This window comes from Chelonoidis abingdonii, chromosome 20 (genome assembly GCF_003597395.2).
Source record: "Chelonoidis abingdonii isolate Lonesome George chromosome 20, CheloAbing_2.0, whole genome shotgun sequence".
Classification (NCBI taxonomy): domain Eukaryota; kingdom Metazoa; phylum Chordata; order Testudines; family Testudinidae; genus Chelonoidis; species Chelonoidis abingdonii.
Window position 1 is genome coordinate 1,589,022 of NC_133788.1, and position 69,296 is coordinate 1,658,317.

General features: G+C 52.5%; 3 protein-coding genes across 7 annotated transcripts; all 3 read left to right on the forward strand.

The window, feature by feature from the left end:
* The first annotated feature begins 14,945 nt into the window (after positions 1–14,945).
* Positions 14,946–17,118, forward strand: LOC116818726 (claudin-3-like). The gene has a single exon (XM_032769904.2). It carries the CDS (start codon positions 15,901–15,903, stop codon positions 16,543–16,545), a length of 645 nt encoding a protein of 214 aa, XP_032625795.1. The 5' UTR covers positions 14,946–15,900; the 3' UTR covers positions 16,546–17,118.
* A 15,573-nt stretch (positions 17,119–32,691) lies between these two features.
* On the forward strand, positions 32,692–38,111 carry ABHD11 (abhydrolase domain containing 11). 2 transcript variants are annotated; one of them, XM_032769901.2, is made up of 5 exons: positions 32,692–33,226; positions 33,318–33,491; positions 34,470–34,640; positions 34,955–35,136; positions 36,249–38,111. In XM_032769901.2, exons 1-5 carry the CDS (start codon positions 32,954–32,956, stop codon positions 36,385–36,387), a joined length of 939 nt encoding a protein of 312 aa, XP_032625792.1. In that variant the 5' UTR covers positions 32,692–32,953; the 3' UTR covers positions 36,388–38,111. The 2 variants fall into 2 exon arrangements, with proteins under 2 accessions (XP_032625792.1, XP_032625794.1); XM_032769903.2 differs by lacking the exon at positions 33,318–33,491.
* A 2,387-nt stretch (positions 38,112–40,498) lies between these two features.
* Positions 40,499–60,668, forward strand: LOC116818724 (caspase-1-like). Of its 4 annotated transcripts, none has more exons than XM_032769900.2 (9): positions 40,499–40,955; positions 43,857–44,129; positions 45,010–45,107; positions 46,625–46,798; positions 47,124–47,358; positions 47,483–47,635; positions 50,075–50,184; positions 52,190–52,294; positions 54,388–60,668. In XM_032769900.2, exons 1-8 carry the CDS (start codon positions 40,949–40,951, stop codon positions 52,280–52,282), a joined length of 1,143 nt encoding a protein of 380 aa, XP_032625791.1. In that variant the 5' UTR covers positions 40,499–40,948; the 3' UTR covers positions 52,283–52,294; positions 54,388–60,668. The 4 variants fall into 4 exon arrangements, with proteins under 4 accessions (XP_032625791.1, XP_032625787.1, XP_032625790.1 ...); XM_032769896.2 differs by lacking the exon at positions 40,499–40,955 and adding an exon at positions 43,228–43,622 and having other exon boundaries at positions 53,769–60,668; XM_032769899.2 differs by lacking the exons at positions 40,499–40,955; positions 54,388–60,668 and adding exons at positions 43,228–43,622; positions 52,423–53,113.
* The last annotated feature ends 8,628 nt before the right edge of the window (positions 60,669–69,296 follow it).

Below are 69,296 nucleotides of genomic sequence, written 5' to 3' on the forward strand. Positions count from 1 at the left end.
TGTCTGGATTGCCAGCCATTGTATCGTGTTAAACCTTTGTCTGCTAGAGTGACAAGCCCATTATTAAATATTTCCCCATGTAGATCATTTATAGAATATAATGAAGTCAGCCCCTAATCTTCTCTTCTTTAAGCTAAATAGACTGAGCTCCTTGAGTGTATCACTATACGTGGGCACCAGCACTGGACAAAGGATTATTGTATCAAGCAGGCAAGGTACTAAGAAGCTTCAACAGGACTTTATTTTTACACTGGAAACCTCTTTACCAAGCTGCTGCTGCACCCTCTGTAACTCTCACTTCGCCTCAACTCCTCCCTCCACCTTCTTGTTTCCTGTCGTTTCTGACTCCCAACAGCCAGTGCTCCCAGTTCTGATTATCACAAGCAGCATTTAAACACCACATTCCCTCCTCTCTTAAGAAACTTTTCCAATTAAGATAAACATTGTTGTTCTAACCACAGGAACAAATAGGAAACAAAACACTACACTGTTGGCAGAAATATTACACTGAAAACACTGTAGATACTACATAACATAGTCTCTAGTCCAGACAGGTAGTCGTCTGGGTCTGACAGGCCATCTCTCAAGCCCCGGTTCCAGTGCAATGTCTTGTTGTGTTGGTTCTACGGTGAAGTCATCCAATGCAGACTGGGCATTGGCATAATCTCTTCTTGATGCATAGGCAGGTGCAAGATAAGAAGCATTCCATACCCACCCATCAGGTAGTCAATAGATGTAAGGGCCCTTCTTCTCTATGATTTTAAGAGGAGCTGTGAATTTATGGTCCCCTTTGCATAAGATTCCAGGTTTTCATATTCTAACGAAGGAACCACAATCAAACTTTGGTTCCTTAGCACCCCAACGCTTGTCTGTGAAAGCCTTAGACTTTGCTTGGTTCTATTCAATTGTTTTTCTCACATTTAATAATAATTGGAGATATACCAGTCTCCTAGAACTGGAAGGGATGTTGAAAAGCCATCAAGTCCAGCCCCCTGCCTTCATTAGCAGGACCAAGTACTGATTTTTGCTCCAGGTCCCTAAGTGGCCCCCTCAAGGATTGAATTCACAATCCTGAGTGTAGCAGGCTAATACTCAAACCACTGAGCTATCCCTCCCCTGAGGGATATTAGCCTCGTTTGGGACATCAGGTCGTGCCTTTAACAATCCAGCAATGTTCAGTTTAATATTCATCTGTTTCCCATGCAGTAACTCTGCAGGTGATCGTTGCGTTGTGGCATGTTGTGTAGCCCGGTATGCTTGCAAGAAATCAGTAGTGAAAGGTATCCACGATCACCCTTCCAGTTTAGTTGTTTGCAAATTCTCTTTCAAACTTCTGTTAAACCGTTCGATTTCCCCATTGGCTGGAGGGTAATATAGGGATGACCTTCTGCATAAAATGTTCCTCTCTGCTAGAAAGGTTTCAAACTCCAGGGAAGTAAATTGACTACCATTATCAGAAACCAGTTCTTTGGGGTTATCTTCCCTGCTAAAAACTGAAGAGGAACTTAATTACTGTAGCAGAAGAGATTTGCGATGTAAACGCTACCTCAGGCCATTTACTGAAATAATCTATTAAAGTGATGACATAACGACAGTCAATTGATGCAGTATCAAAGGGTCCTACAATGTCAATCGCCAATTTTTCCCATGCAGATTCAGGAAGAGGAACAGGCTGTAATGGAGGGGTACAGGTCACTGTTGTCTTATCATGCATTTGGCAAGTGACACAGGATTTTATGAGTGCTTCGGTTTGAAAGTCCATCCCTGGCCACCAATACAGATCCCATAGTCGTTGTTTGGATCTGACAATTCCTTGATCGGTATCGTGTGCCAGGTATATGAGTTTTGACTGTAGTTCTTCTGGCACAAGTAGCTGGTGTGTACCTCGTAGCACACAGCCATCAAGGAAAGAAAGTTCATCCCAAACCCTAAAATAAGGCAGCAAAACTGCATCAAGGTTTTTAGGGTTACTGGGCCCTCTCTTTGTCAGAAATTCCCGTAGTTTTTGTTAAATTGGACAAGCTGAACAAGCGGCTTGAAATTATTCTCTTGTAACTGCAGTAAGAGTGCTTGTAATAAGCACAACTATTACATCCTCATCCTCCGATGGACCATCTGGTGAAGGCAAAGGCAGGTGGCCACTGTCGGTAGACAGATACTGAGCTAGATGGACCTTTGGTCTGACCCGGTACAGCCGTTCTTATGTTCTTGTGAGAAAGGCAATCAGCTACCACATTTTTGTTTCCAGGCTTATATTCCAGGTCATAATTGAAAGAGAGTAGTCTTGCAGTCCATCTAGCAATATGATATTCTGCTCTTTCCAGTCCTTTCACGGTGAGCAACATCATCAAAGGGCTGTGGGCTGTGTGCAGCTTGAACGTGCGGCCCCACAAGTAAGTTCTCCCTTTTTCAGTAGCTCAGACACAAGCAAGTGTTTCTTTTTCAACTGTAGGATATTTTCTCTGAGCATTACTCAGTGTCCTTGAAGCAAATGCAACAGTCCTCTCTGTGTTGTCCTCATGAAGTTGTACGAGAACAGCCCCAAGTCCATAATCAAAAGCATCAGTAGTTACAATTGTGGACAATGTGGGACTGAATAGTGCAAATACTGGACTACGTAGAATCAAGTCTTTCACTGTTTCGAAACTAGCTCGTGCATCCATTGTCCGTACTAAGGTTGAACTTCTCTGTAGTAATTCTCGTAACGGTTCAATGACAAAAGCATAATTGGGAATGAATTTTGCATACCAGGAGGTAAGACCCAAGAAGGAACATAAGGTCTGCAAATCTGTTGGAGGAGGAGCATTTGAAATTGCCAGGATATGATCTGGATCAGGTTTTAGTCCAGCCTGTGAAATTGTATGTCCCAGAAAGGAGAGTTCAGTTTGTCTAAATTTGCATTTGGACCTATTGAGCTTGAGGCCTGCTTTGCTGACGCAGTTTAGTACAGACTGCAGGTTATTGTCATGCTCCACAGTAGTATTTCCAAACACGATAATATCATCCAAATAGAACCAAACTCCATCTTGATTCTTCAGAATCAATGACATAATTTTTTGGAAGGCACTTGGGGCTGATGCGAGACCGTATGGAACATGTTTAAAATGAAATAGTCCCTCATGTGTGGTAAATGCTGTGAGGTCTCTGCTGTCTTCATGCAACATAACCTGGTGGTATGCGCTCTGCAAATCAAGAGTAGAAAACATCTTTGCTCCATGGAGTTCTGCAAATACTTCTCCTATGTGAGGAAGAGGATGGCTGTCAGTCACAATAGCTTTATTTGGCTCCCTTAAGTACACACAAAGGTGCATGCCTCCACCCTTCTTCTGCGTCACTACTATAGGTGAAACCCATTCCAAGAACAAGTTTTCTAAGTTCCTCTGAAACAGCTTCCCTGATGGAAAATGATAAGCGCCATAATTTCTGTCGTACAGGCATCACATTATTCCACATTTTAACTTTATGCAGAAACCCATAAGCACAGCCGAGTTTCTTCTCAACCAAGTGTTGGGTCCCAGCTGAAACTGGTGTATGTACCGCAAGAGTGCTTTGCTGAGCAAGATCAATTCGTCCATTAACTACCCTGAGATTTAAAGCAGCCAGTAAATCTCTGCCAAGGATAGGAGTGCCTTGTGGACAATGTAGAACTCTGCAGTTACACAGCAATCACCTAAAGTAACTATTGGTGGCAGGCAGCCATATACTGGGATATGGTTTTTCAAATAGCACACCAACTGAAGGTTGGGTTCAGTAAGAGGCACATCTTTAAAGTAATGCAAATAGATGGAATCAGGTAGCATAGATACTGCTGAGCCAATGTCCATCATTAGCTGAATAGAGTGTGATTTGCCTGAGGGCATGGCGGAAATGTTTACAGTGCACTTTTTCTGTTCTAGAATATCTGCAGTAGTGATTTTGTCCACACTCAGCACAGTAACATCTGGTATCATAACTGCATGCACCTGTTGATTGAACTGGCTACTGCGACATACTTTAGCAAAGTGCACAATCTTTTTGCAATGATTGCACTGAGCTACTTTTGCTGGACATCCTGTGTAGCTTGCAAGGTGTTGTGGGGATCCACAGCGAAAGCATGCTTTTACTGTATTTTGCATTTGCTGATTTAGTGGCTTTTTATTAGTTTTCCTCTTGCAATTGTTTGTCTGCAGCGATAGTGAACTTTTCTGCAAAGGAGTCACAAACTGAATGTGCCTCCTGTGTCTTTGCTTATTATTTTGGCTTTGCCTTCAGCTGTAGCTGACTCAATCTGAGTAGCAATGGTTGTTGCTTTTTCTAATGTAAGTTGTGGTTCTAGAAGTAAGCATTCTCTTACATGAAGCATGGTTGTTTTCTCAATGAGCTGTTCTCTAATCATCTCATCTGCCATATACCCAAAGTCACAAGTTACAATCAGACTCCTCAAGGAAACAATATACTGCACATCTACCAACATGATATATGCCATCATGTGCCAGCAGTGCCCCTCTGCCATGTACATTGGCCAAACCGGACAGTCTTTACGCAAAAGAATAAATGAACACAAATCTGACATCAGGAATCATAACATTCAAAAACCAGTGAGAAATTAACTCCTAAACTCGTGACAGACTTTGAAGTGGAAATTTTGCAAAATAAAACTTCAAAACAGACTCCACCAGAGAGATGCTGAACTCGAATTAATATGCAGAATTAGATACAATTAACTTAGGTTTAAAACAGAAGACTGGGAATAGGTTTTGGGTCATTGCACTAATTGAATTTTTTTATGTTAGTTTTCCTCACACTTCTATGCGCGTCTCTCAATTATCACTTTCAATGGTTATTTTTTATCCTTCTCGTGCTGACGATAGTCATCTAATTTGATTGGACTCTGTCAGTTGGTATAACATACTTCCACCTTTTCATGTTCTTGTATGGTATACATATCTCCTGTCTACGTGGGTTCTCTACGCATACAGGAGTATTCCGCTATATTTTAACATAGTGGTTTTGGTAAAAGATTAGTCATTAAACGTCGGTGCAAAACACAGCACACAAAGCCCAATATTCGTGGTTAAATGCATCCAATGTACGAGGTGCATAGCTATTTCTGGAGCGTTGCACTGTGGGGTAGCTATCCCGTAGCTATCACAGTTCGAGTCCTTGCCATTGGAATCTGGGTTGAACCCAATGCTGGATGGTGCAAAAACATGTCGCAGGTGATTTTGGGTAAATGGTCGTCCGTCAATCCTTCTGTGAAGCAACAGCGACATCATTTTCGGCTCTTTTTCCTTGGATTGCCGGCAGAACGCATAGCAATGACCTGGAGCTGTTTTGCTTTTGTCTTGTACGTATGTTGTATGGATCTGACAGAGGCGTACTGCAGCGCTTAAAACGCAGCATTCATTTGCCATTGAAGGTAGCAGAGAGGTTACATCGTTCGACGGTCTGCCATGCCATTGTAATTGGAATGAAATGACAGTTATAGTTTTCTGTACTGGTCTGCTGCTGTCATGGGTGCTCCTGGCTGGCTTAGCTGAGGTCGCCGGGAGCAAAGACAATGGGAATGACCCCACCGGTCATTTCCATGCTTTATGTGTATCTAAAATAGAGTCATTCTGCCTAGAAATTGGGGCAAGTGTACTAGAGACAGTTGTACCAGAGAACAGAAGAGCCAAGCCACATGTCAGATCCACAGAAATGATAAGACTGCATGCCATTCTATTGGGGTGCCCCTGCACAACCACCTGTTGCTTCCTCCTACCCAACCCTTCTGGGCTACTATGGCAGGGTCCCCCATTTGTGTGATGAAGTATAAAGAATGCAGGAATAAGAAACACTGACTTTTTAGTGAATAAAATGAGGGAGAGGCAGCCTCAGACCTGCTAATGAATAGCAGGCAGACATTAAACGGTGAGGGGAGAGGAGGCCGCATTCCCGCTGCTATGATAGTCCAGGCAGTACAGAATTTTTTCTTTAGACATGAAGGGGGGGGGGGGGGGCTGATGGAGTTCAGGCCCACAGTTGCATATGAGAGGATGGTTACTCAGCCGTTCTGTTCCATCTGCTGGGAATTAACGGAGTCATTCCTATTTTTTACTAGGCGCCCAAGCCCACCTCACCTGAGCAGCCAGGAGCACTCACAGGATGATGACAGGATGGCCTAAGTCTACTGTGCTGTACCGCTCGCCAGCGAGGGAGGGGAGAGGATGCTGCTGTTCAGTGCCCCCAGCACCGCGTCTACAGCAGCTGCAGTAGAACATACGGTGACATTGAAAAAAGTCAAGAAACGATTTTTTTCCCTTTTCTTTCACGAGGGGGAGGGGGAGTAATTGATGAGATATACCTGAACTGCCCAGACATGGTGTTTGACCGTACAGGCATTGGGAGCTCAGCCAAGAATGCAATGCTTTGGAGACTGCGGGGACTGTGGGATAGCTGGAGTCAGTCCTCACCCCTCCCCCCTCCCTCCCTTCCTCCATGGCGTATTGGATTTTATTTGGTTTTCCGTTATGGCTTGTCAACATGCATGTGTGGTGGACTCAGTATACGCTGAGAGATTTTTCAAATGCTTTGGCATTTCATAGCTAATGGAGCTTGAATAGAACGATTTGTCTCCGCATGCGATCAGATCAGAACCATCCGGGTGTGGTCCATGCTGGAGCTCCTTTTGGATTTGGGACTGCATACTACAAACCACACCCACCACCCACAAGCTGATAGAGCTCTCGCTGGGCAAACAGGAAATGCAATTCAAACGTTTGCGGGGCTTTTCCTGTTCTATCCTGGCATTGGCATCCGAGTTCAATTGCTTCAGAGCGGTCACAGTGGTGCACTGTGGGATACTGTGCCGGAGGCTAATACTCGTCGATTTTAGCAGCACCATATAACCTAATCCAATATGATAATGACCGATTTCAAGCGTACTCTTCGTAAGGGAGGAGTACAGAAACCGGTTTAAAGAGTCCTTTATATCAATATAAAGGGCCTCGTTGTGTGGACGGGTGCAGCGTTAAATCGGTTTAACGCTGCTAAAATCAGTATAAACGCGTAGTGTAGACCAGGTCTGTGTGTTCCATTCTAGGCATCTGAAGAAGTGGGCTGTAGCCCACGAAAGCTTATGCTGAAATAAATTTGTTAGTCTCTAAGGTGCCACAAGTACTCCTGTTCTTCATACTGCATTATAGTCTCCCCTGGTTTCTGCTCACACTGGTGAAATCTGTAGTGATTAGCTACTACATTCACTTTTGGCACAAAAGTTCTTTAATGAGGTGAGTGCAATCTCATATTTATCATTTGCAAGGGGAAAAGTGTAAAATATACGCTGCCCTTCTGCTCCAAGGCATTGGATTAGCAGAGCACGCTTTCTTATGGCAGAAATCTCTGTAGCACTGATTGCAAGCAGGTAAGCCTCAAACATATGGATCCAGACAGTAAAAGCAATTGGAGGCTCACTGGACTTTGCAGAAAGGGTGCAGGTGGGTTCAGAGGCAGAAGATCCCATCCTTGTTGCCAGAATATTGTATCAAGCAGGCAAGGTACTAACATACTTCAGTAGGACTTTAGTTTTACAGTGGAAACCTCTGTACCAAGCTCCAGCTGCACCCTCTGTAACTCTCACTCTGCCTCAACTCCTCCCCCGTCCTTCCTGTTTCCTGTTCTTTCAGACTCCCAACAGCCAGTGCTCCCAGTTCTAATAATCACAAGCAGCATCTAAACACCACAAGGATTCCAGCAGTTTTGGCACCAGTTTCGAATACAGAGGTAAAATCACCTCTCTGCTCCTACTTGAGATACCCTTAAATACCACATGGTTCTGGCTGCTCTCATCTCAGAAAAAGCTATATTAGAAATGGGAAGGTAGAGAGAAGAGCAGCACAGATGGTTAGGGGTATGGAACAGCTTTTGTATGAGCAGACATTTAACAGACTGCAACTGTTAGCTTGGAAAAGAGACAGCAAACTGGGGATATGATCAGTGTTCCCTCTAATCTTTTCCATCCATGTGTGAAATGAATTTTGTTATGTGCACCATATTGAGGTAATGTGTGGATCGGCACCACGAATAGAAACAAAAAAACCTAGATATAATATATATTTTTTAAAAGTTACCATCGGTGATAATTACTCCAGCAGGACAGGTTAGGCATTTTAGAACTCACTACTCAAAGTATTAAATGTAAGCGTAAGAGAGAAATAAAAATTATGAAATGCATCGACCAGTCAAAAAACTAAAACAACATCTCCCTGGATCTGAACAGCCAGCAAGAGGCTCCTGGGAGAAGCTGGCCAGGGCTCCAAGACAGAAGGCAGGAGCAGCGCAGCAGTGCAGGAAGGAACACCTGAAGTGCACAGCACTTGATAGCCAGCTGCGCAGCTTAGAGGGAACTTAGGATATGATAGAAGTCTATAAAATCATGATGAGGAGAAAACCAGGGGTCCTAGTGAAATTAATAGGCAGCTGCTTTAAAACAAACAATAGGAAGTATTTCTTCACACAATGCACAGTTAACCTATGCAAGTTGTTGCCCAGCGATATTATGAAAATGAAAAGTATAATGGGGTTCACAAAATAATTACATAAGTTCCTGGAGGACAGGTCCATCAATTGCTATTAGCCAAGATGATCAGGGATGCTACCCCCTGCTCCGGGTAGCCCTAAACCACTGACTGCTAGATGCTGGGACTGGATGACAGGATAGATCACTTGATAATAGTTCTATTCTGTTCATTCCCATTGAAGCATCTGACATTGGCCACTGTCAGGAGACAGGATACTGGGCTAGAAGGACTATTGGTCCCTTGTTTGTGCATCCAAGGATTGCACGGAATCCATTTTGAAGAGCTTGGAGGAGAGGAAGATGATCAGGAACAGTCAACATGGATTCACCAAGGGCAAGTCATGCCTGACCAACTTAACTGCCTTCTATGATGAGATAACTGACTCTGTGGATATGGGAAAAGCAGTGGACATGGTATATCTTGACTTTAGCAAAGATTTTGATACGGTCTCCGACATTATTCTTGCCAGCAAGTTAAAGAAATATGGATTGGATGAATGGACTATAAGATGGATAGGAAGTTGGATAGATTGTCGGGCTCAACAGGTAGTGATCAACGGCTTGATGTCTAGTTGGCAGCCGATATCAAGCGGTCTGCCTCAGGGGTTAGTCCTAGGGCTGGTTTTGTTCAATGTCTTTATTAATTATTTGGATGATGGTGTGAATTGCACCCTCCACAAGTTCACAGATGACACTAAGCTGGGTAGAGAGGTACATATGCTGGAGGATAGACAAATTAGAGGATTGGGCCAAAAGAAATCTGATGACGTTCAATAAGGACAAGTGCAAAATCCTGCACTTAGGAAGGAAGAATCCCATTCACTGTTACAGGCTGGGGACCAACTGGCTAAGCAGCAGTTCTGCAGAAAAGGACCTGGGGATTACAGTGGATGAGAAGCTGAATATGAGTCAGCAGTGTGCCCTTGTTGCCATTTCAGGAAAATGTGAAAAACAATCAAGAATTATCCCATATGCATGTCCTTTATATTAAAATAGATCTAAACCTATGATCAAGGTCTTAAGTTTTCTTGAAGAAATGCCATAGGTGGTTTAGACTGAGCATTTCTACATTTTGACACGTCACATTCTTTTATATAATCCTTTATGTTTGGGTTCATTTGTGGCCAATACAGAACCTCTCTTGCTCAGAGAGGTGCCTAAATGTCCCTCATGTATGTGTTTCAACATCTTTGTTGTTAGCCCTAAGGAAATTACTCTCTATTACTCTTACACAAAATGTCTTCAATTACTGATAAATCGTGAATAATTTGATAAGATGGCTTTGGTATCTTTTTATTGTATCCTTTTTCAATAGATGTAATAAACCTTTATAGTCGTCCAGTGTAGTTGCTTGCACAATTTCTTCTCATACACTTTCTGACATAGGAAATGTTTTAAGTACCACATCTCCTTCTTCCATTACATTGGTTACATCACAAGGTTTAGAAAGAGTATCAGCAAGAATTAATGATTTGCCTGGCTGACTTTCTAATTTTAAATAATATAAATACAACTGAAAATATAATCTTTGTATCTGAGGAGATCTGTCTGTCATGTTCCTTTTTAAAATATGAACTGATGGTTTATGATCTGTTTCTGCCCGTACTGATCTACCATATGTGTCATTTTTGATATGCAAAAACCAATGCCAAACTTCTTTCTCTATCTGAGCCTCTTTAACTGACATGCCGGTTTGACATTGCGCTGGATGAATAAGCAACTAGTTTCCATAGATCACCACACTTCTGCAACAGAACTGCTCCTAGGCCTTGTTTGGATGCATCTGAAGGCAATTTTGTAAGTCTGCTACTATCAAATCATTTGAATACTGGAGCTGTTTTTATTAAGTTGCTTAAACTGCCTAAATTACTGTTGATGTTGTGTGTCCTATTTCTACTGATTGGTTTTACAAAGTAAAGCCCTTATATTTGTTGTTTTTTCTGCTAGGTTAGGTATGTATTTTCCTACAAAATAAGCCATACCCCCAAAATTCCGTAGTGAACGACTCCTTCTCTTTTGGGTAAGCAATATTATCAGTGGCTTGTATTCAGCGTGGATTAGTCTGTAATCCCTGACTGGGCAGCTTTTTTCCTAGAAACATTCCTTCTTGCACTCTACATTTACATTGAAGTTTCAGTCCTGCTTCTTTTGCTCCAGATATTGCTTGAGTTAATCTTATATCATGCTGTTAAAAGTTCTTCCCCATATTATTAGATCATCTATGTACATGTGCTGCCATCCATATCTTCAAAACTCTTTTGTGTTGCTCTGTGAAATGCCCCTGGATCTGAACATAATCCAAAAGGTAATCTTTTAAACCAGCAGCTGTGTTAAATGTACATAGCAATTGACTTTCCTGCTCTTAACGCTATTTGCCAAAATCCATTCAAAGCACTGAAAGAAGAAAAGTATTTTGCTCCTGACATTTGTCCAAATATTTCTTCCTGGTAAGTATTTTAAATGTTTCCTTTTAACACGCTCATTTAAGGCTTTTGGGTCTAAGCATAAAGGTAAGAATTCTTTTTTTTCCTGCTATTACTAATGGATTCACCCACTCAGTGGGTTCTCCCACTGTTTTAATTATATCTAAATTAACTATCCTTTCCTCTTCCTTTTGTACCCTGTCTCTTCAAATGAATAATATTGTTCTAGTTGCCTGTATAACTGGTTTCTTTGTTTCATTTAACTCTATTTTATACATTGTATCCAAGTCACCAATGCCAGGGAATAACTCTGTAAATTGATGTTCTATTTCCAGTGTTTCAGAACCCTGAACAGTCTGAATTTTACCAAATAGATTTAGTGCTAAACATGTTTCTAAAGCTGAAGTAGAAACTTAACTACTACAAATCTTATGCTTTCTAAATTGTCTTTAACTATGACCTGTAATTCACAAATACCCATAACAGGAATATTTTACTACTATAAGATTGTAAATTAATATGTATTTCTAACTACAGGTTTTACTTTTAGATATTTTATAACTTCTTCTGACATTACATTAGCTTGTGCACCTCTATCTATTACATATGAAATAAATATTCCATCAATAGACAGAGTAACTGTCCAACCCTCCTTGTAGTTCACAGAGTGACTCTGTTTCAAAATACCCAGAAAAAAAACTTTCTGCATATGTAATGTCAGCTCTGTATTCCTTATTCAGGAATTTTGAATGAAATGTATTTTTTCTGAGTTTTTCCAGACTTCTCCATTTACAGACGTTTGAAGAATGATTCTGTTTCTTGCATATATGACAGGTTTGACCATATGCTGGACATTGTTTACATTGGTGCTTCTTTCCACATCTAGAACATTTTTTCATACGTTCAAATGTTTTACCGTTAATACTTTCACTCAGTTTTTCTCCATAGTCTTGTTCTTTCCTTTTCCTTATTAAGTCTATATTCACATCACTCTGTTTTCTTTCTAAAAGGTGCAATCAGTGTTGATTAAGTTTATCAGTTTGGCAAATTCTCACTGCTTTTTCCAGATTTAGATCTGGCTTTTCTGACAGTCTTTATTTTTAACACTGATATTTTGATGGGCGTCACAATTTGATTTCCTATCATTGACTCAGATTGACCCTAGAAATTACATGTCCAACTTCTTATCTTTACATCTGTTAAAATTATTCAGAAGTCTCTTCCTCCATTTGGTTTCTCAGGTGGAACTGAAATCTTTCAAATGTTTCATTTCTTTCTGGTAAACAGTATTTTTTTAAAGAAAAACTCATGGCTAGCTTGTTCTCTAACATTAAGCTGAAATGAATTATGTAATGAAATTGCTTCAGTACCTGCAATACTCCAAAAGATGACAATCTTTTGTTCATCTTCCTAGTGAGCAGATCCCAGTGTCCTCAAAAATTAATCAAATTCTTGTTTAAACCTTTTCCAGTTTTCTGCAGCATTTCTGAACTTTTTTTTAAAAAAAAATATGGGTACGCTTAATCGATCCCTCTTATTTCATTCAAACCTAAGGTGTTTGTTCATGTGTTTTTCAATTCTTCCAATCCCTCCCCCCCCCGAGACCCCTATTCAAATCCCTTTCCCCCTGCTGGCAGAGGGGGGATTGAAGCTGTGTCACCCACATCACAGGCCAGTGCACTGACCCCTGGGCTAAAAGCTGTAAGGTAGCAGTGGCACCACCTCCTCCTCTGGCTGTTTTGTGGGGAGTGAGTCAGGTTCCTGTCTCATTCTCACAAGGAACCCCTTGGGCTGCATATCCCTGTTCAGGGACCACTAACCTCCCTGCAGCCCAGACTAGAGTGACCAGATAGCAAGTGTAAAAAATCGGGACACGGGGTGGGGGGTAATAGTTGCCTATATAAGAAAAAGTCCCTAAAATCAGGATTGTCTCTATAAAATCAGGACATTTGGTCACCCTAGCCTGGACTTAGACACCCACCTCTGAGAAAGGGCTGTGACTTAGGATACACCTCTCCCATTGGCTATCTCCACCTAGCATACTTTTGTGGTTTTTGTCCCTCACTCTCCGTGTGTTATACAGGAAGCCTGAGTGGGGGACGCAGGCTGAGTGGATGGCAGTGTGTTCCAGGGATTTTCAAGGCACTTACAATTCAGCGTGGCAATGCTTAGCACTCTTTGTGAATTCACCAAGGGCAAGTCATGCCTGACTAACCTAATTGCCTTCTATGATGAGATAACTGGCTCTGTGGATGACGGGAAAGCAGTGGATGTGTTATTCCTTGAGTGGCTATGCAGCAGTTCTGCAGAAAAGGACCTAGGGGTTACAGTGGATGAGACGCTGGATATGAGTCGACAGTGTGCCCTTGTTGCAAAGAAGGCTAACAGCATTTTGGGCTGTATAAGTAGGGGCACTGCCAGCAGATAGAGGGACGTGTTCATTCCCTCTGTTCGACATTGATGAGGCCTCACCTGGAGTACTGTATCCAGTTTTGGGCCCCACACTACAAGAAGGATGTGGAAAAATTGGAGAGAGTCCAGCAGCGGGCAACAAAAATGATTAGGGGGCTGGAGCACATGACTTACGAGGAGAGGCTGAGGGAACTGGGATTATTTAGTCTGCAGAAGAGAAGAATGAGGGGGGATTTGATAGCTGCTTTCAACTACCTGAAAGGGGGTTCCAAAGAGGATAGATCTAGACTGTTCTCAGTGGTAGCAGATGACAGAACAAGGAGTAAAGGTCTCAAGTTGCAGTGGGGGAGGTTTAGGTTGGATATTAGGAAAAACTTTTTCACGAGGAGGGTGGTGAAGCATTAGAATGGGTTCCCTAGGGAAGTGGTGGAACCTCCTTCCTTAGAGGTTTTAAAGGTCACGCTTAACAAAGCCCTGGCTGGGATGATTTAATTGGGGTTGGTCCTGCTTTGAGCAGGGGGTGGGACTAGATGACCTCCTGAGGTTCCTTCCAACCCTGATATTCTATGATTCTATGATCCAGACCTGACAGCTGTGTCCATTATGACAAGGGCTTTGAAACATGGGTGGCTTAGACTGGAGCAGTCATAAGGGCCTGTCCCAATGCTGTAAATGCTAAGGACTGGCATCCACTTGACATTTATTGCAGGTCAACTTGAGTTAGTCCACATTAAAGTGCCTGGCTCCAGCTCTGCTGAGAATCTAGTGGCGAGTTAGCACTTCAGAAGTGAGGTCGCCGTGGTGGGATGAGGTTACTCACAGCAAGAGAGCTGCTGCTGGATCCCCACCCTGAACCAATTGACAGGCATCTGCCCCATCCTCCTACTGCTAACCCATGAGCCTGGCCGACTCTGAGTCATCCTGTGCTTTTACCTGCTGTAGGAGCATCCTGACCACGTAACCTTCCCTTTACATGCTAGCATGCAGCCAGGTTGTCTTTTGTGTTTCCAGCTCTTGTGCAGTTCACCCCCCTCTCTCTCGTGCTCCTGGTTAACAGGCAGTCCTGCCCTGTGCTGCAGAGTGATCCTGGTTTGAGATCCATTGTCCTGTGGAGAAAGAAGCTTTGATCTGGCACATCTGAATACCAGCCCCCAAGCAAGTGAAGGACAGAGCTCATGGCGAGAATCCTCGCCAGCACCCGCCCCCCTCCCGGGAGAGGAGCTCGCGGTCGGTTATACACGTTGGCTGGAGGAGCAGGGAGGCAGCAGATATTAGTGCGGGGTGGGGGGGCAGGGGTGTTAATTGGTTGGTATGTTTGGAGAAACAGGCACATTAAGGACTCAGCCTGGGCTGTGGGATAGAAGACTGGTCCCCTTTGTGGAGAGCAGCTCCCCTAGCTGTGCCTGAGGGAGGATGGAGAGATTTCCAAGGGGGAAGAACAGGGAAATAATCTCCGTCTGTCTCCAGCCCAGCAGGTCTTTCCCACCTAAAATCCGCTCACCCCAGCCCGCCCTCCCAATCTCGCTTTTTTTTCCTTTCACATTTTCCAGTCCGGAGGAGAAGGGGAAAGTGGATGGGGTAGAGAATAGAGAATCCCTCCCTTGTCCAGAGGCAAGGAGACCCGTGACTTTGCTCAGCCCGGTGGGATGGGGCTGGTGTGTTCTCCCAGGCCTTTGGGACCACTGCCCATACCAACAGAGCAGCAGGAGGCCGCTGCACCAGGGCTGACTCCTTGAGGCAGGGCTTTGCTGCGTCGATACTGACTGCGTGTGTCTGTGACAGTCGGCGCTGGCAGGTGTGCAGGCTGATGGTTTGGTGTCGGTGGCTTTCCCGCTGCATGTCGCCACCTGGAGTCTGAGGAGTGGACGCTCGGGTATGCACCCGTGGGCCTCACCAGTCTGGACACAGCATTGGGTTCATGGCCTCCTCTCTGACCCTGGAACAGGAGCAGCTACTAAAACCAGAGTGTCCCATTCCTGCCATTTACAGGGTCTGCTGCATCCTCCCTGGAGTCTGAGATGACACCCCCAGGTGGCCCTTACCAGGGAGCACAGGAATCCACTCCAGTCTTTCTCCTAATCCCTAGCACTGTGTCTGCCTGGCACCTAGCCCAGCGAGCATCTGTCACCAGGGATGGCCATGAAAACAGCAGGCTGGAACTCAGGGCCCAGCGGGGAAGGGTTCCAGCTCCTCCCCCTCCTGCCTCCTCCCCCATTCTCCTCTCTCATCAATGCCATCTCCATAAACAAAGGGGGAGTGGGACTGGGGTGGTGGCAGAGGAGTCAGTGAAAGGGAAAGAGTCCGCTGGTGAAACCCCACCCCTGCGTGAGTGAGCAGCACTGAGGTAATGCAGCCCAGCCCTGGCTCCACTCACTCATATAAGGCAGCCACCGACACAGGTGCACTCAGGAGTGAGCGGATCCTCTGGAGCTTACACAGACAGCGACAGGTGCCCGCAGGTGCTGCCAGCTAAGGAGTCCCGCTCCCTTTCTGCCGTTGCCTTGAAAGTACCTAGGGTGTGGCAACATGTCGATGGGGCTGGAGATCGGTGGGGTGGCCCTGTCGGTGATGGGCTGGGTGGGCACCATCCTGTGCTGTGCCCTGCCCATGTGGAGGGTGACGGCCTTCATCGGGAGCAACATCGTGACAGCCCAGACCATCTGGGAGGGGCTATGGATGAACTGTGTGGTGCAGAGCACAGGCCAGATGCAGTGCAAGGTCTACGACTCCATGCTGGCGCTGCCCCAGGACCTGCAGGCGGCTCGCGCCCTGGTGGTGATCGCCATCGTGCTGGCCATCCTGGGGCTCATGGTTGCCCTCATCGGAGCGCAGTGCACCAGGTGCGTGGAAGATGAGACCACCAAGGCCAAGATCACCATTGTGTCTGGGGTGATCTTCTTGCTGGCTGGGATCATGACCCTCATCCCCGTGTGCTGGTCGGCCAACACCATCATCCGTGACTTCTACAATCCTGTGGTGTTAGAGCCACAGAAGCGGGAGCTGGGAGCCTCCCTCTACATAGGCTGGGCAGCTGCAGCACTACAGCTGTTTGGGGGGGCTCTGCTCTGCTGCTCTTGCCCCCCCAAGGATGATAAATACGCTCCAGGCAAGGTGGCTTACTCTGCTCCCCGATCCACCGGGCCCAGCTATGACAAGAGGAACTACGTGTGAGGAAGGCAGCCCAGCACCCCTCCTGCCTGTCCTGATCCATTCATCAGACTGCTCCTGACTTCACTGCCTCCCCCGCTGCTCTCTGTAGCCCTTAGGACACCTGGGGAACACAGCCACCCCTTGCCACCCCAAGGACAATGGTTGGCTGGCTGCTCACCAGACTGATTGTCATTTCAAGGGCTGGGTAGAGGAGGAACTGCTCCATCTCCCTCAGGGCTGCTGGCGAGGGGAAGCAAGACCCTGATAAGACTCTTCTTTCTGTTTGTAGATACTTTGTCTTTGATCTATTGCACCCCAGCTCTGAGACACCCTCATCCCCACTGGCTGGAGAAACCCTACTGGGCTCCGTTCCTCTTTCAAACCCAACAGATTCCTCCAGCTGGCTCAGCTGGCACCCTGGCAAACAGTCTGCCTGAAAGTCAGGCCCCAGGGCAGGGAGGGGCAGAAGGTAACTTAGGGTGAAAAGGCATTTGTGCTGAATGTGCCAGCAGCCTCTCCCAGCTGGCACTGGCTATGCCCTGGCTGTTAGGACCCCCTCCTTTTCCCTACCTCCCAGGAGTTTTCTCTGAGGCATGGGTGGAAGCACCCCGCCCCCCGCCCTGTCCTTTCTGTGAGGGATAGAGCAGAGGGGAGACCCCACATCGTTCAGAGCAGAGTTGGGAGAGGGCAGAGAGAGCAGAGGAGGGCGGTGGGCTCCATGCCCTGCCCCCAAAGGGCTCTGAGCTCTCTCCCGAGTCATCTCTGACTTACGCCCCACTGCTCTGCGCTGGCCATTGGGAGAGGCGGGGAACATGCAGGGCAGGTGCCAGGCGCTCACCTACCCACCAAGGAGAGAGCTAAACAAGCCATATCTTAGCAGTCTAAGCCAAGGCTGGAGAATGGGGGTGGCTCGTGGCAACGGGGGGAGAAATCTGGCAGAGGTGTGGAGAGAGTCCTGGGCAGGGAATGGGGGGACCCTTCTGCCAGTGAAGCGCTCTGGGTCCATACTGAGCTGGGTGTGCCCATCTGCGGGTTTCATGGCTGTGTAAATACAAACGGTTTATTGTATCTAGGAGAGATTTTTCACCATGATTTGATTTGTGAAGGAAGCTATTGCTGGGACACGCTGCCTCCTAGCACCCACCTGCACGGCTGGGACTTATCCTAGGCCATGGAACAGTAGCTGATCTTTTGGTCTCATGGAACAGTTGATCCTTCTGGGGTGGCTTCTGTGGGAATGAGGGAAATGAACAGCCCTCCCTTGCCATGGTGGGAAAGCAGGCCAGCAGACACTGGGGCGGAGGCGTGCAGGGCGATCGTCTCTCTGAGCACCCGCCTGCCCGCGCTGGACAGGCTGTGCCCTGTTACACGCTTAGGCAGTCACGCTTCCACTGCTTTGTACTGAGTTACATTTTTCAATAAAGTTGTCCAGTTCCAGTAACAGCTGAGTGACATGTCCTTCTCCGGCGTATGAAGCAATGTGCTAGAAATCAGCTTTCCCTCCTCTGGCTGCAGGCTGCAGCCCTGGCTCGAGCTTCTGTCTGGAAGGGCAAGGGTGAACCAGAGAGCTCAGGTGAAAGAGACTTGCCAGGTTACTTTTCAGTAAGCCCTCCCCTCTCCCATGGGTTCATGCTGCAAGCTCCCTCTCCACTACCTCCCCAGGCTAGGGCTGAACAGCGGGCCCAGGGGTTTACCTTTCCCCAGGTCCCACCATCCCAATGAGTGACAGAGTGGGGTCCCATTCCAATGCGGGGGTTCTCTCCCCATGCCCTGGGGAGATGCCCAGACACTCTTGCTGCCATGACCTGATGGGTTAACAGACATTGGAGCAGCAGCTCAGGTTCTGCTCTGTTTACTTTCCCTGCCAAGTATAGTTCAAAGTGTATTTCTTGGCTTGCCTAGGTGGGGACAGGTCTCTTCCCTGTATGGGGGAAGGGCAGGATTGAGCAAGCTGTTATTTGCATTAGCCTGTTGCCAGCAGAACAGTGTGCGTGAGATGGACAGGCCACACCCTCCTGCCCTCCACACTTCACTAGACAGGCAAACACACACGCCAAGGGTGAGCTCCCCCGGCCTGTGTGGGGAGCATGGAGCTCTGCAAAGGCCCAGCCTGGGCTCCTATGTCACAAGGGGTGGCAGTGCCCAGTACAGTGACTAAGATTGAGGGGTTCCTGCTCCCCACCCCCTTTCCTCCATGAGGACATCCAGCTTGTCCCGCTCTGTAATCTACCGGAGCTCTTGTAGCTGGGGAAGTGGCTCTACCGCAGTGCAGCTTTCCGAATGGAGCTGCTCATGGAGACTCGCCTCCATCCCACACCTGCCACCTCCTCACACCTCAGGAGCCACAGAAACTATTTCGGCAGGTGCGGAGATCAGGCCCTGACTGGCTATGTCCTTCACCCCATGTTACCAAGTAGATGTCCCACCCAGGAAGTGACCCTCCTTTGCAAGGCCATGAGAGAGTCCTTCGCGGGGCAGGGGAGCAGTTCAGAGCTCTGCACTCTCTGGGGATCGGACAGAGATGAGCCCTGCTGCCCACCACACTCTAACGGATCTGGCACCCACCTGGCTCTGCTCTCCACAGTACCTGGTAGGTCTGCCCGCCTGACCGGCTCGTTCTCCTAGATAATCAGAAACAAAAATGCTCGTTTAGGACAAACTGACCTGGTATGTGACTTGCTGGCTTGAGCTGCACACTGACCAGGTGGAGTCAGTAATCGGCTGGGTCCTCGGCCTAGGAGAGGCAGTGTTCTTCGCCTGACCCCTCAGGGCCATTCCATACCCTGGCGGCTGCAATTGTGGGCCCAGCACCGCCTTGGCCCTTGCAGTGAACACAAAAGAGACAATTCAGGTGGCGTGCCAGGGGCAGACCCAGACCCACTAGCTTTCCAGCCACAACTCTGCCACTGCCCTTTTTAACTTTCTGCTGAGGGCCACAGGGCTCGTCCTCTCCCAGAGAAAACTCAGGACACCTATGTCTAAAGCATGGACCTCACTTGCTCATCTCCTGATCTCATGGTTCAGCCTGGGCCCTGGACACCATAAATATTAACTCCCATATGGGGCATACAAGACCCTGCCCTCAGACCCCACCTCACTGGCGGCTGGTGTCCCTCCTGACCACACACACCCTTGCAGTATGTGAGAGCTGACACCAGAGACCCATCCAGCCAAACACACCATGGAGACTCAGCACCACAGACATCCTTGCAAGAGGAGACAGAGACCCCCAGGGCTTGACACAGGCTGGAAGGGCGAGTACATGAGTACAGCAAAAGTGCAGATTATTGTAATCCATGTGCACCAGAGAGTCAAGAGGCCTTGCACCATTAAGAGGCATGTAAGCAAAGGTGAAAGACAGGTGGAGTTAGGGATGGAATTTACCTGGGTTTTCCCAGACTTCCTGGTGAAATTGTTGCAAATTAAGTCTCTTTACACCCTTAGGGTATGTGTACATTGCAATCAACTGTGTGAGTGCACCTGGTGGGCATGTCTATGCTAGCTTTCATCTAGCTAGCCCGGCTACAGATAGCAATGTAGACGTGGCAGCACAGCCCCTGGTGCTTGCTAGGAACAGGAGCACGTAACTAGAGTTCCAGGTGGGTTTGTTCAGCCCTGAGGCCTGCACCACTGGATCATCACTGCTGTTTCAGTCATGCTAGCTAGATGACTTAGGCACTTAAGCCCCAGATATAAATCCTATTTTTAGGCACCACTGCGAACCACAAACCTCCACTCAGCTGCCCCTAACCGTCCACAGGCACCTAAATTCATGCGGCACCTCCGTTTTCAGAGGAAAGCTGCCTCGATGCCTGTATTTCTGCCTCTGGGTATGCACTCTGCTGCCTCCCTCTAGGCAGCAGGACCCTCACCAGAGAAGACAAGCAGGAGCACTGATGCCCATCTTGCTACACTGCAATCAGAGGCAGAAATGAACTAGCTTTAATCCAGCAAGCACAGCTCTGGTCAGGACCCATTCAAAATCCAGCTGGAGGAACAGGAGCTGCCTTCCCCAGTATGTTTAGCCCAATGCTTAGAGCAGGGGTGGCCAACTTGAGCCTGAGAAGGAGCCAGAATTTACCAATGTACATTGCCAAAGAGCCACAGTAATACGTCAGCAGCCCCCCACCTCATCAGCTCCCCATCCTGCCTCCCAGCACTCCCTGCTGATCAGAGCCTCCCCCTCCCTCCCCATCAGCTGTTTTGTGGCATGCAGGAGGCTTGGGGTGGGGAGGGCGAGGTCCAGGGCATAGCAGGCTCAGGGGAGGGGGCGGGAAGGGGTGGAGTGGGGGCAGGGCCTGTGGCAGAGCCAGGGGTTGAGCAGTGAGCACGCCCTGGCCAGTGCCGGGTTTACAATGGTGCCAGTGGCTCCATGGAGCTGGGCCCATGCTCAGAAGGGGCCCCGGTCTGCTCCTCTTGCACTGTGCCCTGAGACCCCGCTGGCTCCCCCCGCCTACCACTTGCTCCTCTCGGCCTGCCCCCCGCCTGGCTGAGGGCTCCTCTCCACCCCCGACCTCTCCGCCCCTGCTCCTCTCAGCCCCCCTGGCTGGACCCCAGTGCACCTCAGCTCTGGGCAGTCTCTGCTTCCCACCACCCTGAGGGGTCCACCTGTCTCCCGAGCTGAGCCACCTGGGACTGGTGCAGAAGCCTGACCAGTCCGCCAGGTGTGTGTGGGGGGACAGCTGCGCAGAGCTTGGCTGGTCCCTCCAGGCAAAGTGGGCCTGAAGGGAGCCCAGCTGGGGCAGGTCCTGGCCTGGGGGATCGTTGCCACCCCAAGAACCGGCGTGATTTCCGGCTCTGGGACGCGTCGGCTGCGCTTGCCGAGCTCCGCCCAGCGAACAGTTGTGCTCAGCAGGGCTGGTGAGGCGGCTGGGAGGCAGGCGGAGCCAGGCGCCAGGGTTTTGGCGACCTAGGCGCAGGGCTGACTCTAGCATTTTGCCACCCCAAGCAGCGCGGCACGCCACGGGGGGTGCTCTGCCGCTCGCCGTCCCGCGCTCCTGGGACCTGCCGCAGGTGTGTCTGCAGATGCTCCACCGGAGCCACAGGACCAGCGGACCCCACAGGAACGCCTGTGGGAGTCCACCGAAAGCCACCCTGGCACCTCACCGCGCTCCCGGTCGAGCTGCCCTGCCTAGGCGTAGGTCCCTTCCCAGCTCCCATCGCTGAATTCTCGGCGGAGGGGTCCTCCGACTCCTGCGTCTGTCGGGGTCACTTCAGAGGCGGGTCCCAGAGCGAGAGAACGACCCGCCGCCAGAACTCGCCTCCGAGGGTGGGAAAATGCCACCCCCCCCAATCTCTGGCACCTAGTCGCCTAAATGGAAGCGCCAGCCCTAGGCAGGGCTTGGGGAGTGGGTCTGTGGGCAGCCTGAGGGGTGCTGAAGGGGCCAGGGGAAGATGTGTGTGTGTTGGGGCACTAGAAAGTGGGGGTTCGAAGGGTGGTGCTGTCGCCCTGTTGGTGGGGCGGCTGGCAGGGGTGATGTTGTGCAGGGCACTGCTGCATTGTGTGGGATGTGACTCGGGGCGCTTGGCATAGTTGATCCGGAGGGGTTTGCCACATGAGTCGGGGGTTGTTTGGGCGGGGCGGCTCTGTGTCGGCAGCAATAGGCCCCACCCCAGAGGGGAAGGGCAGGCTGGCAGCACTGGGCTGGCAGCCTATGCGTCTGGCACTGGCTGGTTTGTAAAATTAGTGTCCTCACACTTGATGACGGAAAGAGGCCCATGATCCCGGCTGGCCCTCGGGATGCTGTCCATCATCTTGCCCCTGGCTGGCCCCTCGCTCTGCGGGACTGACCTCCCTGCACCACGCTCCATTGCCTCTGGCTGGCCCCTCACTCTGGGGACTGACCTCCCTGCACCACGCTCCATTGCCTCTGGCTGGCCCCTCACTCTGGGGACTGACCTCCCTGCACCACGCTCCATTGCCTCTGGCTGGCCCCTCACTCTGGGGACTGACCTCCCTGCACCACGCTCCATTGCCTCTGGCTGGCCCCTCACTCTGGGGACTGACCTCCCTGCACCACGCTCCATTGCCTCTGGCTGGCCCCTCACTCTGGGGACTGACCTCCCTGCACCACGCTCCATTGCCTCTGGCTGGCCCCTCGCTCTGGGGAGTGACCTCCCCGCACCACACTCCATTGCCTCTGGCTGGCCCCTCACTCTGGGAACTGACCTCCACGCTCCATGCTCCATTGACTCCATGGAGGCCCACAAATATGTTTGGCGTCGGGCCCACAAAAGGTTAATCCGGCTCTGCCCCCGGCACATTGGAAAGTTGGCGCCTGTAGCTCCAGCCCTGAAGTCGGTGCCCATACAAGGAGCCACATACTAACTTCTGAAGAGCCGCGTATGGCTCCAGAGCCACAGGTTGGCCACCCCTGGCTTAGAGCACTCTGGGATGTCAATTCTCTCCCTGCCTGATGGGGAACCTGGGTCTCCTACCCCTCAGGAGAGTGCGCTAATCCCCAGGCTGGCATACTGGGATGCGGGGTTCCAGCAGTCTCTCCTGTTGGAGTTTTTCCACTTTGGATAAATAATCACTGGAGTAGGGGGGGAAAGCCTGGGTCTCCTGCCTCCTAGGAAGCTGCCCAAACCACCAGGCTACAGAGTCCTTCTCTCACTCACTGGCCCAATGATTAGTCAGTAATTTATCCACAGCAGAACAGCTTCATCAGCAAAGACTGAGGAAGGCCCATGTCAGACTGCCCCAGAGCCCTGTGGTTAGAGCAGGAGTCAGCAACCTTTCAGAAGCAGTGTGCCGAGTCTTGATTTTTTCACTCTAATTTAAGGTTTCGCCTGCCAGTAATAAATGTTAACTTTTTAGAAGGTCTCTTTCTGTAAGTCTGTAATATATAACTAAACTATTGTTGTATGTAAAGTAAATAGGTTTTTAAAATGTTTAAGAAGCTTCATTTAAAATTAAATTAAAATGCAGAGCCCCCTGGACCCAGGCAGTTTGAGTGCCACTGAAAATCAGCTTGCGTGCCATAGGTTGCCTATCTCTGGGTTAGAGCATGCTGCTGAGAGGTGGGAAATCTCTGTTCGTTGTTTCTCCTCATCAGGCAGAGGGGGGATTTGAGAACTTGAGTCTCCCACATCCTGGGGGAGCGCTCTAGCCATGCGGTCACAAGCTACAAGGGAGGGGGCAGCAGGCCCTCCTGTGAAAATCAGCTGAGACACCAGCTCCAGGAAAGGGGTTCATCGCTGTGCACTGTCAGCAGAGCTAGGGCCTCCCAACTCCCTATGCAGAGCAGGGTTTAGGACACACCCCTCTCACCAGCATCTGCTATTGGGCAGCTTAGGCAGCTCCTTTCCTAATGTGCTGGCTTCTGTGGATCCCATTCTCAGGTGCCTCTTTCTCCCCATGCACTGTCTGGGCCTACGGGCCCGACCCAGGCTTTGTGGATCACTGTGATTTTCTAGGCGCCGTGGCTTCCTGGAGCTAGCTTTGCCCAAGGCAGCTGGGGTACGTCTACACATCTTGCAATCACATCTCTGAATGCACTGTAGACACACTACTGCTCTCTGGCCCAAAGGCTAGTTAAGTGTTTATCCAAAATAGAGATTCCAAGAACCCTACGTTGGACTAGCCCAAAGTCCAGTGATTGGTGCCCTCTCCTGGGAGGTGGGAGCCCCAGGGGTCTCCTTTCTCCATATCAGACAAGGGGAGAATTACAGCTGGGTTTCCCACAGCCCATTGGGCTAACGGTTATAAAGGCCCCATGCGGATAGGCGAGATAGACAGGCAAACGAACACCTATCTTCACCTGCTTTGAGGATTCTGCTGGGGCTTAAGCATGAGCTAGGTGTCGGGAGGCCTAGCAGGAGGCACGCATGTGCCCAGAAACAGAACCAGGGGATTTTTACAGTGAAAATTTAGCCATTGAGGGATTTCAGGTGCCTCCAGGACTAGGGTTTGAGGAACCCAGTGGCACCTAAATTTCTGAGGCCCAGATCCTCAAAGGTGCACAGGCACTGCTTGGCTCAGCACTGCAACACGGCCGCCTGCTGCCCAGTGGAACCCTCAGCCCCAGGCTAGGGGTCCAGGCCCAGATCCACAAAAGAACATAGGCACCTAATGCCCCATTCAGGAGCAGAGATTCTGGTCGGGGGGTGACCCTCACAGAGGGCTAGAGACACAGATATGGCAAGAGAGCTAGGCCCAATGAGGGGAGGTGCAGAGACCCAAGGCGCAGAACTGGGCACCAGAATCCTGTTCCACCCAAGGTGGACTTGGGGAAGAAGGTAGACTCCACTTGGTGTCTGTTGTGCAAGGGGAGGGCCCAGGAGTATCTCCTGTTCAACATACTGCAATGTGTGCATGCTCCTCCATGCACATCACAAACCCTGAGTAAATCTCACAGCCCCCAAAACGGAGGTGTTACTCAGACATGCCAGGCAGATCTATTACCCCTGTGTCTGACCAACTTCTCAACCGGTCATCAAAGGGGGTCATACAGCGTCTCTGCCAAAAGCTAAGAACTAGCTGGTTGCCATGGTTATTGCACGACAGTAGTATGGAAAATAGTTTAGCAGATGTCAAATGTAGGGGGGAGGGATAGCTCAGTGGTTTGAGCATTGGCCTGCTAAACCCAGGGTTGAGAGTTCAATCGCAGGGGGATTTAATTGGGGATGGCCCTGCTTTGAGCAGGGGGTTGGACTAGATGATCTCCTGAGGTCCCTTCCAACCCTGATATTCTACAGTTAGGCTGCACAACTGTTGAAGTGAGACTTGGCACTTGGGGCAAGGCAGGGTCTCAGGTCTAGCTCGATCACCACTGGGAATGGTGAACATCTATGGAGAGAGCACAAATAGCCTGTAACCGCAGAAGAGCGAAGGAAATAGCACAAGTTGTTATGCCAAGGAGAAAGTTAGCAAGGGTGCCTCATGAAAGTTGGATCCCAGCTCTCTGAACTGGACAACCACTGCAAGGACTGACCATTGGGAGAGATATACCTTGTTAGACAGGAAAGTCACTTGTTAATAAGCATAGGATGTAGATGGTGTTGTATTTTAATTGGAACCTTAGGTTTCCAAACCCTTGATTTTGAACCTCTGTTTGAAGCTCTGTTAATTAAACTTCAATTTGGTTTTATTATAGAGCTGTACAAGTGCCATGTGCTAAGGACAGTACTGAACTGAGGTGAAACCAGTCAGCTGGGTGCACTGCTTCCACAGAGGCAGCAGATGGGTGCATATTAAGGGTGCCCAAAATACAAGGGACTGAACGCACGAATAGCACAAAGTGAGGTGCGTAAACTGCTTGTTACTTAAGAGAATACGCAAAACTGAGGAGGCTAGTTCAATGGAAATTAAAAGGAACAGTCACAAGGGTGAAATGACTGCAAGTTGCATGGAAACTTTTAAAAACACCATAATAGAGGCTCAAACTATATGTGTACCCTCAAATTTAAAAAATCAGTAAGAGGATGAGAAAAAAACTGCCACCATGGCTAAACAATGAAGTAAGTGAGGGGATTAGGGACAAAAAGGCATCCTATAAACACTGGAAGTCAAATCCTAGTGAGGAAAATAGAAAGGAGCATAAACTCTGGCAAGTCAAGTGTAAAAGTATAATTAGGCAGGCCAAAAAGAATTTGAAGAGAAACTAGCAAAAGACTTAAAAAGTAACAGCAAAAACATTTGTAAATACATCAGAAACCTGCCAAACAGTCAGTGAGGCCACTGGATGATCAAAATGCTAAAGGAGCACTTAAGGAAGACTAGGCTGTTGGAGACAAGCTAAATTAATTCCGTGAATTGGTCTTCACTGCAGAGGATGTGAGGGAGATTCCCACATGAGAGCCATTCTTCTTACATGACAAATGTGAGGAAGTGTCCCAGCCTGAGGTGTCATTGGAGGAAGTTTTAGAACAAACTGAAAAATTAAGCAATAAGAAGTCATCAGGACCAGACGGTATCACCCAAGAGTTCTGAGGAAACTCAAATATGAAACTGCAGAGCTACTAACTGTGGTATGTAACCTATTGCTTAAATCAGCTTCAGTACCAGATGACTGGAGGATAGCTAATGTAACGCCAATTGTTTAAAAAGGCTCCAGATGTGATCCTGGCAATTACAGGCCGGTAAGCCTAACTTCAGTACTAGGCAAATTGGTACCACTGGAATGATCAGAAACATAGAACAACACATCACGTTGATGGAGATTCAACATAGCTTTTGTAAAGGGAAATCATGCGCCACCAACCTATTAGAATTTTTTGAAGGTGTCAACAATCATGTGGATGGGGTGATCCAGTGATTATAGCGTGCTTGGACTTTCAGAAAGCCTTTGACAAGGTCCTTGACCAAAGGCTCTTAAGCAAAGTAAGCTGTCTTGGGATAAGAGGGTCCTGCAAAGGATCAGTAACTGGTTCAAAGATAGGAAACAAAGGGTGGAAATAAACAGTCAATTTTCACAGTGGAGAGAGGTAAATAGTGGGGTCACCCAGGGGTCTGTACTGGAATCAATGCTGTTCAACATGTTCGTAAAGCATTCTGGAAAAGGGAGTGAACAGTGAGGTGGAAAATGTGCAGAGGATATTAAATTACTCAAGACTGTTAAGTCTATAGCGGACTGCAAAGGGGTATCACTAAACTGGGTGAGTGGGCAAGAAAATGGCAAATGAAAGTCAAATGTTGATAAATGCAAAGTAATGCACATTGGAAAACATAATCACTATATACAAAATGATGAGATCTAAACTACTTGTTACCGTCCAAGAAAAAGAATCTTGGAGTCACTGGGGATAGTTGCCTGAAAACATCCACTCAGTATGCAGTAGCTGTCAAAAAAAGCTAACAATGTTAGAAACCATTAGGAAAGTTTTAGATAATATGACAGAAAATATTATAATGGCACTATATAAATCCATGGCATGCATATACTTTGAATATTGTATACAGTTGTGGTCACCCATCTCAAAAAAGATACATTAGAATGGGGAAAAGGTACAGAAAAGGGCAACAAAAATTAGGGGTTTGGAACAGCTTCCATGCAAGAAGAGATTAGTAAGCCTGGGACTGTTCTGCTTGGAAAAGAAATAACTGAGGAGTGATACTATAGAGGTCTATAAAATCATCAACAGAGCAGAGAACGTGAATAAGGAAGTGTTATTTATCCCATCACAGAACATATGAACCAGAGGTCACCCGATGAAATTCATAGGCAGGAGGTTTGAAACAAACAAAAGGGAGTTCGTCACACAAGAAACAGTCTGTGGAATTCACTGCCAGGGCATGTTATGAAGGCCAAAAGTATAACGGGGTTCAAAGAATATTTAGGGAAGTTCATGGGGACAGGTGAATCAATGGTTATTAGTCAAGATGGTCAAGGATGCACCCCCATGCTCTGGGTGGCACTAAGCCAGAGACTGGACAACAGAGGATGAATCACTGGATAATTGCCCTAATCTGTTCAGTTCCTCTGTAGCAGTTGGCACTGGCCACTGCTGGAAGACAGGATCCTGGGCTAGATGGACCCTTAGTTTCACCCAGTATGGCTGTTCTTATGTTCCTACAGAAAAGAGCGGGGCTCATGTAACTGCCTGTGGTGCTAGCAGCCAGTGGATTGGGAGAGTTTCCCATGGTGGCCACAGACAGGACTCCCCCCACCTGTGAGCAAGTGGTAGTGATTCACCCTCATGTAACCCCGAAAAAATTCACAGGAAGCGAACAAGGAATCGAACCCTGGCCCCCAGCTGGACAGAAAGCTGTCTGGACACTGTGTACACTGCTGTGTAGCGCTGAGCACATTCTGCTTGCACTTGTTTTGCCTAAGCAGAGCCGAACTCTGAGGGACCAGCACAGCTCCCGCACAAGATGAGGCATCAGTGATCAGCACTGAGATGAGGACGGCTCGACAGAAAGCAGGCCTCAGCGTGTATTACAGAGCAAAGCCCTGGTGCTGTAGAGGGACAGAGATCGCTCTCAGGGCTGGTCCAAGCACAGCTTTGCACAGACAAGTACAATGATAGAAAAATCAATGTAAATAAATTGTTATAACCCCCTAGGAGTCTGCAGTTACAGCATCATTGCTTGGGTTGGATAAGTTCTCCCAGTCTAAGCAACTTAATACCAGAAGTGTGGCCACAAAAAGGGGCTGCGCTGCACTGATTTGTCTACACAAAAATGTGCAGACAAGCCCTTAGTCTGTGTCCTTCCTCAGAAATGTGCAAGTGCGCACAAACCCGACACCCCTTCCACTGCTGTGTACAGCAGCTCACCGCACACACCGACATGCAGGTACAGGTACACCTGTGTTTTTGATGCAGCTGGTACATCTCGTCTCAGGCCTGGATGCTGAGAGCTGTGACCCCACCACTGGGCTGCACCTTGGTCACCTCCAGCCATTCATCATTTTCTTTGCAGACCCAGATCCTTCCTCCCCGCCCCCTGCACTCTCACACAATCCCATGTCAGGCCAGCTGAGCACAAACAGACTTCTGACAACCAAAAAGGCTGGAAACTCCTCCAGCCAACCGCAACACCCTCCCCACCCCGTGCTCAGCTATTGTTGCTGTAACTACTCAGAACAACCTCATGGAGCCAGTCTGGGCAGGAGACAACTTAGCCCAGAAGGACATTTGAATTTGGGGAGAGGCAGATGGACTTAGACTGAAATGGCTCATCTGGCCTTCCCATGGGCAGCTGCCATACAGAGGCCTCACATCAGCAGCATCTACTGTGTTACTGGCAGCCTGCCCCCGTTCCAGTTAGGGTGGCCTCTCATGCATTCCTGGATTCCAGACATGACTACTTCTGGGTATGGTGTGGAGATACCCCTGCTGGCATGACCTCGCCCCCGCCCCACCATGACTTTGCATGCACCTAGCAAGGGCGGAATAGCACGCTCTTCAAAAGGGTGTTTGCCCAATACAGGACAAACCCACATCCAGCTCTGTCTCAGTACTGGATGGGAAACAAACCCCACAAAGGTTGCACAGGACAGGCCAGTTTAATACCAGAGGAGAGGCGTGCCTAAGCCCAATGCCAGGCAACACTAGAAATCCACAGATCAAATCCCTCCTTGAAATTAGACGACTTCTTCCTGCATCGCCCATCCTGGAGATCCCCTGAGCCAAGAGCCCCAGCTATGCACTGGGTACCTGGGCAAAGGTCACAGAAATAGTCTAGAGTGGCACTGAGCACCCAGGTGGTCACATACACACAGCCGGCCCAGCCCTGTTCTCTCACATGGCCTGGCTTATCAGAAGGGTCTGAGGCCTTGTCCCAGCTGGTTTTATGGCTTGATAGCCCCATAAACCCTGCTAGGCTCCACCTGTTTATCTTGTTTCTCACTCTCTGCTCTCATCATCAAACCCTAGGAGATGATTAACACAGGCTCCAGCCCCCTCAGAGGGCCAGGCCCACACCAGGTGAGATAGTGGGCAGAAGAGGTGGCACAGCACCCAAGACCCGCTCAACGAGCACCAGCAGAAACTATTTTCAGAGTAGTAGCCATGTTAGTCAGTATCGGCAAAAAGAACAAGAATACTTGTGGCACCTTAGAGACTAACACATTTATTGTAGCATAAGTTCTCATGGGCTAGAGCCCACTTCATCGGAGCATAGAATGGAACATATAAGAAGAATATATGTTTCTATTAGCCTTTTAGAGCATGTATGGCATCTTCTCTGTATGTGAAGATGCCATACAGAGAAGATGCCATACATGCTCTAAAAGGCTAATTAATTACGATGACCTGTTATCAGCAGGAAAACACCTTTTGTAGTGATAATCAAGAATGGTCAATTACAGACAGTTGACAAGAGGTGTAAGGCTAGTTATATGGAAAAAGATTCAAGTAGTGTAATGACTCAGCCATTCCCAGTCTCTAGTCAAGCCAGCGCTAATGGTATCTAATTTGCAATACCAGGAACTATTGCACACAAATCCAAAGCTCCATGCCATCCACAAGCTGCCAACTCCACAGGGCAATGCAGGAGAAGGGGAGGAGAGTCCCTACCTGGGGCAGCCACCTGCCACCGCAGGGCTGGAGAAGGAGGCTCCTGATCGGTGCAGGGCAGGGCGGGAGAGGACAGTGCAAGCCAGCAGATGGGGGCTGGTGCGGAGTGGCTGTTTCCCCTACACATGGAGAGGAGCAGGGCAGAAGCAGGCTAGCTTGAGGAGTGTTGCCCAATAATTCACAGAGAAACATGAGACAATGTTGGCCCCTGCAGGGACGGGGCAGGGATGCCTGCCCTAACCCCCCCGCAGTCCCGGGCCCCATGAGGGGAAGGGGGCTGCCCTAACCGCCCCCCTCCCCCCCAGTTCCAGGCCCCACAGGGGGGCACTGACCTGAATCCCCCAGTTCCAGACCCCACGGGGAGGGAAGGGAAGGGGGGCTGCTCTAATCCTGTCCTGATCCCCACAAGGGGGCAAAGGGAGACTGCCTTAACCCCCCCCATCCCGGGCCCCACAGGGGGGAGGGGGGCTGCCCTAACCCCCCCTCCGGTCCCAGTCTCCAAGAGGGGGGAATGGGCGCTGCCCTAATCCTGTCCTGGTCCCTATGGGGGGCAAACGGGGGCTGCCCTAACCCCCCCCAGTCCAGGGCCCCACAGGGGGGCGCTGCCCTAACCCCCCCGGTCCCAGTCCCCACGGGGGGTGGAAGGGGGCTGCCCTAACCCTGTCCTGGGCCCCACGGGGGGGGTGCTGCCCTAACTCCCCCCGGTCCCAGGCCCCACGGGGGGGGGGGGGCTGCCTAATGTTGTCTGGTCCTATGGGGGGCAAATGGGGGTGCCTAACCCCCCCAGTCCAGGGCCACAGGGGGGCACTACCCTAATCCCCCGGTCGCGGGCCCCACGGGGGGGCCCTGCCCTAACTCTCCCCGGTCCCGGACCCCACGGGGGGGGTGCTGCCTAACTCTCCCCCGGTCCGGACCCCACGGGGGGGGGGGGGCGCGCCTAAACCCTCCCGTCCGGCCCCACGGGGGAAGGGGGGGCGCTGCCTAACCCTCCGTCCCGCGCCACGGGGGGGGGCGCTCCCTAACCCTCCCTTCTGGGTCCCGGCCACGGGGAGGGGGGGCGCTGCCAACCTCCCGTCCGGCCCCACGGGGGGGGGGCGCTGCCCTAACCCCTCCCGGTCCCGGCCCACGGGAGCGGGGCTGCGCCTAACCTCTCTCCCTGGTCCGGCCCACTGGGGGGCGGGGCGCTGCCTAAACCCGCCCGCTGTCCCGCCCACGCGGGGGGTGGGGCGCCTGCCTAACCACTCCTGATTGTGCTGCTCCTCATGTGTTTCCGATCCGGCCACGGGGGGGGGCTGCCTAACTCCCCCGGTCCCGGGCCAACGGGGGCGGGCGGCGTCGCCTACCCTTCACCGTCCGCGCCACGGGGGGGGGGGCGCTGCCCTAGACCTCCCCGCTTCCCGGCCCACGGGGGGGGCGGCGCTGCCTAACCTCCGTCGGCCCCAACGGGGGGGGGGCGCTCGCCTACGACCTCCCTCCGGCCGCCACGGGGGGGGCGTGCTCCTAACCCCTCTCCCGTGGCCCAGGGGGGGGGCGCTGCTCTAACCCCCAGTCCAAGGCCCACGGGGGGGGGGGCGCTGCCTGGACCCTGTCCCGGGCCCAGGTGGGACTGTACTAGCCCGCTGCCTGCGCCTCAGCAGACAAAAAGGCGCTTGTGGGCCGGCCCGGGCCCAGCGGAACCGCCCACATGACCGATACACGGCAGGACCGCGCGCTAAGCAGCGCCCCCCACCCACAGGGCGCTCTAGCCACACCATGGGCGGCGGCGCGCGGGGGCAGCCGGGGTCATGACCCATCCGAGGAGCAGTGGGGGCAGGCAGGAGATCGCTCGGCTCCCAGCGGCTGGGGCTCAGTTTGAGGGCGGTGCCAGGGGCAGCCCGCCAGCGGGTCCGCTGGCTCCGCCCCTACGTGAGGCGGCGTCCGCGTACGCGTACACCTTGGTGACGCCGCGCGGCGCTCGCCGCAGGATGCTCCGTGGTTCCGCGCCACCGGCTCTGCTCCTCGGGCCGAGCCGCGCAAGGCCGGGGTCGAACCGCGCCGCGGCCGGGCGCACTCCGGTGACGTAAGTGGTCCGCGCCGCCCGCCACGTGCCCGCCCCGCAGCGTCCCACGTGTCGAGTCCCCAGGCAGGGCGCGCGGGACCCGGGGCCTCCCTCCCCAGGTGTGGGGCCCTGTCACGGGGCGGGGCTGCTGCGCAGGCCGGGGATGCGGCACCAGCACCTGCCTCTGCTGGGGGGCGGCCGGGGCCTGGCTCTGTCTCTCTCCCGCCGGGCAGCCCAGCGGAGAGGCACGTGGTGGCTCCGTTTACCTGGCGGGCTGGGCCGGGGCAGGCAGGATCTGGCAGCTGCGGTGCAGGAGAGGGACCGCTCGGGGCGTGGAGATGACTCTGAGCTGCAGCAGCTGGTCCGCGAGAAGTCCCAGAAACGGCTACTACTTTGAGCAAGGGGCAGACTACCAACAAAGAGGTCATGTCTGGGGAAACCCGGATGTGTGGCCGTCCTGTGTCCCTGGTCCAGCCTGCCCAGCTCGCGTTCTGCCCCCAGCCCGTGTCCTGCTCCCGGCCTATGTTCTGCCCCCAGCCCAGTTCAGTGCCCATGTTTTGCAGGTCACTGCCTCTCTCCTACATAGTGATTGACGGGCCTGCGCCGCAGCCCCCACTCGTCTTCCTGCACGGCCTGCTGGGCAGCAAGGGCAACTTCCGCGCCATCGCCCGGGCCCTGGTGCAGCGGAGCGGCCGCAAGGTGAGCGCCAGGGGCAGGGCCGGGGAGCAGCCAAGGGCCTGAGTGCCAGGCCCGCCCTGCCCAGCTCGCAGCAGCTTCTCTTCCTCGCCAGGTGCTGACAGTGGACGCGCGGAACCATGGCGAGAGCCCGCACAGCCCCACCATGAGCTACGAGGCCATGAGCCTGGACGTGCAGCGCCTCCTACGCCAGCTGCACATCCCCAAGTGTGTCTTGGTTGGCCACAGCATGGGCGGCAAAACCGCCATGACACTGGCGCTGCAGCAGGTATGTGCATGTGCGGCTGCCAGGGAACAGCCAGCAGGATGCAGAGCAATTGTTGCTGTTTGCCCATCCCGCACCACATGGATTCCTCTGCCATAGGGCCTGGCAAGGAGCACAAACACCCTTCCCTGGGGTGCAGGAGGGCACACCGGGGGTGTCATAGTTGCTGTTCTGTGAGGAGTAAGAGCCCAGCCTGTGCTGTCCCAGCAGGGCTGAGTGAAGGCAAGTGGAGTTTGTTCCTTTTTCTGGGCCCCTGGCACTGGCTGTCCTGTACACTCAGCTCACAGTCAGCACAGCGCAATGGGGCAGGCTCCTTCTGTATGAGTGCCCCAGAGTGCAGCTCGCATGGAGCTAATGGATCCTGCCTTAAGGAGGGATCCATTCAGGGGGAGCTGGGATCTTCTCATACTTAAACTGAGTGGGAGCCATCTGACTACTTCTCATGGCAGACCCCAGGTAGCACACGGTGCTGCAGGAAATGGAATGGCAGTTCGGTACCAGGAGCTCTTCTCTCTGCATCTTCATAGAAGCAACCTCCCAGCATAGTGCTAGCTACAGCTGCTCTCTCTCCAATGAGGACTTCATTGCCTGTGGGCTTAAAGATTCCCTCACATTTTCCAACACCCACAGTCATAAGTCAGGTTGCTGGGTTCTGTCTCCTGTGACTCCCTGCCATTTCATCTGGGGAATTAATCTGCATTCTCACAGTCAGAGTTACTCTGTCATGTTGCACCTTAGAGGTGACTGCATTTCAGGACTAGCTGACAGCTCCCTGCCATGGAAACAAAAACTGGATACGAATGCCCTGTCTATTGTGTGCTCTGGGATCTTCGCTGGGGAGTGGCAGGCAGGTCGGGGCTGGAAGGCCTTTGGGTAGAAGCTCCTCCTCAGAGCTAACCTTTCTTGGGGATGCATCTGTTTGTGGGGCCCTGAGCAGAGTTCCTGCTGGAGTGAGATCCCTACACTTGCTTGTGTCCCCAGCCAGATCTCGTGGAGCGCCTGGTGTCTGTAGACATTAGTCCCACAGAGAGCGTGGCTGTGACAGATTTCCTGGCCTACATCTCTGCCATGAGGAGAGTGAGCATCCCAAGTGGAATCCCCCGCTCTACAGCACGCCGGCTGGCAGAGGATCAACTGCGTCCAGCCATCCAGGTAAGGTAGCCCACGGGGAGCCCTCCCCTCTCCCAGAGTGGGAGCACACTGCCCCAGAGCCGCGAGCTCTTCCATCCCCATGCCCTTAGTCCTGGCCCTGATGCCCGTCTGATCCTCAGCAGGGCCTGCACTGGGGCTTGGCACTGTGGCCAGCGCATCTGTCGTGGTGGTGGTGGTGGGGTGCTGGAGCAGACGCATGCCACATGGCGTGCCAGGTCTGCTACTGTGGGTGTGTGATGGAGTGTCTTGGGGCATCCCTGGCTAGCATGTGTGTGTGCGTTATGACAGATGGACATACTTTACCTTCGCCGCAGGTGTCAGCAGTAAGGCAGTTCCTGCTCACCAACTTGGTGGAGGCCGAGGGCCGTTACATGTGGCGGGTGAACCTGGATGCCATTTCCCATCATATGGCCAATATCATGGGCTTCCCTGTGTTCCACACCCCTTACCCAGGACCCACACTCTTCCTAGCAGGATCTGACTCCCCCTATGTCAGGTGAGTCCTGGGATTCTTGTGGCTCTGAGATGCACAGCTTGTTCCCTCTCACTCTGCTGCCACAGATACTGAGGGGTGGAGTGAGCCCTGGGCTCCCTGAGCTGGAGGGGTGTGTGTGTGAGGGGATCCCAGTGTGAGACAAGGGCTGACCCTGTTGGAGGGGTCCCAACTTGAGCCTTGGGCTGATTGTGTTGGAGTGGGGGATCCCAGCATGAGCCCTGGGCTGATCATGTTTGGGGGGGATCCCAGCATGAGACCTGGCCTGATTGTGTTTGAGGGGGGAGGATCCCAGCGTGAGCCTTGGGCTGATTGTGTTGGGAGACGGGGATCCCAGCGTGAGCCCTGGGCTGATTGTGTTGTGTGGGGGGATTCCCACTGTGAGCCCTGAGCTGACTGTGTTAGGCGGGGATTCCAGCGTGAGCCCTGGGCTGACTGTGCTGAGGGGGTGGGATTCCACCGTGAGCCCTGGGCTGACTGTGCTCAGGGGGTGGGATCCCAGCATAAGCCACAGGCTGATCATGTTTGGGGATGGATCCCAGCGTGAGTCCTGGGCTGACTGTGCTGAGAGGGTGGGATCCCAGCGTGAGCCCTGGGCTGATCGTGTTGGGGAGGGGGGGATCCCAGCGTGAGCCCTGGGCTGATCATGGAGGGGGGGATCCCAGCGTGAGCCCTGGGCTGATGGTGTTGGGCGGGGGGAATCCCAGCGTGAGCCATGGGCTGATCATGTTTGGGGTGGAGGGATCCCAGCATGAGCCCTGGGCTGACTGTGCTCAGGGGGTGGGATCCCAGCATAAGCCACAGGCTGATTGTGTTTGGGGATGGATCCCAGCGTGAGCTCTGGGCTGACTGTGCTGAGAGGGTGGGATCCCAGCGTGAGCCCTGGGCTGATCGTGTTGGGGAGGGGGGGATCCCAGCGTGAGCCCTGGGCTGATCATGGAGGGGGGGATCCCAGTGTGAGCCCTGGGCTGATCGTGTTGGGGGGGATCCCAGCGTGAGCCCTGGGCTGATCGTGTTTGGGGATGGATCCCAGTGTGAGCCCCACGCCGACCGTGTTGGGGATCACAGCGTAAGCCCCATGCGTTAGCTCTCTGGTACGTTCTTTCCTCCTGCAGCTCCGAGGACTACCCAGAGATTGAGCGGCTCTTTCCCGAGGCAGAGATCCAGTATATCCCAGGTGCTGGCCACTGGGTCCATGCAGATAAGTCCCAAGAGTTCATCATGGCCATCTGCAACTTCCTGCTGCTGCCATAGAGCTCCTTCCTTTGCAGGCCGAGAGAGCACGATTCCCAGGGATGCCTACTCCGGGATCACCACATGAAGGACATGGGGATCCTCTTGGGGACAGATCACTGCTGAGGTGTGGCCCCTGTCCACAAGCAGGACCTCTGGGATGGAAGGCTCAGCACCTGACCCATGCATCAGTGTGACAGGCTAGAGCGGAAAGTGAGGCGGGGCTGCATTGCCAGGGCCAGGATCTCTCTCCACCCCAGGCAGCTGGAGATGATTTGGCCTCAGTGCTCATTCCAGCGGACCAGGGCAGATCTGGAGTTGAGGCTCCCCCTAGGCCATCATGCCCTTCCATGTGCATCCCCAGTATGTTGGGGCAGTGGCCCATGGGCTCCCTGGCCCTGTTCTTCCCTCTTATTTGAATCCTTTCTTTGGGATCTTAAGGTTGTTCCCATTCCCAGCCCCCTTCCCCAGCACACACAGACCTCCAAGCACACACAGACCCTTGACTGGGCCATTTCTCAGAGACTCTGAGCTCTAGGGTGGGGGATCAGAGTCCAGATTCCAGCGTGCAATCCCAGCCTTGCTGGAGGTTCCCATCCTCCACCAGAGGCTGGAACCAGAGCACTGCCTACTCTTGTACTGCCTTTCTGTATAACTTCCTGGGACTCTGTACAGTATTTAAAATAAAGCCAAATTAGCACGGAGGCATCGAAACCTACAGGCCTTCTCCCAGAGGCAAGACAAGGGGAGTGCGGCAGCAGCATGTTCTCCTCTGAGCCTTAGCAGAATAAGAGTCCAGAGAATCTCCTAGTCTCACAATACAAGAACCAGGAGACATCAATGACATTAATAGGCAGGAAACTCAGCTCAGATCAAAGCAAATACCATTTCACCCAACACATACAACTGTGGAACTCACTGCCACTGGACATCATTAAGGCCCTGACTTTATCAAGACTCAGATAGAGACGGGGCATTTATCTGGATAACAAGAACTTCCAGACTCAACAATTAATGTTAGAAGAAGAGTTTTGGAAGGGAGATTAAACCCTCCTGCTTCAAGGTTTGACTGGTCTCTGATCATTAGGGATTAGGATAAGATTATCCCAGAGGGATTCTGCGGGGTTCCTGCACCTGCCCTTGAAGCGTCTGATGATGGCCACTGTCCAACAGAGGGTCCGGGCTAAGTGGACCAGTCTTGTAATTCCTGTGTTCCTATTCCTTGTGCTCCTGGACGCAGTCTCCTTCTGGGTTGGACTGGAGTGAGCACAGCCTAGAACGAGGGGTGCACTGACCTTGCTGTTTCCCAGGCTCCAGAACTATTGATTCTTTGGTTCCAAGTTGCTGGAGTAGAGCTTGCTCACGGCAGGAGCGGCAAATGCCACCTTAGGATAGATTATAGATTCTAAACCAGAAGGGGCTATTTTAACATTTAGTCTGACCTGCATAGCACTGGCCAGAGAGCTTCCCTGGAATAATTCCTGGTTGAATACCGCAGATCTTTTAGAAAAAAACAGCCAATATTGATTTTTAAATTCCTTTGGTAAATTATCCTCACTGTTTGAAATGTGCAGCTCATCTCCAGTCTGAATTTCTCTATCTTCAGCCTCCAGCCATTGAATCTTATTATACCTTTGTCTGCTAGGTTATTCGGCCCAGATCCACAAAGGATCCCAAGTTCTATTGAATTCTTGGTTCTGTGTTGCACGATCTACTAAGCAATCCAGATCGCTCTGTGTCCGTGACTTGTCGTCTTCGTTATTTATAGAACGCTGTAAATCTGCAGATATTTGCTCTATATCCAGATATCTGCATCTGTGAATCATCTTTGCAGATTTAATATCAGATGTGGATACAAATTTTATATCCGCTAAGGGCTCTAATTATTTACCACTCCCCAGTCTTTGTGTCATCTGTAAAGTTTATCGTGAGGTTTTTATGTTTTCATCCACTTCACTGACAAAAATGTTAAATTGCGTAGGGCCAAGAACCGATTCCTACAGGACCCCACTAGAAACACTTGCTTAATGATGATTCTTCGTGTACATTTTAAACCCATCAGGTAGCCAGCTTTTAATCCATTTAATGTGTGTCATATTAATTTTATATTGTTCTAGTTTATTAATCAAAATGTCAGGTGGTACCACATCAAACGCCTTATAGAAGTCTATTGCAGCAACACTTGTCACCTTGATCAACCAAATTTGTAATCTCACCAAAATAGATACCCAGTTAACTTGGCAGGATCTTGTTTTCCATAAGCCCCTGTTGATTAGCACTGATTACATTACCCTCCTTTAATTCTTTATTAGGCGAGTCCCACAGCAGCCATTCCATTTTCTTGCCTGGGATTGATGTCGGGCTGATGGGTCTATAATTACCCGGGTCATTCTGTTCACCCTTTTTGAATATTAGCCCAACATTAGCTTCCTTCCCATCTCCTGGAACTTCCCCGAGGCTCCAGGGGTTATTGAAGATCAGTGTTAACAGTCCAGTGTGCATCCTCCAGGGCAGAAGCACGGTCTGACCATTCCTTTCCTGCCTGGCTTGGAGACTCCCCTAGGGAGTGTCCAGCTCCCCGGGGGTCCCTGTCCCAATCCAAACTGCTCCAGACTCAGATCTCAGCCCCCCAGGCTGTAGGCAGGCACAGTAGGAGGGCAAGTTTCTCCCTGAGCAGTGGAAGATAGAAACAGTGCCTAGGGCCAGTGCAGCAGTGCTTGCTGGTCTCCTGGAGGTCCAGTTGCCTTTTCCTTCTCTGCTGCTATTTATTGCACCGTGCTTATCATGGGAGTGAAAGAGCTTCAATTTCCAGGGAGCAGCAGTGTCAGGCTGTCCAGTCACAGGGGCTTCATGCAGCCCCCTGAGCTAAGTAGAAAGGGGGTCTCCGAGCAGTAGGAAAGGAGAAGTGTCCCTTAAGGAACCAGTGCTCCCAGAGTGATACTGTGGCTAAAAGGGCTAATGCGATCCTTGGAGGTACAAGGGGCATCCTGAGTTGGAGCTGCGAGGTGTGAGGCCTTGGTGAGACCAGCTGTGGTGTCCACACTTCAGAAAAGATGCTGAGGAATTAGGATGGGTCACAGAAGAGCCATAGGAATGATTTGAAGTCTGGAAAACCTGCCTGAAAGGGTGAGACTAGGGCCATGTCTACGCCATGGGGACTAGAGCGGCCTGGCAATGGCACTGCAGCTGTGCCAGCAAAGTCCCTCAGTGGAAGCAGGGACTGAAGGGGGGACGGTTTTCCATGGCTATAGGACCTCCCTTTCAGTGCCCCAAGAGGGAGTTAGGGAGGAATTTCCCTTGGGTGTGGCTGACTTGTTTGTTCTCCAGTGCAGGCGTGTGCCGTGCTCCAGCCTGGGGCAGGAAGGAGATGGCAAAGCAGACAGTAACCAGGGCTCAGTCAGTGAGGCTGTGAGAATGACAGCAAACCTGCCACCCGCCGTGTGGCAAGACTCCCTAGAGGAGCCCCAAGCTTTGTTGTCTTTGGCAACTCTCCGAGCCTGACCTCCCCCGGCCAACCAGGAGGTGGCAGTAGCCGCCTAGTAATGACGCTGGGTTTCCTGGTGCCTAGGTAGAGCCAGGGTCTTGCATCTGCAGCAATGTTCATTTCACTGTTGCTGTCACCAGCTGGGGGTCGGACCCTCAGACTGGCCTAGACCTCACAAGACTCAGATCAGCCAGCTTGAGTTCCATTCTCTGGCCGCCTGGGTGCTCCAGGGTCCCATCGTCCAGCCTTTTTCTGCAGCCAGCAGGGCTGGAAACGCAGTTTGGTGCAGCGGGCAGCCAGGGTGTTGATGCATTGAGGGACTCCAGAAGTTGGGACTAAAGGAAAACACCAAATATCATGAGACTTGCAATGAAAGCTCAGGGGTTGGCAGGTGTCATTTATTCCCTGGGCCCTCTGTTCCCGGTGCTCATTGCTGTGAAAGGAAGGGGGGATTATCGTGGAGAATTGTGCCTTTGCTGCACGCACTGCACAGCCCAGCTCCCTGCCATGGCCCTGGATGCTGAATGCTGATCAGAAATTCCCCGTGGGTGCCAGGCCTCAGCTAGCCCAGCTCACCAGCCTCCCTAGGGCCAGGGCTGCACCCCATGAAAGCAGACAGCTGGGAAGAGGAAGTGGAGCCAGGGGGTGCATGGGGGTTAGGGGTTGGGGAGGGGTGAGCCTAGAATCCTTCCCTCTCCTGTCTCTTTAAAAGCAACTTTGCTCCACAGAGAGGGTCGGCCGTGGTGCTGCATGGTCCGTGGCCCCCCTTGTACCCTCTGAGCCCATGGGCAGGAAGCCAGGCACGGGGGACTCCCCCAGGGTGCACTGTCACTTGGGCCAGGGCTGGGGAGAACCCTGCACCCTTGGAGGAGCAATGGCCCCTCAACCAGCCGCCTACGCTGGGCTCAGAGTGGGGCTGGGTCCTGGGCTCTGTCTGGAGCCCTGACTCCCGGCCATCCCCACTCTGCCTGTGTGCGGGGCCCTGCTCCCCTTGCACCAGCCTGAGCTTTGGGAGCGGCAGGAAGAGGAGGGGACCAGGCATCGCTTTCACTTTCCGCTACTCAAGAGCTCCTGTGAGCGGTGCCTCGGCCTGGGAGGATGGCTGGTGAGTGAAGGGGCCTGGGCAGCCCCAGGCAGAGGCAGGAGGGAGGCTGGGCTCTGTTCCGTCCCCCTCCTCGGGCCCTGGTGCACACCCTGCCTGGGGCCTGGCAGCTGCGGGCGTGGGCAGCCTCTGCTCCTGCCAGACACGAGGCCAGGCCTCAGGGCTTGAGTTAAGGCTCCTGCGTGCTCCTCCGGGGTGAGGCTGGTGCTGTGCTCTTCCCCTCCTTCCGTCCCCCCTGGATGGGGCTAGCCCCCCTCTGACCCCCCAATCTCTGCCTGCTCCCCCTGGATGGGGCCAGCCCCCCTCTGAACCCCCAATCCCTGCCCGCTCCCCCTGGATGGGGTCCGCTTCCCTCCCACCCATCCCCAATCCCTGCTCGCTCCCCATGGATGGCGCCAGTCCCCCTCCCACCGACCCCCAATCCCTGCCCTCTCCCCTTTGATGGGGCCAGTCCCCCTCCCACCTCCAATCCCTGCCCACTCCCCCTGGATGGGGCCAGCCCCCCTTCAACCCACCCCCAATCCCTGCTTGCTCCCCCTGGATGGGGCCAGCCCCCCAACCCACCCCCAATCCCTGCTCGCTCCCCATGGATGGCGCCAGTCCCCCTCCCACCGACCCCCAATCCCTGCCCTCTCCCCCTGGATGGGGCCAGCCCCCCTTCAACCCACCCCCAATCCCTGCTTGCTCCCCCTGGATGGGGCCAGCCCCCCTCCCACCCCCCATCTCTGCCCGCTCCCCCTGGATGGGGCCAGCACCCCTCCCACCCCACAATCCCTGCCCACTCTCCCTGGATGGGGTCAGTCCCCCCCACCTCCCAATCCCTGCCTGTTTTGCCCCTTTAAGGGCATGGGGCCAGCCCCCAGCCCTGTTCAGTTCTCAGCCCCAGCCGCCCTCCCTGTGACAGGCTATTCACCAGCCCCATTGACTGAAGGGGGAACGAGGGCAAAGGTTAAGGCCAACATGTTCCCGTGAGTATTTAGGCCCCGAAATGGCCTGACTGTTGCAGTCTGAGCCCCACTGGGTGCTTCGATCTGGATGTAGGTGTCTAGCTGGAGCTGGTTCTCCTGCTGGGCTGGGCAGGAGTTGGGCCTAGTCCCATCAGCATTGGCCTTGGCAACGCTGCTCCAGCCAAGAACTGCTCTGGTGCCCTCCCGCTTCCCCTAGACCCCAAGGGCGAGCCCTGGACCATGCACAACCGGGGAGATGAGCTTTCAGCACTAGTTTACACACTCGGGGCTTGTCTGTGGCTGGAACGCCGGAGGGTTGCTGCTGTAGCGGTTCGGTGAAGTCCCACCTACCCTGCTAGGAGAGGTTCGCCCATCGGCACATGCAGCCACCTCCCAAGAGACGCTGGCCCTGTGTACACCAGGGTTTAGGTCACTTTAACTGTGTCGCTCAGGGGAGTGGATTTTTCACACCCCTGAGCAAAGTAGTTCAACTGACCGAATTTCTTAGTGTAGTCCAGGCCTTTGGGGATGTCTGCACTTCAAATGCAGCTGTGGGGCCACGCCCTGCAGCGAGGAGGGGGGTTCTCCCATCACTGTTGTTTATCCACCTCCCCAAGAGGAGGCAGCTAAGTCGATGGCCGAATTCTTCCACTGCCCTAGCGCTGCCTACACCGAGGGATGGGTTGTCTAGATGCAGGCATACCGCAGAGCTACACTACAGACTTAGACTAGTATAACTGCATCGCTTAGGGGGGTGAAAAATCCATGCCCCTGAGCGCTGTAGTTACACCGACCTAGCGCCGTGTCAGTGAGAGCTTGTCCCGTGCAGAGGTGGATTAATCAAGCCAATGGGAGAAGCTCTCCCACCGGTGTAGGAGCGTCTTCACTTAAGTGCTACAAGGGATGCAGCTTTTCAGTGTAGGCCTGCCCTGCGGCTCTCGCTCTCGGGGTGGATTGTTCTGCGCCTGGGAGACGTAGCTCGGCCTGATGTGAGTTTTTGGTGTAGGCCAGCCCGAAGTTCCCTATGACGTTCCCCTCCCCCCAGCGGGCAGGTTGTAAGGCAAAAGGAGCAATGTCCACATTGCGAAAGAGAAGCAAGACAGTGTCTCTCTGAGGAGGGGCGGAGCTAAAGTTACTCATCAGCTCTTCTAGCTCTGCCGTTTCCTGCCCACTCAGTGCGGAGCCAGGTAGCTGGGCATTCTGGGTCACCAGGCTCCAGCCTCACAGCTCCTGGAGCACTTCGCTTTTCTCAGGGGCGCATGACCCGCAGGAACATGGCTCTGTCTGGTGCTTCCTTGCTGCTCTTGATGCGTCAGACACGCACCCGCCCCAACCCGCAGTCAGTGAAATCCCTCCACCACTGTAGCTGGCTTCCTGATGGGCTGGCATGGGCAGACGCTCCTGTTGTGTCAGCTCTCTGGTTCCACAAGGGAGCTTAATTGCTTCTTTACCCTGACTGAAAACGGCTGTCAACGACCACTGGCAGCATCAGTGAGGTTTAACCGGACCTTTGACTCTGACGTGAAACAGTTAAGGACGTTGCCATTGGAGGTGTGAGCCAACCCCACACCGAGTGCCTGGGACAGGTCTCCCCTGGCTGAGCAGTGCAGCCGCAGGCCGGGCTCACTGCAGGGGCTTCTCACGCCGGGAACAGCGAGGGACTCACCTTAATGAAGGTTGCGAGTCCGGAAAATGAAATGGCAGCCTCATAAAAATGTCCCAGGTTAGCGAGCCAGCCTAGTGTGAGTGCATGCTTGGGCAGGCGCTGGAGGCTGGTGCAGTGAGTGGGGAGATGGGGGGTTCTGTGTAAAGGAATGTGTGGGGTGCACATGGAGGGCTGTGGGGTGGGCCATGTCTGTATCAGCTGGTCCCTACGGGAGGTCCACTAGTACAACCCCCCTGGGAAGAAGGTGCCTGGTGCAGCCCGGTACAGGGGTTCACGTGGCTGCTCTTACAGATCGGAAGTTAAGTGACGTGCGGATCAGGTTTGTGGAGAGCGTGAACAAGGCCGTGATCAGCACCCTCCTGGACGACCTGCTGGAGAGACGGGTGCTGAACGAGGAGGAAGTGGAGGAGGTGAAGGAGAGCTGCAGTAAGAAGAGTGACCAAGCCAGGTGTCTGATTGATGGGGTGAGGAAAAAGGGTGCCAAAGCCAGCGAAATATTCATCGAGCGCCTCTGTGTCAGAGATGTCCACCTGGCCACAGAGCTGGGGCTCAGCGCCCCCTCAGGTGAGTGGTGCCACAAGGGCTGGTTCTCCAATCTCTGGGGGGCTGCACGCACGGGACACCTGGCTGGGCTGTGCAGCGGTTCTCCCATGGGCACTGGCCTTTGGGAGCCCCACTCCATGCAGGGCTCTCTCCCCTTCCAGTGCGTGTGACGTGCACATGCTGGCTATTAAACTAGCTGCAAAGCCCTAGGTGCTGCTGCCCAGGCCCGTGTTTCCCACTAGCCACAGCAGTGGCAGAGCCAATGCCATGGATGTGCCTGCTCTTTCCAAACGCAGGCTTTGTCTGCACTGGGATTCCCCAGACCTGATTCCCAACAGGGCAGCTAGAGAGCCAGGCTGACCCACCCCTCCCTGCTGGGCATCAGCAAAGGACTGAGCAGCTTCCTGCCCAGAGCAGCAGAGGTGCTAGCACACCCCATGAGTGTCCTGCTGGGGATGGGGTTCCTCATGCTGGGATCTCCCCTTGGGGCGAGGGCTGGGCAGCAGCTGAGCTAGGCCCCACATGCTGCCCAGAGTGCGGAGATGCTGCCAGAGCAGGGTACCCGTGGCACAATGGGGCGGGGGTGCCCTGAGTCCACCCACCACGTTCCATGACCTGTCACTCCCATGTGCACAGTGGCAGTTGAGGGGCAATGGAGAGGGACAACTCAGGTTGTCTCCACTGAACGGGGGAGACTCGAGCCCCCCAGCAGGCCGTGGTTGTGCTCTCGCCGACCCCCCCATCGCACTAGCCAGTGTGGAGGGCTAGCCACCTCGCTTTACTGCTCTCTGTTCTGCGTTTCTCCCTCTGTCTTTCCCTGGGGGGTGGATTTCAGGACAGCCCGTGTGGCTCCCAGCTACTAACTCCCTCCTCTCAGCTAACGCGGGGTTTATGATCCCAGGGTCTGCTGCAGAAACCCAGCAAGTGCCATCTCAGGAGTGGATCCAGCCCTGCCCCCGGGAATTCGTCCAGCGGATCCAGAAGGAGGAAGCAAAGGAGGTGCTCTGTGCTGCTCCCTCTGGGCTTCTCCCATTGGGTGTATGCGGCAGAGACCCCAGAACTCAGACACAGCCTGCTGGCTACAGCCAGATTTTACCTCCAGCATCGCTGCAACGGGGCCTCAGGGACCGGGGTGCAGGACGGGTGGACGCCACCATCCTGACAATTTTGCCCCCCCAAGCCCTACACCTTTGTCTGTACAGGGTGGAGCCAGAGGAGAAGTGGCTGGTCTCGGGGGTTTGACAGGGTTTGATTTTAGCTGCATTGAGACTGCAAGTTGCCCCTTCCTCCCAGATACCTTTGAAGCACTGACAGCAGCATGATGGCTCAGGGCAGCTGATCCAATCCCTTGGTCATTGCCCCCAGTGCCAGATCAGCTGTGTGGTGTCAGGGAGAGGGGAGAAGCCTTGGAAGCAGCAAGATCTTTCTGAGCCCTCCCTAGGTCACCCGAGTAGTTGGGGAACAGTCTCCAAGTGGAAGCTAAGCTTATCCGTGAAGGTCATGAGGGCGCTGCAGGCTCCTCTGTGGAAGACAATGCCCAGCCAGCCCCACATGACTAATCACAGGCAGGTTTGGTTTATACACCGAAGACCAAGATCATCCTCATGCTCCAACGACCCCTTTAAAACGCTCTGAAGGCAGGAGCTCTGGCCAGAGGCAGTGCTTTCCTGGGGTTCTGCACAGCCTCACGGACTCATTTTCGCTAGCAGACCCCATTAGAAACCGCCGCACACACTAGCACTGCAGTAACGCTTCACCAGCTGACACGAACTCGAGTCAGAGACCACCCCATTCTCCACTGCCTGGCTGTGCAGACGTGGGGATCGGGCTGGATCCTAGCTCTCCCCACTCAGCCTCTGGCCCAGCTGTGCCTGGCTGTTTGGCTGTAGTGGCCCCAGCTATGTTTCTGGCTGTGTGAACAGTATCATACAGGGACTGGAGCTAAGTCTGGCTGCATCCGCCACAGGGCTGCCCAGAAGATTCAGGGGGCTGAGCCCCCTGCCACCGAATTCCCGCCGAAGACCTGGAACTTCGGCGCAGGTCCTGGGGTGGAAGGACCCCCTGCCACCGAAGACCTGGAGTGGAAGAAGCTCCAGGGGCCCAGGCCCCATGAGAATTTTCTGGGGCCCCTGGAGTGAGTGAAGGACCCCGCTCCAGGGGCTCTGAAAAACTCTCGTGGGGGCCCCTGTGGGGCCCGGGGCCTATTGCCCCACTTGCCCCCGCCCCCGGGCGGCCCTGATCGACCAGGATGACATAGACTGTTTCCCCCACAACAACAGCCCCCATGAGGGAGTACTTGGGGGGAGCCACTTCCTCCACAGAGATCCTACTGTGCAGGAGCCATGTGACAGTCTCCTTGTAGGGATGCTGAGGGGCACGGAGCAGAAGGGGCTCCTTGGTAATTTGAGGAGTGGTATCCTCCCTATGGGTCTTGGCGCCGTTCTGCCACGTGCACAAGGCCCCCGAAGTGAGGGCTGCGTCGTGGCCAGCCCAGCGTGAGTTTTCCTTTCTTACAGATCTATTCCATCCGGGACAAGGCGACGCGAACCCGCCTGGCCCTCATCATCTGTAATGTTGAGTTTGAGCGTCTCCGCAGGAGGGATGGGGCTGATGTGGATGTGAAAGGGATGAAGAAGCTTCTAGAAGGGCTGGGATACAAAGTGGAAACCTACTGCAACTTAAACGCCCAGGTACAGAACCTCCCCAAGCCACCAGTGACTGTCCCAGGCCCCTGGGGAAGATGCTGTGACCTTTGCTTGGTTCATTCCTGGCTCAGGCCCCCCTTGGCAGGGGTCTTGGGGCTGGTTCCTCCTAGGAGCTGCCAGTAGGGGCACGTCGGATCCCTGCTAAAGCCCTCTCCGGGATGGGAACACTGTCCATGGGAATCCTCCATCCAAGAGGGCACTGGCTGCTGCCACTGGAGATCTTCCCCCTGTCCCCAACGGTGCCCTCAGGAGTAGCCGTCATTCTTCTGGCTGCTGTTCACTGACGCTGCTGTCCCCACATTGCTTTCAGGCCATGGCAGAGACCCTGAAGCAGTTTGCCGCTCGGAACGAGCACCAGACCTCGGATAGCACCTTCCTCGTGCTCATGTCTCATGGCGTCAGGGATGGCCTGTGCGGGACAAACTGCCAAGACGAGTCCACAGACATCCTTTCTACTGACACCATCTACAGCACCTTCAACAACCAGAACTGCCAGGCACTGCTGGGAAAACCCAAAGTGATCATCATTCAGGCCTGCCGTGGGGGTGAGTCTGCTCTGGGACAGGGCGGGTGGCCTGCCACCAGGGGAAGGGCACCCACTGGCATGGGGGTGTGGGAAAGGGAAAACATGGCCTGCTCTTGGCCGTAACTGGTGCCCATGTTTCCCAGAGAACCGCGGACAGGTGTGGGTGAGTGACTCTGCAGAGCTCCCTGGAGACGGCTCCAGCCTCGCTCGGCTGCCCCCTGAAGGATTAGAAGATGATGCAAGTTTCCGAATCCACGTGGAGAGCGATTTCATCTGTTTGCATTCTACAACACCAAGTAACTGGCTGCCAGCAGCAGGCCCGGGGCTGGGGGCTCGGGAGGGGGGCTGTGCTGGGACATGCACAGAGAGCATTGGCTCTAAATGGGCTGAGCCCATGTATCCAGCTCTGCCTGGGGACCCTACCAACCCCGATATGCTCTCTCTGCTCTGCTGATCTGCTCCCACCATGGCCTCCAATGGCCTCCTCCTGGCCAGTCCTTAGGGCCTCTACCCCAGCCTCGACCTCCCAGCCAGTCACTGGGTGCTGAGACACTGTCCTCTCCTACCCCTCTGAACACGAGCCCTTTGGGTGGGGCTGCCCCCTGCCACTCTCGGGGGGGTCCCAGGGACTCTGCCCTTGGCTCATGTCCCTTCACTCCCTGGCCAGTCTCACGGGCCGCAGCTCTTGTCTGCACGCTGATGGCTCACACAGCTCTCTCCATGCCTGGTCTGTCTCCTGCCATCCAACCCTGCCTCTTGGCTTGGCTCTCTGACATCTCCCTTCGGGGGTATAAGTTCCCTCTAAGCTGCATGCTGCACAGCAGCCTATCAAGGGCCGCACAGGCGCTCAGGGCTACAGCGAGGAGAGGCACCTCTCTCCTGGCCCCAGCCCCGGCCCTGCCGCGGTGGGGAGAGACGCTCTCCCCCAGCCCCGGCCCTGCCGCGGTGGGGAGAGACGCTCTCCCCCAGCCCCGGCCCTGCCGCGGGAGAGAGGGTTGGGGAGAGTCCTCTCTCCCTGCCGCAGCCCGAGGCATCCTGCACCCCAAACCCCTCATCCCCAGCACCACCCCAGAGCCCACACCCCCAGCCAGAGCCCTCACCCCCCCCACAACCCAACCCTGAGCCCCCTCTCACAGTCCGAACCCCTCGGCCCCACCCCCGCCACACATTACCTCCACATTGATTCACAGAACAAAGTTCATTCTGCACATGGATGTAAAGGATTGGAGGGACGCTGGCTGGAGGCCTCGTTTAAAAGCCAGGTTTAGGTGCTGGAGCACAAGCTGCTCACCCGACTGCCTGGAGTCAGCCCAGGCCAGCCCGTGTGCCAGGAAGTCCAGAGACTCATTCCTGACAGCACCTAGAGCCAGGAGCTGCACTCAGTCTCCAGTAGCCTCTTGGCCCCCCCGGCCAGTGCTGCGTATCTAGCTCTGCAGAGGGGACTGAGCAGAGCCTGGCTCGACAGAGTGGGGGTAGCAGGGTGTGGTACTCCAGTGCAGTCAGGGCCCACAGACCTGGATTTCCTGCAGGAGAGCTGTGACCCAGAGACCTGGAATGGGAAGCCCTCTGGTCAGTGAGCTTTCCAGAAAGCCCTGCAGGTGCCGGTCCCTCTTGGGGATAACGGGAGACTCAGATCTGCTCTGCTTTTGCCCTTTCTATTTGTTCTCTGGCCTGTGTTGTACAGGGGATCAGTGGTTCCCCAGGTGGGGTCCACCGTGGGTTACATGGGGGTCCATCTCTTGAGCCAGGGCCCGAATATGCTGGAACAATGTTCTGGCACTTTTGCTGCATGGAGGAGGCCATTTTGAGACCCAAACGCGTCCTGCATGCACTGGCAAGGCATCCTGTTGGGCTGGGAGTGAAAGGGGTCCAAGACACTTAGTGAACTGCCAAAGGAGCCCGTAGGGGGACAAGGTTTGGAAACTGCTGGCGCAGATCATCATAATGGTCCTGTAGCTGTGCCACCTACTGCCTCCCAAGCGCCTTCTCCTGGCCCCAGGCTGCTCTCCAGTCTCCTGCCTCTGTGGCTGTCCCATCTCTTCTGCAGCCAGTGGAGAAGTCACAGTTCACAGAGTAATTCAAACCCAAAGGATCCCGTTTTTGAGCCTCTGGTGCACATTGGCTCTCGACTGCAGTTTAGACTCCCTCTCCCAGCATCTAACACAAAGGCTTTCCAAACAAACCATCGCCTGAGGCCCCCTTCTCCCTGGCTGTAGCTGGGCACATCCCCCTCCTCCCTGGGGATCTGTCCATCCCTCTCTGCCCGGCTCCCTGCAGGCTCACTCACTTAACCTGCAGCTTCTGGCTGCCTTTTACCCTGGGATTCCCCCCAGGCGTGGCTCATCCTTGTCATCAGGGCTGGCTTGGCCATGGGCAAGCCACCCTGGTACAGGCCCCTTCTGGCCTGAGCTAGGAAGGGGTGTGCTTGGCACAGCGCTGTGTCTGTGGCAATCCCTCGCAGCCCTCCATTGCCAATGAACAGTCTTACTAGCCTGACCCGCCTGTTCCTCTCCCCACCCCGCAGCGACTGGGCCAGAACCGCTCAGCTTTGCCCTTCTAGTCATTCCTCTTCTCTTCCCTTAACTTCAGCCTCACTGAGAACTCCCAGCTGCTCTGTGAAGGGTGAAATCCCTTTGCCAGCCCCAGCCCCAGCCCCCTCGTCTCCAGTGTCTGTTGTAGTCTAGAGGGAGAAGCAGCGCTGCCCCACGGTGTACAACAGCCTTTTGTCTCCACAGACACTTCGTCCTGGAGATCTCCAGAAACTGGCTCCATCTTCATCACCCGTCTGATAGAGCAGTTCCGAACCAATGCCTGCCGCTTGCCCTTGGAGGAGATCTTCCGACAGGTGACTGTCCTTCCTGCTGGATGACTGGGAATGGCCCCACTGCTAAAATCAGCAGCACCACAGCAGGGAACTGTCCTCAGCCCCATGAGGAGCTCTGGCTGCTCATGCAAATCATCCCCCTCCAGGCATCTACAGTGCACAGTATATTAAAATCATGCTCCGTGTGTTTGACCGGGGGAATCTTAGCAGAGTTCACAGTGCACGTCTTCAGGGCAGTCTGGGAGGAGAGGCAATGGCCTGGCTGGACCCACAAAGGGACAGGTCTTGCAATGCCGAATTGGAAGCAACCTGCTACCTAGTGGCTTCCACACACTGTGAGCTAGGCCCCAGCCCCCTCGTGCAGTGCGTGGGGAGAGACAGGTGCCGAAGGATGGGATCCCCAAAAGCCAGCCTGATAGGTGGGGAGCCACCTGAGCTGGCCAATGGGAGATGCCAATGAGAGGGGGGTGTACTAAGCCCCACCCCTCGCAGAGCGTTAGGCAGCTAAGCCCAGGCTGCAGGGAGGTACCTGTCTCTCCTTGTGACCATAGCCAGGAACCCCCCTGCGTGAGCTGTTTCTTCCAGGAAGAGTGGTGGTGCACCCCAGCTCCACCCCAAATAGCCACGGGTGGGGGCGTCCTCCCTCATAACTAAGGCTAAGATTCTGTCACAGGTATTTTTAGTAAAAGTCACAGACAGGTCGTGGGCAATGAACAAAAATTCACAGAAGCCCACGACCTGTCCCTGACTTTTACTAAAAATAACAGTGGGGTCTGACCACCCGGGGGAGTGAAGCTCCAGCCCTGTGGGGGGGACACTGACAACCCAGTGGGGCGGGGGGGATTCCAGCCCCTATGGCAGCGGCTGGAGCTGAAGCCAAAGAAGTTTGTATGGAGTTAGGTGTAGATTGTCCCCCACAGACAAGCTAGGTCGGGGAATGTCTATCTCTACCTGGCTTGAGGATTGTGCTGAGAGTTGGGTGGGAGGTGGGTGTTTGGGCACATAGCCAGCGGCAGGAATATAGGCGTCTAGGAGACTTTTCCAGCAGAAGTGTAGGTGCCAAGTGAGCTTATGCGCCTACTGCTCACCAGGAGTTTTGTGGGCCACAATGGTGCCTAAAAATTGGGCTGCAGGTGCCTAAATCCCTTTGTGGGCCTGGGTCCAGCCCCGGGAGTGGTGTTCTGCTGTGAAACTTCCCTCCATCCATCCCCACTCAAGCCGTTGTTCCAGAGATGGCCCAGTAATGTACATTTCAGAAATGAGCAATTTACTTACTCCCACTGCACAGCTGGTAAGTACAGACCCTGGCAGCTCTGCTAGGAAGTGACCGCAGGGACATTCTCTGCATCAGTTTCACTCACACAAATCACAGTGCTTAAGGCCAAAAGGGACCATTGTGATGATCTAGTCTGACCTCCTGCATAACACAGGCCAGGGAACCTTACCCAATAATTCCTGCATCAAGCCCTGACCCTCTCCCCATCTTCTCTCCAAGCCTGCTGGTGGATGCAGATTTTTATCCATTTCTTCTCCCACCTGGGACCCTGGTTCCTCCACACTGTTCCCTCCCCCCTCCAGAGCTTGCCCTTCCCCTCTCCAGCCCCTTTTCCTTCCTCTTGCTCACTAGCTGTCATGAAACCTTCCAGCTCCACCTGCCATTCAGCTCTCAGAGCCACTGCCCTGGAGAGTTGGTTCAGAAATGGTTTTGGTGACCACAGCAGGGTTCCTTGTTCTTGGGCCCAACAGGAGCAGCCAGGTCATGCCTGCCTGACAGACAGCAGCATGTACTGTGACATGCATAGCATGTGAGGTGTTTGTATCAGAGGTGGCTCAAGCACGCAGGTAGAGGTGCAGCCTGGCTGTCGTTATCATCATGCAGATTCCCAGGGGAACGTCTGCTCTTGATTCTGCCTATTCTCCCCAATGTTATTCAAGCTCCGGCTTTCTAGTAGCAGATTGTTTTGTGTTTAAAGTGCTGCCGGTCCCCTGGAATTGTGACTGATCTGACCTCTCCTCCTCATCTCAGGTCCAGCTCTCCTTTCAAGATTTTCCTCTTCAGATGCCCACCAAGGAAAGAACGACCATGATAAAAAAGTTCTACCTGTTCCCAGGTCATTAGAACCAGCCCACAGTAAGTATCTTGTTCTGGAGTCTCTCTACAAACATTTCTACTATGACCGGTAACTGCCCATGCTTTTAAGGGACAGGGCTCTTGTTCCAGATGTAGCTTGTAAATTCATCTTCCATTCTCGATTCCAGATTGCCCAGGGTCTGGCAGGTTGAGATTCCACTTCAAAGGCAGCTTCTCCCCTTTTGTTAGAGTTCAGGCAAGTTAGATCTCCCCATCCTCTGAACTGAACTAAAATCTTCTCTCCATAGATGCTGGCTGTTTGAAGGGCCTGGATAGACAAGTTCTAGTAGCCAAAACTTTCTGTGGCTAATCTTCTCTTCTTAGAGCAGGTTTAAGCTTGAAGAAATGAGTGACCCGTAGCACTGAAAGAGACTTTTAATTCTAGGGAGACACAGGGGAAGCCACAAGACACTAACCAAGCACAGTTCTGCCTTGAACAGTTACACCTCTCCAGGAAGGAAGAGGAAAGAAGCAAGAGGAGAGGGAACCTCGGCATCTGAGGAGTGTCATTTCAATCCCTAGTGAAGCAATGTAATCAACAGACAACGCTGTAATCCTCTCCAGAGCAATGGAACTCTGAGCAGGAAGCAGCATGGGGCAGAGGGGCAAACCATCTCAGACAAACAATAGCTTCTCTGAGACTGACCCATACAGGAAGTGGCGAATGGGAATGCAGCAGCTGCAATAGCTGGATAGTAAAGTGGGAGTTTATTATACTCTTAGCTGAAATGATCTCCCACTGGGCTGGATGAGGGGGGAGGGATAGCTCAGGGGTTTGAGCATTGGCCTTATAAATCCAGGGTTGTGAGTTCAATCTTCAAGGGGCCATTTGGGGGCAAAAATCAGTACTTGGCCCTGCTAGTGAAGGCAGGGGGCTGGACTCAATGACCTTCCAGTTGGGGGGAGAGGGATAGCTCAGTGGCTTGAGCATTGGCCTACTAAACCCAGGGTTGTGAGTTCAATCCTTGAGGGGGCCATGTGGGGATTGGCCCTGCTTTGAGCAGGGGGTTGGACTAGATGACCTCCTGAGGTCCCTTCCAACCCTGAGATTCTGTGAGACACTCCTTGGGGTGGAAAACCAGCAGGAGGCTCAGGAAAGAAAGGAAACAATCAGCAGCAATGTATCACAGAGGAAGAAATGTTAGAGCTGCTTTTATCAAATATGTGCCATTGTGACAGAAGAGAGGGGAGTAAGTTGAGATCATTAACAAGCACATGGCCAATCGCAGGCTGTAGAAACATGGGCAGGAAATAAAAAAATGAGATTCATGGTGGAGAAATACAGAAAAATCCTTTGGTGAAAAACCACCCAGACCAAACCCCCAGCCAGGAAGCAGTGCTGCTGAGCGGGAGCTTGGGGCTTTGGTAGCCCAGAGTTGTAGTGCAGTAAGCCAGCGATTTGCATTAAATACAGGGACAGCAAGTGACAGAGCAAGCGTGAGTTGACCCTTTGCACACTCTGTTCTGGGCACAGCATCACCAGCAAGGCACTGACCCATTGGAGGGAGTCACAGAAGAGCAAAAGACAGTTCATTGCGATGAAGGGCACCCAGAGTTCCGGGCACATGTGTAAATTGGTTGTAAAACCCACACAATGTGCAGAGCAGACAGATGTGCACAAAAACCCCCTAAGCTCCCCAAATTCAGCCTCTTCCCACTCCCTCCCCCCAAACTCCTGACCCTGGAGACCAGAGGCAATGGCCCGTTTACTGGATCAGACTGGGAGGCAGGGGAAGGGATATTGATGAGAACCATTGGGATGCAGAGTCGCTGGTGGAAGAGCCAGTGTCTCTCTTGCAGGGACCGTCTTTGCTGAGGAAGGAAGTAACAGGATGTTCAGAGAGCTGCATTTACACTCATCAGGGACCAGCCTTGTGCTCTATCCTGCTACTGCTGCCTTCAAGGGTATAATAGCCCTAAGAGCTAAGGGAGTTCCCCAGGCTCACCCGAAGGAGCTCAGGCTCAGGAACGAGACTCTCGCACACATGGCATCCTTAGCGAATGCAACGTCCCTCCTGGGGAGGAAGAGCCACTCTGTGGCCTGTGCTGCCAAGCTGCACTGGTGAATGGTCACTCTTCTCTCTCCTCTCCAGATAAGACAGAGCATGTCCCACGGGGGTCCTGCCGCAGTCAGCATCAGCACCTTCCTGAAGGACAGCGTCTGCACATTCAACATTGGCACAATGCTCAAGGTCTCTCCTCCTGTTGCCTGCACACGCTCCACCCGTAGCTTTCCTCTGAACTGCCAGAAGTGCCTTCAACTTCTCACCAGCCCCTTCCCCTGTGGAAGTGCCTGCACTTTGTGACAGGACAATGGTAGCATCAGCCTGATGGTCCTGCTGCCACATCTCTATAAAATGGGTCTTCCTAGCGGGGGACAGCAGAACCCCCCAGCTATCTAGCTCCAACAGCACTGACATCCCAGAGGACCCTGTCCCTGAGATCCAGTTCAGTTCACACTCTGATCATTCCCTCCGGTAGCCAGACTTTGAGTCCACAGGACAGTCAGACAAGTGAGTCTCAGCCACATCCTTCTTGGGAAATAGCTGGCGTCTCCTATTAGGGATATCAACAGCAGGGGCGTCTTCACTGTAGTTAGCCCAGGCTCCTGTCCCCTCCCCTCCGCATACAAAACCCTCTCATCTGGGCTTTCCACCTGGGCTGGCTGCCCCAGCTGAGGGCGGGTTCAAGCGTGGTGCCTCTTTCACTGGGGCTGGGAGCCTGCCCACTTTGCCACGAGGATGCAGCTAAATCACTCGAGTGCTGACTGTGCACCTCTGCCTTCCCACAGTCCCTCCCAGGTGCCCAGGCGTGTCCCACAAACATGCTGAGAAAGAGTCATGCAGCATCTCACCTTACAGCAGCACAAAGAACCATGGGCTTTGCCCCAAACGCGCTAGCAACTTGAAGGGGAGTGCAGCACCAGTGCGGACGCAGTAACTCAGCCAGGGCTTTGCAACGTGGCTGCTCACGGCCAGGTTAGACTAACCCAGTGCTCTCACCTGGGTGCTGATCACCCAGGCTAACTCTGGGAAAGCTCATCTGCCAAACTCTGAGGGGAACATGGAGTGTGGCACTGTGGCAGCAGCCGCCTCCTCCTGCTATCAGCGATTCAGACCCCCTGGAATGGAAGGAGGCCGGGGTTAACTGAGCTCACTCCAAGTCATCCCCACTAGATGGCAGCCAGGCTGAGCCTTGAATAGCTGCGTGGGGATTTCCCAACCTCACTGAGCCATTCGCTACCTTGTTCTCGGTCTCCATAATTACAGGGCCACATTCTGCCTGGTGTCAGCTCCAGACTCCGAGTGCTGAGGCTGCAAGTGGCCCATGAAATTTGGGTCAATGCTTAACCCACATTTCTCTATTAAAACCTAAGCCCGTTACTTCTGTCCTTGGCCCCAGTGCTGAGAGCTGATCCTTTTCCCCTCTAGAGCAGCCCTGTCCATCCTTAGTGATGAGCGAGAGACACCCGTCTACACCGCTGCAAGGCAAGACCATCAGGAAGGGAGCAGGGTTCTTTGGCATGATCCATGGGGGATGGAACTAGGAGTAATGGGGTGAAGTGATGAAAGCAGAATTTCACTTTGTTGCTTTCAAGGCTACTCCTATGGCTGGGGCAAGGGAGTAAGTGACTCCTGGGACCAGAGGTGTCCTTGCCCCTCTCTGCGGTTGTGCTGATTTCTGGGCACACTCGCTCTGGTTTCCCTGTCTCATTGCCTGTGGTTACTTTTATAGCTGGTTCACCATGTTCTTGAAAAGTGATGAGTGTAGGCAGGGCCGGCTCTACTGTTTTTGCCATCCCAAGCAGCGCGCCGAATTGCCACCATGGATGGCAGGGGCAGTCTGTGTGCTGTTAGGGCGGCACGTGCGTTTCCGCGGCGGCAATTCAGCGGCAGCTTCTGTCTTCAACCGGAAGACGGAAGCTTTGCTGCTGTGGAAAGCTGAACATAGAAGCTGCCGCTGCTGTGGCAGAAATGCGTGTGCCGCCCTAAGGGCACATGGACTGCCCCTGCTGTCCGCAGCGGCAATTTGGCATGCTCCTTGGCGGCAAAAATACACGGATTGCCGCCCCTTGCAGATTGGTGCCCCAAGCACCTGCTTGGAATGTTGGTGCCTGGAGCCGGCCCTGAGTGTAGGGACGGGAATGGCAGTTTGGGGGGTTTTAGAAACATCAGAACCCATCTTAGGGCCAGTATAAAAAATACTTTTCTGTGCTTGTGAGCACCTCTTTGTGCCCTCATTTCCAGAGATGCCGAGAACCAGCAGTTCCCGTTAGCTCCTGCTCAATTTCATACATTCCAAGGAAAAAAGGGACCATTTGTGACCTTCTAGTGTGACCTCCTGTAGAGCACAGGCCAGAGACCTGCCTGAACATAATTCCTAGAGCAGAGCTTTGAGAAAAGCATCCCTTCTTGGCTGAAAAATTGCCAGTGATGAACAATCCACCAGGACTCTTGGTAAATTGTTCCAAGTCCAGTTGTGGGTGCTCAGCCCTCCTAGAAATCAAGCCCCGGTACCTCCCAGACTGCTCTGATTGCATTCCCAAAGCAGAGCTAGGAGAACCTGGGGCTCCATGCGGAGTATTTCTCCCAGAAACGCCAGCCCCTCAGGGACCATGAATTGATGCAAGAACATCAGCCTCTGCAATGCAGGCTCCATCACAGCCCCCACTTGGTGCTATGGCATTAGAAGCAGCGAAATTCCCAGCTGTCTGAACCCACTTCTGCCGCAACACTTAAAGTGTCATCACCATCCCTCTTTCCTGCCATCAAGGGGCTGCAAGGAACACTCCATCTTTACTAATCAAACTCAACTCAGTGCCTGCTAAGCCAGCATCTACAGTGTAGGAGTAAGGTAGCAGAAAAAAAAGGGAAGAGATGGGGAAGGGAGCAACTGTGTCTGAACCTGAGGACCGAGGTATAATAGTGTCTGCAGGTGTCTTGCCCACAGAATTCCTTTGTACATTGAAAATGGGCCTTTCACAACGTTCTGCCAAAGGGCCTAACATTCATGCACTGGCTTTGCCTTTGCTAGCAGAAGGGGAAGTACCTTTTACTCCTTATGCTTTGTGTCTGCATCCTCTGACCCTCCCTTCAGATGCTGTTAGTCTCGCGATCACTGGGCTGTTTCTCAAACCCCCAACCCTAGGGTCAGGTGATTATGTGAGGCTCTCAGGCTCCATTTGAAAACAAGATGGAAGTTTCTAGCTCTCCTGGGTGCAGAAGAAATCTCGGTGTGACCCTCCCAAAAGCTCAAACCCCAGGAGACCAGTGAACAGAACCCTAGTGTATTGCAGCCAGTCTCAGGAATTTGGCGTGCCTGACGCAGGACTTTTGAATGCTTGGCACTGGACAATACTAGGAATGATTCCAGCAAACCTCTCCACCTTTGTCTGCACCAATTACTGTATTTCAGTGGGTCAGGCTCATTCTGTGGAAAGGAACAATTCCAGTTTCATGATGACCCATGGGCTAAGTTTAGGATTCCATACTGCTTGATCCACAGCACAATCAATCCCACTTATTAATAAGGGTTGATTCAGAACCCTGTCAATTCAGCAACACTCACTAGGAAACAGGCTTACTCTCAGGACCACCATTATCTTTAACCTTTCTCCGCTCCACATTTCCTTCCCTGGAGCAACTCCTGCTTCCCCTACCCCCTCGAACAATCCCAGCTTCTGGAAGTTGTTGGTTTAAGGATAGCCAGTACATGATGTTGCGTCCCTGATCATCTTGGTTAATAGCCATTGATCGTTCATCCTCTAGGAACTTACCTAATTATTTTTTGAATCCAGAGATGCTTTTGGTCTTCACAACATCCGAAGGGAAAGGGTTCCACAGGTTGACTGTGCATTGTATGAAGAAATACTTCCTTTTGTATGTCTTTAATCTGCTGCCTATTAATTTCATTGGGTGACCCCTAATCCTTGTGTTATGTCAAGGGCTAAATAACACTTCCCTATTCACTTTCTCCATACATTCATGATTTTATAGACTTCTATTATAACCCCCTTAGATATCTCTTTTCTAAAATTAACAGTCCCAGTCTTTTTAATCTCCCCCTCTATGGAAGCTGTTCAATACCCCCTACTCATTTTTGTTGCTCTTTGCTGCACCTTTTCCAATTATATCTTTTTTGAGATAGGGTGACCAAAACTGCACCCAGTATTCCAGGTGTGGGCATACCATGTATTTACATAGTAGCATTCGGATATTTTCTCTTTATCTATCCCTCTCCTAATGGTTCCTAATTTAGTTAGCTTTTTTGACTGCCATTGCATATTGAGCAGATGTTTTCAGAGAACTATCCACAGTGACTCCAAGATCTATTTCTTGAGTGGTAACAGCTCATTTAGACCCCATCATATTATATGTATTGTTGGGATTATTTTTTCCAATGTGCATTACTTTGCATTTATCAACACTGAATTTCATCTGCCATTTTGTTGCCTAATTACCCAATTTACTTTGGACTTACTTATCCTGAGTAATTTAGTATTGTCTGCACATTTTGCCACCTCACTCCCTTTTCTGGATCATTTATGAATATGTTGAGTAGCATATCCCAGTACAAATCATGGGTGCACCTGCTATTTACCTCTTTCCATTGTGAAAACTAACCATTTATTCCTACTCTTTGTTTCCTGTTGTTTAACCAGTTACTGATCCTTCTTATCCCATGACTGATTAGTTTGTTGAAGAGTTTTTGGTGAGTGACCTTGTCAAAGGCTTTCTGAAAGTCCAAGTACATTCTATCCACTGGATCGTCCTTGTCCATGTTTGTTGACCTCAAAGAATTCTGATAGATTGGTGAGGCATGATTTCCCTTTGCAAAAGCCATGTTAACTCTTCCCCAACATATTGTGTTTATCTAGATGTCTGAGAATTCTCTTCTTTACTGTACTGTCAACCAATTTGCCTGGTACAGAAGTTAGGCTTACTGGGCTCTGATTGCCAGGACTGCCTCTGGAGCCTTTTTTAAAAATCAGTGTTGCATTAGCTACATTCCAGTCATCTGATAGAGAGGCTGATTTAAGCAATAGGTTAAATACCACCATTAGTAGTTCTGCAGTTTTATATTTGAGTTCCTTCAGAACACTTTGGTGATACCACCTGGTCCTGGTGACTTATTACTGTTTAATTTAATCAACTTGTGACAGAGCCTGTTTTATTGACATCTCAAGCTGGGACAGTTCCTCAGATGTGTTACCTAAAAAGAATGGCTCGGGTGTGGGGCTCTCCCCATATCCTCTACAGTGAAAACCAATGCAAAGAATGTATTTAGCTTCTCTGCAACAGCCTTGTCTCCATTCAGTGCTCGTTTAGCACCTCGCTGACCCAGTGGCCCCACTGACTGCTTGGTGGGTATACTTCAAAGAAATGTTGCTGTTAGTGTTTGTGTCCTTAGCTGGTTGCTCTTTGATTTCTTTCTTGGACTGCCTTAGCATACTTTTCCACTGAGCTGCCAGAACTTATGCTCCTTTCTATTTATTTTCAGTAGGATTTGACTTCCAGTTCTTGAAGGATGCCTCTAAGCACTTATTTTATTCTGCTGTTAAGCTATGGTGGCGTTTTTGGAGGGTGGGGGTACATTTAGTTTGAGCCTCTATTATGGTGCTTTTAAAGAGTGTCCATGCAGTGGCAGGGAAGGTCATCTCTCTCAGAACCAGGGTCCCAGACTTGAGAAGCTCCTGCTGCTTCACTTACACTTAGTTCACATTTGGAAGATTTTAGCAGGCACAGAAAGGCTAGAGAGTCACTTTTGTGTTTCAGTGGCAGTCAGTTCTGCAGAATGTGAATGCCTTCGCGTGTGTTTTAAAGCCATCAAGCAGGCTGGTTGCATCCCACAGCTGGGTGCTTGTCACCTTGGCTCTATTTGCATTTCCTTGCAACTTGTCTTGAAGGAAAAGGAACATGCTTTCTTTAATCATGCTGGAGTTCATATTCTTCCAGACATTCCAAAAGCCACATAGACAGGATGAAAAAGCTATTAGTGCTCTGCTCTGATTTTATTACTATAGGATTCCCTGCCTCAGTTTGCTCCTCCCTGAGCAGAAGTTGCTGACAGTCACTAAATATTCTGCTGTTAAACCCTGGGAAAGCATTTTCATCCTCCCTGGCTAGAGAAAAGGAGGTTGGTTCTGAAATAGGGTACTCTTTTCCTAGTACCAATTTTTTAAAGTGCACTCACAGCCAGCATTTAGCCTGTTTATCATTGTTTCTAAAGCCATGAAATCAAATGCTTTTATGCTAAGCCTGTATTTACTTAAGGTGATCAACTTTTTCCATTTTCATCTTTCTTTCCTCAGAAGATGTTTCACCATTCTGGCAAAACCTAGACACCCTTATGATAAATGATTTCCCCAATAACATGATTTGTTTCTTATTATGACACTTTGCATTTCAAATGAGAAAAATTAAACAAAAGGTGATTGACAGCAAACATGAGGGAGAAAGTCCCTCCTCCACAGTAAGCTGCATTAGCTGTGGAATGATGCTGCTAAATCCCTGCTGGCTGAGTGATTTAAGGTGCTGGGGAATACGCTGCAAGCCCTAGAGCTGAGACACATCATGACCAATAGGCTTGGTCCATCCCTAACTACCTGATCTTCAGAAATGCTACAGTTTTCTAGAGTATCCATCCCCAAGTGCTGGACATCTGTCTACACACCGCTGAAAGGCAGCACCCTCTGGAGTGAAAGGCAGCCATCATCATACAACACGGCAGAAGGGCAAACGCTGGCTAAGCACACTAGACAAACTCTTATGGAAAGCGCTAAGGGATCCAGGTGTAGGGGCAGCTGACTAGCCAATCCACAGTAAATTGCTCGGACTGAATCGCTACTGCAGAAGTGTTAAGACGTGAGGTGATCCTGCAGAGATTGAACCTGCAGTTCCAGGGAGCCTGGGGATTTCCAGACCATGATCAGGCCACTAAGCCAATGGGGGATGGTGTCAAAGGAGTTACAAGAAGAAAACACTTGGCCCATTACATCTCTCTGCTGTCATCTTTGCTGTAGGCCAAGAATGTCCAACCTGAGGCCCTGGAGGGTGCAAAGTAGATACTATGTATTTGATTATGAGCTGAGCCACACCCTTAATTTTTAAATGGAAGCATGTAATGCTCCCTTCCTCCCGGTCAGAGGGAGGCTGCTTAGGCTAGTCCTATGGGGTCAGGACCAGAGTCTGTAAGTCAGGCTAATAGTTAATACCAGGCTTTAACCTGGACTGGGTCACCTCAGATAGTCAGCCCTCACCTACAGTCTGTCAGAGCTGGCTGGGCCTGGGCAGAGCTCAGGCTGCTACCAAGCAAACAGTCTTTCAGGGGCTGGCTTTAGCTGGAGTGGAGCTCAGGCAGCCAGCAAACACACAGTCTCTAAGGTGAGTGGTGAAGGAGCTCCTATTCTGGGCTAGAGCCTCCTTGCACCAGGTATGGGGTGCGGTGGCAGGGGGATGCGGGCCCACCCTACTCCTTCGCGCCCCAGCCCAGGGCCCTGGCAGGGGCAGGATTGGCTGCCCCTGTGTCGGTGGGGATCCAGCTGCAACACGCCGACTGAGACATGCCGGGCTCTGCAGCTGGCTGCTCCAGGGCTGCCCCTGGGCTACTTCCTGCGGCCTCCAGGCCTCTTCCAGCTCTTCAGGGGAAACGGCAGCGGGTACTCCGGGCCAGTCCTCATCCACACTGAGGAATCGGGAACAGCCAGGCGCAGGTTCCTCTCGGGGTCTCTGGAGAACAGGCTGAGTGTCCTCCTCCGTTGCAGACTCTCCCTCAACTGAGCTGCAGGGCCAGCCTTTTATACTTCCGGCCCCGCCCCGGTACTTCTGGCAAGGGGGCAGGGTGGTCTAGGATCCGCCCTCCAAGGGGCATCTAATGCTCCCTCCCCCTCCCGGTCGGAGGGAGGCCGCTCAGCCTCACTACAAAGCGTCTAAGTGCATGTCTACACATGCAGCACGGCTGGTGAAGACGCTCTGTGCCGACAGGAGAAAGCTCTCCCATCGGCGTAAAACACCACCTCCCTGAGCAGCAGATGCGATGTCAGTGGCAGAGGCTCTCCCACCGACCTAGCGCTGTGCACACTAGTGCTTACTTCACTCACGGGGGTGGACTGTTCACATCCCTGAGTGACATAAGTTTTGCCGACATAGGCCGTAGTGTAGACATAGCCTGAATCAACTGCATTGCTATCTTCCCCAGCAGCCTCCCACCACTTCCACTGCAGCCCCCAGTGCAGCTCGTGTGTGAGCTGGCGAAGCTCTGAGAAGCTGCTGTCTCTTGTCTGCATCACAGGGGAAGGGGAGAAGGGAGCACTGGGTGCTCCATCACCGGCTTCCCTGCTGGGCTGTGGTGGGAGAGACATTGTGATATATAACAATAACCCACTGCCAGCGGCAGGAGAGGAACTCAGCTGACTCTGCCTGAGGCTAGAGCAGTGCCTGGTGAAGGATGGCTCTGCTCTCCTAAGGGACAGCCCGGGTGAGGGAAAGTCAAGAACCAAGAACAAGTTCCAGCTCTTGCAGTCTCTGCGCCAGTCCTGGCACAGAACAGTCTGGGAGATGCTGCTCTAACTTATGCCAGCTGGCAACAGTCCCCAAGGGACCATACACCAACTGGGGACAGCCAGAGTGCAGCCACATCCTTCTCACCCGAGGGCACCCCTTTCCACCAGCGGTAGGAGAGCTGGCTATAAAGCGATACCCCAGTGCTGGGGGCTTCTCCCACACCAGTGGCATTCCCAACAGGGGTTGGGGGTGGCTTCCTTCCCTTTGCTCCACATCAGAAGTGGGAAGGGAAGGGAACAGAGCAGAGAATCTGCCCTAAAGTATTAATTGTGGCCACCTGATCTTTCTGACATAACATTTGGCACTAGAGCTACAAAGGACAGACACCAATTACTCCTGAGGGCATTTTGCACCAAAAAATTAACACGTCTACTCAAAAAAATATACAAATGCTGCAAAATTGTGCAGACTTTATTTGTCAAATCAATGCGGAGGCTCCAGCGTGGCCTTGGGGAGCACAGGCCCCTGGCTGCACAGAGGTGGGTGATCACTGTGCTGCTCCACCCCGCTCCCCGGCACAGACTCAGTGGTGAGGCTGCATCCAACCCTGACATGGCGTAAGGACCTGGCTTGCCCCAGAAACACCTCAGGGTCCCGCCCCTCTGTGCCAGGTGCACCAGGTGTTGGCAGGCAGGATCAGCAAGGCAGGATCCAAGTGTGGAGGGATCCACATGTGGTTTAAGAGGTTTCTGTGTGGGGCAGTTTGGGTGCAGGCAGCTCAATGGGGGATCTGGGTGTGGGGGGCAGATCTGCATGCACAGGGGCTGGTTGGGGGGTTCTGGGTGCAATGGTAATGGGACTTTGCAGTGGGGTCCAGGTGAAGGTAGTTGGGGCTCAGTAGGGGGTGTCTGGGTGTGTGAGGGATAGAGCTTGGCAAGGGGGGTCTGGGTGTGAGGGGCTCAATGGGAGGGTCCAGATGCTGGGGGAGTGAGGCTCAGTGAGGTGAGGATCCAGGTGCAGCTGGCTGGGGCGGGGGGGAGATCCAAGTGTGGGTGGCTTGCTGGGTTGGTTCATGTGCAGGGGGAGTGGGGCTCATTGCGGGGGGTTCTGAGTGCGCGAATGAGGCTTGGCGGGAGAGTCTGGGTATGAGGGGTTCTGGATGGGGGAGCAGCTCCCTGTAAAGGATCCCTCCCCCTGCAGCTAAGGAACGATAGGTGCAGGAAGTGGTGGGTGGAGGTGGAGGAGTTTGCAGAGCTTCCTGTAGCTGGGGGAGAAATCTGGGGGTGGGTCTGACCCACCCCAGATGCCATGCAGGGGAAGAGGAAATCCTGTCCTCCCTAGTACAGCCAGGACTCGCAGGTGAGCCTGGCACAGGGTAGGAACCATCTGCCGGGTCTTCCCCAGTCCCGCCCCTGCCCCACAGTGATTTACCGCTCTGCTGGCTGCCCTGGGTCCCTGAAACATACTGCTGGGAAGGGTCATATGACCACTCTTGTGGCTTCCCTTTGCTTCCCTGTGAGAAAGTCATTTTTCTGCAGGGAAGCAAAGCAAACTGTGGGGGACATATATTCTGCACATGTGCAGTGGCACAGAATTCCCCCAGGAATAACCGATACTCAAGATCCCAAATGCCCAGTTTTCTTTACAGTTCTCCATTGGCCACATCTTCTAGCCTTTTTCTCATTGTTGTTGCCCTACTCTGAAATCCAGTGTGCATTATCTGTTGTGTGCAAAAAGGCAAAGGATCAGTGTGCTCCAGGGGTGACTGCTCTGAATTTGCAGTGTAGTTGTAGATTTCCACCACAACTTCAGCAACCACCACCTGTCCATTAAACTCTCCCTGTAACACTTCCACACTAGCATCAACTTCCTCCACACCACAATCAGCTTCAACAATGGAACTCTATAGACAACCATATGTCTCACAACTGAGAGTGCCAGTCTCCAGTCAGACTGTCAGAAAGCAGGGCAGATACCCCAAACTGCTGGTATGTCCTATGATTAGATTTTACCAAGCTCCTGGATTACTATCTCAGTCTCCCCATGGAGCCACAGGCAGTCCCCTTAGGTATCCAGCCAAACTTACCACCTGGACAAACTGGATTTATTGATATTGGTCACATTAACCAAAAAAAAATAACACTGTATTAGGTTCTTCCAGTCCCAAAGGGCCAGTCGCTTACCCCAGCTCCAGGTATACTCCAGATCTCACCAAAGACAACGCTGAACCCAATTCTCTAGTAAACTAACTAACGATTTATTAGTGAAGAAAAAGAGATGAGAGTTATTAAGAGGTTACAGCAGATAAAATACACTGATTTACTTGCAAAGTTTTTGAGTCCAATGATAGCAGAAGTGTTGTAATTTGCTAGTACATCTCTAAGGGTTACCTAGAATGGCCCTAGGGATCTCTGTCCAACCGCTCAGAATCCCCCATCAGAATTCATCAGTCCAGAGATGAAGGATCGCTCCCAAGGCACACTTTTATATCTGTCTTCATAGGCGCCGACTCCAGGGCTGGAGCACTCATGGAAAAAAATTAGTGGATGCGTAGCACCCACCAGCAGCAAGCTCCCCGCTTCTCTACAGCGCCTTCTGTGCGCTAGCGGCCGATCAATTCCTCCCCCTCCATCCCAATGCCTCCAGCCGCCACAATCAGCTGTCTCCCAGAGTGCAGGAGGTGCTGGGGGGAGAAGCGAGGATGAGTGTACTCAGAAGAGGGGGTGGAACTGGGCAGGAAGAGGCAGGGCGGTGGTAGGCCTGGGCTTGAGCACTCCCGGGGTCCAGAGGAAGCTGGCGCCTGAGTCTGTCTTCCCTGAAAAGCAGCCAGGCAAATGCTTGCACTCACAGCACAGCACAGCACAGCGCTCACGTGCACAACATGCGTTTTGAGTCTTTGACCTCAGGTCACCACATCAAGGACTGCTTGATTTGAAATTAACGTTCTATTTTCTACGTATACACAAGTAATCCAGTTACAGTGAGATACAGTTGCCAGCTATTCATTATCATAGGGATGGATATGTGAAAACAATACAGGTAACATTCACTGGTTTTCATGAAGTTTACACATCAAGTAAATTCTCATCTCAATACTAACACAGTCCTTCGATCTGGGATTTATTGAGGGGCATGCATAATAGTTAAGGTTAAGATTCTGTCATGGGTATTTTTAGTAAAAGCCAGGGACAGGTCATGGGCAATAAGCAAAAATTCAAGGAAGCCCGTGACCTGTCTCTGACTTGTACTAAAAATATCCTGAGGGTGGGGGGAAAACAGAGCGCAGGCTCTGGGAGGGAGTTTGGGGGCAGGAGGGGGCGAGGGGTCCGGCTCTGCGAGGGAGTTTGGGTATGGGCTGTGGGCTGGGGCAGGAGGCAGTAGGCTCTGGGAGGGAGTTTGGCTGCAGGCTCTGGGCTGGGGTGTGGGAGAGGATGAGGGGTGCAACGCTTACTTTGGGCACCTCCCGAAAGTGACCCACACACCCCTCTGGCAGTGGCCCCTAGGCAGGGGGGGATCTCCACATGCTGCTGCCTGCAGGCGCTACCCATGCAGCTCCCATTGGTCGCAGTTGCAATGCCAGAGTCAGCACTCGGGGCGGGGGCAGCACCTGGAGACACATCCTCCCCAGGGCCACAGGAACTGCTGCTTCTGGGAGTGGCGCGCCATGCAGAGTGAGAGTGTGAGGGTGGGCAGGAAGGCACTTTAGCCAGCTGCACTGCCGGTGGTGGCGGCAGGGCCCCCGGGGCTCTTTTAAATCACCCAGAGGTGGCAAGTAGGGCTAGGAAACGCTCTTGGGAGGCGCGCGGGGGCAGCAGGCAGGGCCGGGGGAAGAGACCCAGCCCTGAACATTGGTGAAGCCGGGCCCCCATTTTCTGAGTATTCCTGGAGCATGGGCACCACAGGCCCATACAATTCACCATCCCTGCTCCCACTGTGCCATTGATCCTGCGGGAGGGACTGGCCGCTGCTGCTCCAGCCTCGTAGGGGGGCTGACCCAAGCCCAGCTGCTGTTCCAGCCTCAGGGGGGGCTGACCCAAGCCCAGCTGCTGCTCCAGCAGGCCTTGGGCCTGGCTGCTGGTCAGATGTTCTGGCGACCCTGAGGCTGGCGTCGGTCAACTGTTCTGGTGGCCCCGGCGCTGGCAGCTGCTCGAACCCTGCCCCAGAAGAAGTCACAGGGGCCCCAGAAAGTCAAGGAATCTGTGACCTCCATGATAGGATTGTAGCCTTAATAATAGTGAATAAACTTAGAGATAAGTGAAGACAATTTACTATCACATTTCCTTTGAATTATGCCCCCACACAAGTGAATTGGCCTTTTGACACTCCATTGATTTCTAGCATGCGAGTGAGTTAGCCTGTTGGCAGCTTGCAAGACCATATACAAGAGACCCACAGCTTGCCATACCTACCTTCACAGACCCAGTAACTACCCCAAACACACCGAGAAATCTGTTATCTATAGCCAGGCACTCTGATACCATGGAATATGCTTTGAGGATCAAGTCCAGGATATATACCTCGACACACTTAAAAGCGACTTCACCAAACAAGGACACTCCACCAGAGAAGTAAACCACATCATGGAACAGGCCACCCAAATACCCTGAGAGAACCTGCTTCAATACAGGGGAAGAAAACCAAACTTCTGACCACACAACCATAGTTGTCACTTACCCTGTATGGGTTCCAGTATGGGGTGGTATCATCAAACAACTACAATCCATACTCAGTGAGGACCCCATCTTGAAAATCTTTCCTGAACCCCCACTTCTGGCCTTCTACAATCCCTCAACTTCATCATCAGAAGCAAATTCCCCACAGACCAGGACACTCCATCTCAAAGCTGCCCCAGAACAACAGATGTGAAAAGTGCAGACATAGCTCCACTTCCACAATAATCAATACCCCTCGCACCACACCTTTCAAGATCCATGTTCCTACACAACACTATCACAACATGTGGTGTACTTCATCCAGTGCACTGAATGCCCCAATAACAGCTTTGTGAATGAAACCAGACAATCACTGCGCTCTCGAATGAACTCTCTCAGGAAAATGATAAAAGACAAAAACACCCTGTCACCTGTGGGTGAACACTTTTCACAAAGCGATCACTCTACGTCCGACCCATCAGTCGTCATCCTCAAAAGAAACCTGCACAACACTTTCCAAAGATGAGTGAGGGAACTTAAATTCATCACTCTGGTAGACATTTAAAATCATGGACCGAACAGAGACACTGGATTTATGGTTTATGATTATAATCTGTAAACCACTAACTCCCTTTTTTTGTCCTACGACTAGAGAGATGTGAATGAGCCACTTCACCTTGAGTGGTTCCTTACAATATGTGCTAACTACTTAGGCTAAACTATCTGTTCCACTTTGCATTAAGCTGTGACGCTGGGAGGACTTTTCCCAGGCCTCAGCAAGAGCTCTGTGTGGTGCAATTGTTTGTCTCTCTCACAAACAGAAGTTAGTTCAATAACAGAGATTACATCACCCAGCTTGTTCCTCTGAATTTGCCATACCGGGGTGCACTGCTGGCTGAATTAGACCTTGATGAGGCCAGGTCCCATGGCCACACCACATGATTTGGGAAGCTGTCCTGCTCTGTTCGCTCTGGGAACCCATTACTCAAGCTTGTTTTCTCAGCAACACGGCTGCAGTGGGGGCGTGCACTACCTTGTCCCATTGGAAAGGGCTACTCTTCCTATCCAGCCTGTCCTCTGCACATACACTGCAGGCAGAAGGCCGCTTTCCGCACGCTACAGCGCAGCCTTCCGGGCAAGTCCTTTTAGCCTCATCTTGCCCAAACCGCAAACAAATGTTGAGGCAGCAGGTCAGCCTGTAGGCTTCTCTCTCTATGTCCTCTGGGCCCTGCACCGCCTGCTTGCAAGAGCTGTGACAAGGGCGTGGACTGTGCTCCACCCCCCCCAACCCCCTGGAGCAAAGCGTTCCTGAGAGTCACCCTGCAGGGAGTTCCCCGGGCACTGCGCCCAGCCGCACCCCCTGCAGGCCAGCGCTCCCGCCCCCGGCCAGTGCTCCCCCTCTGCTCCCGCCCCCCATCCCAGTGCTCCCCCTCTGCTCCCCCAGCGCTCCCGCCTCCGGCCAGTGCTCCCCCTCTGCTCCCACCCCCCCATCCCAGCGCTCCTCCCTCCTGTCCCCCAGGAGCGCTACGTCCGCAGTCAACACTCTTGCCCCACAGCGCCCCCTGCCGGGCGAGGCCGGGGCTAGTCATTGGCTCCCGCACTCTGCCCCCCGTCTGCTATTGGACAATCCCCTTCCCCCGCCTGCCACCCCGCTCCAGCCGGCACAGCCCCTCCCGCAGCGGGCGGGGCCAGGGCTCTGAGTGACATGGGGACCGTTTCCAATTCATGTGACGTAGGGACCCGCCTTTCTGAGCCACCAATAATCGCGGGTTCGCCCCCTGCGGTGCCGGGGAGGAGCCAGTGGACCTGCCCACTCTGCCCATTGGCTCACCGGCGACGCGCTGTGAT

Excerpts from the sequence above, each read along its gene's own strand:
- LOC116818724 (XM_032769896.2), top strand. The coding sequence starts at position 43,592 with ATGAAATGGCAGCCTCATAAAAATGTCCCAG. Across the intron at positions 43,623-43,856 it reads GCCTCATAAAAATGTCCCAG|ATCGGAAGTTAAGTGACGTG; the intron begins GTTAGCGAGCCA and ends CTGCTCTTACAG. Across the intron at positions 45,108-46,624 it reads AGAAGGAGGAAGCAAAGGAG|ATCTATTCCATCCGGGACAA; the intron begins GTGCTCTGTGCT and ends CCTTTCTTACAG.
- ABHD11 (XM_032769901.2), top strand. The coding sequence starts at position 32,954 with ATGTCTGGGGAAACCCGGATGTGTGGCCGTCCTGTGTCCCTGGTCCAG. Across the intron at positions 34,641-34,954 it reads AACTGCGTCCAGCCATCCAG|GTGTCAGCAGTAAGGCAGTT; the intron begins GTAAGGTAGCCC and ends CCTTCGCCGCAG. Across the intron at positions 35,137-36,248 it reads TCTGACTCCCCCTATGTCAG|CTCCGAGGACTACCCAGAGA; the intron begins GTGAGTCCTGGG and ends TTCCTCCTGCAG.
- LOC116818726 (XM_032769904.2), top strand. The coding sequence starts at position 15,901 with ATGTCGATGGGGCTGGAGATCGGTGGGGTGGCCCTGTCGGTGATGGGC.